Source organism: Balaenoptera musculus, chromosome 21, assembly GCF_009873245.2.
Source record: "Balaenoptera musculus isolate JJ_BM4_2016_0621 chromosome 21, mBalMus1.pri.v3, whole genome shotgun sequence".
Lineage (NCBI taxonomy): Eukaryota > Metazoa > Chordata > Mammalia > Artiodactyla > Balaenopteridae > Balaenoptera > Balaenoptera musculus.
Window position 1 is genome coordinate 29,784,854 of NC_045805.1, and position 58,156 is coordinate 29,843,009.

Consider the following 58,156-nt stretch of genomic DNA (forward strand, 5'->3'; position numbering starts at 1 on the left):
CCACCACTAAGACCCGGTGCAACCAAATAAATAAGTAAATAAAAATATTTAAAAAAAAAAAATTGGGCAGAAGAACTGAATAGGTGTTTTTCCAAATAGGAAATGCAGGTGGCCAACAGGCACATGAGAAGATGCTTAACATCACTAATCATCAGGGAAATGCAAATCAGAACCACAATGAGATGTCACCTCACACCTGTCAGAATGGCTATCATCAAAAAGAACACAAATAACAAATATTGGCGAAGATGTGGAGAAAAGGGAACTCTCGTACACTGTTGATGGGAATGTAAATTGGTGTAGCCACTGTGGAAGACAGTATGCAGGTTCCTCAAAAAACTAAAAATAGAACTATCATATGACCCAGCAATTCCACTCTTGGGTATATATCCAAAAAAAAAACAAAAGTACTAATTCGAAAAGATACAAGCACCCCAATGTTCACAGCAGCATGATTTACAATAGCTAAGACATGGAAGCAAACTATGTGTCCATCAACAGATGAATGGATAAAGATGTGGTACATATATACAATGGAATACTACTCAGCCGTAAAAAAGAATGAAATTTTGCCATTTGCAGCAACATGGATGGACTTGGAGGGTAGAAAGACAAATACTGTATGCTATCACTTATATGTGGAATCTAAAAAGTACAACAAACTAGTGAATATAACAAAGAATGAATAGACTCACAGATACAGAGAACAAAGTAGTGGTTACCAGTGGGGAGAGAGAAGGTGGAGGGGCAATATAGGGGTAGGGTATTAAGAGGTACAAACTATTACGTATAAAATAACCTACAAGGATATATTGCACAACACGGGGAATATAGCCAATATTTTATAATAACTATAAATGGAGTGTAACCTTTAAAATTTGTGAATCACTATATTGTACACTTGTAACTTATATAATATGTACAACAACTATATTTCAATAAAAATAAACAAACCTTTTAAAATTGAAAAGTTAAATGGTTACCATGGCATGCCTTAAACTTATACAGTGCTGTACGTCAATTATACCTCAGTGAAACTGGAAGGAAAAAAGTGGTTATGATGGCAGTGGACTCACAGGGCTATTGGGAGACCACAGATTGCGAGTGGGAGCCACTGTGCCCAACACACGGATCCACACAGCAAAGGGCTGCCTCTGTAGGAGTCTGTTGCTAGGTAACGCTGTCCAGGTGCTGTTCCAGTGACCAAAGGACACATACACACACACACAACCCCCCATACACATCGGTGTCAACTGTCACATTTATGAAGGCATAAAGCTAAGCATAACCACCTAAACACACAAATGCGTGCACAACCTGTTTACTCACATTCTTGTAGTCACATTTCATTCATAATCATAAGTTAGGACAATATGCAAATTACAAAGTGCTTTTTACCTGACCCTTATCTCATTTGATTATCAAAACTTATGGCGAGAGGTAGATAAGCTAATGGTTATCATCCAGTTTTCACAGATGATAAAACTGAGCTAAGAGTCTCCCAAAGACACACAGTAAATGACAGCAGTAGATTTAAACCCGGTTCCAAACTGTACGCTCTTCCACTCTGCCACACAAGCTCCCATGACACATATACACCCTTATCTCCTAATCGGCAAATCGAAGTTTCTCAGCTGCCAAGAAGAAGATTTGGAATCAGCCCATCAGGTGAGAGTCAAATAAGACAGAGAAGCTGACAGTCTAATAGAGAAGGCTCCCTCCGCCATCAAGCAAGAACAAGCAGCCCCTCAATCTACCCTTCTTACTTCTCAGCCTGTATCTCGCATGTTCTTTCCACCCAGGACACCATCCCCAGACTCTCTCTAATCAAAAATCAAAGCCCAGCTCAAGTCCCACCTCCTCTGAGGAGCTCCCCTCCTCCAACACTCCCACCACCACCACGCCGCACACACACACACCTTTCTCATTTCTCTCATGTCCCATCACAGAGTCGGGTCCTCACTGCTTGGCACATGTGGTTCTGGAGTTGTTTTCTGTGTTTCAAGTATGAGCACAAGGGCTCTGCGCTCAGCCAGCCGTGGGTTTGAGTGAGCCCCACCTCCCCCTTCCTAGCTGTGTGGCCCTGGATAAGTTGCTTAACGTCTCTGGGCCTCATTCTCCTTGCTATCGAAGGGGGATAATGACAGGACAAAGCTCATAATTATGAGAGCTAGATGTAAAACATGTGCCCGACACAGAGCAAAAGCCCAATAAATGTGACCTAGGAATACAGTTTGAATTTTCCAGCAAATGACAGCTCACGGAGTTTTGGACACATTCTTTTGGGAACCCCCTAAAGGGTCTAGCACAGGGCTGGGCACAGCCAAGTCATCAGTTGGCTAGTAAAGATGAGCACCAGATCAGCCACCAGGCAGCTGTGGGCGCTAACCTGTCTGGCCTCAGTTCTCTGATCTGCGGGGCTCGGCGTCTTCCCTGACCCAGAGCACAGAGCGGGTGACAAACTGCACTCTCAACAGCACAGATGGTCCCCAACTTGTGACGGTTCGACTTACGATTTTTCAACTTTACGATGGTGTGAAGGCGATACGCATTCGGTAGAAACCATACTTCCAATTTTGAATTTTGAGCTTTTCCCAGGCTAGCGATCTGTGGCACGATGCTCTCGTGATGCTGGGCAGGGCACCCAGCCACAACTCCTCGTCAGCCCTGCTATCAGGGGGTGGGGGAAACAGCAGATGCGATTACCACCGTTCTGCACCCAGACAACCATTGGCTGTTTTCCACCTTCAGCACAGTATTCAATCAATTACAGGAGAGATTCACACTTGATGATAAAATAAGCTTGGTGTTAGATGATTTTGCCCAACCGTAGGCTAACGGAAGTGTTCTGAGCCTGTTTAAGGTTGGCTAGACTCAAATATGCTGTCTGGTAGGTTTGGTCTACTATATGCATTTTCAACTTATGATATTTTCAACTTCTGATGGATTTATTGGGACATAACTGCATCATGAACCAAGGAAGATCTGCATTCACGAAGGGGAGTGGCTAAGTGAGCCAGGGGTTATTTGGACCTGGGTCTGGACCCTGGCTCCACCTTGAGCAACAGGAATGTCCTCCCTGAGCTTCAACAATAAAGTAAGGGTGACAAGAGCAACTTCCCAGCACTGTTACAACAACTCATGGGCGTCATGCACGCAGAACTCCTGGCACATGATGAACAAACGTGCAATAAAGTCATTGGTGGTGGACATTGTCACCATTTCCATTATTATTGTTACTATTAATCCCTAGAGTGAAGGATAAAAGAGGTACAGAGAATTCAAGCCACAGCTGCTGGGACAGAAATTTGACTTAGGAAACCGTAATTTGAAAAGTTACATTCACCCCAATGTTCATTGTAGCACTATTTACAATAGCCAAGACATGGAAGCAACCTAAACGTCCATCAACAGTGGAATGGATAAAGAACATGTGGTACATATATACAATGGAATATTACTCAGCCATAAAAAAAGAAAGAAAGAATGCTATTTGCAGCAACATGGATAGACCTAGAGATTGTCATACTGAGTGACGTAAGTCAGACAGAGAGAGACAAATATACGATATCACTTATGTGTGGAATCTAAAAAATAGGGTACAAATGAACTTATCTACAAAACAGAAAGAGAGTTACAGATGTAGAAAACAAACTTACGGTTACTGGGGGTAAGGGGGGGTGAGGGATAAATTGGGAGACTGGGATTGACATATATACACTACTATATATAAAATAGATAACTGATAAGGACCTACTGTATAGCACAGGGGACTCTACTCAATACTCTGTAATGACCTGTATGGGAAAAGCATCTAAAAAAAAAGAGTGGATATATGTATACGTATAACTGATTCACTTTGCTGTTCACCTGAAACTAACACAACATTGTAAATCAACTATACTCCAATAAAGATTTAAAAGAAAGAAAGAAAGAACGAACTTAGGAGAATTGCTTCTGACAGAGTGAATAGTAAAAGCTTGAGAGCTTGTGAATTACATGAACCCCAGGAACTCCTTTCTCTCTAATACTCGGTGTCAGTGGATCAAGCCACAAGTCTTTCCCAGGCCCCCATCCCACAAGGTACGGAAAGAAGCTAAACACACACTTGTCCTCTGCTGTGTGTTGATCGGAAGATCCTCGGTGCCACCTGGGCTTTACTCCAGCTTGTCTGGTCAAGGCCCCCGGGCAGGCAAGGCACACACCCAGGGCGGCACCTGTGAGGCACGGTCCCCTCTGGGGCTGAAATCACAGGCTCCCTGCCCCTGGGGACCCCCTGCCTGCCCAAGGCCCATCTCCAAAGAGCAGAACTGCAGGCAGCCAGACTGTCACAGGCTTGTCTGACTACTGTCCCCCAGCGGGAGGCCCAGGTCACCACTGTGACCCTCTGTGGGGGGGGGGGGAGGGGCAGGAGGGGCCTAGGTGAAGGAGGAAAAGTCTCTTGGGGACCAGGAGAGGAGTCGGGCATGAAGCAACGAGCGCTCCCAATGAGCAACGGGCACTCCCGACTCCCAGAGCGGCTCTGCCCCGCCCGGCCTCCCTTGAGGCCGCTGCAGCCAACTTGAGCCTGGCCACTTGCCAACCCTCAAGTGTTGCCTTTAGGGGAACTCAGCAGCTTTCAAGGTGCTGACCTTCCTGCCAGAGTTTGCTGATGAACACCTGTCACAGGCGTGAGTACCAATGACAGCCCCGAGTGAGTGGCATTAAGGGGACACCTGCATTAGTGACGTGCCTTTTGAAGGTCAACGATGCCTATTTAAGTACCTGAGGGGAAGGTGAGGGTGGGAGGCACCAGCCACCCTGCAGTCCAAGCCGGGGGCTCCATGACTTGTACTAACCCTCTCCCCAGGCATCCCTGTCATTGAAGGAACTCAGAGACTTTCTCTCCCTCACCCTGGAGCAGAGGGTGACAGAGAAAGACACATTTGTCTCAAGCCGGCCCTGCTCACCTCTGCTGGGAGGCTGAGCTCCCTCTGTGCTCACAGGAGGGGACGGGGTGGGAGTTGTTGATGCCAGACGAGAAGATTTGGATGGGAGGCGACGGGGACAGCACATTTCCAGTGAAAATGCAGGGGCTCGGGAGAGGGAAAGCGTTGACAGAGTGTTCCCGACGACAGCACACCCTGGATGGGCCAGGCGTCGACCTAAAAGTCGGGAGGAATGTATACAAAGATAGCTGCTCCATTTCAAGAAAATGGAACAGGTGTCCCAGGGAAAAAAAAAGTCCCGACGCTGATTTTTAAGGGGTCTGTGCATGTGATACATGGTGGGTGGTGGTATTATTATAAAAAGATGTCGGGGATAAACCACAGGCCTCCCCACAGATGCCACGGCCAAACGGGAAGATTGGCAGGATTTTGACCTCACTCGTTCTCTCTGTCCCAGGATCCCCACAAAGCTCCGCTAAGGGGCCCAGACACCAAGTGCTTCCATCAGCAAAACGGAGATGCAGAAACGGCAACACAGCACCGCCCAGAGCTTAAGGACCACGCCGTGTCTCCCACCAGGGCAAGTTTATGACTCACCCCACATATTCCATTTCCCATCTTCCTGCAGGCCTGCGACTCACCTCAAGAGGCCATTTTCCAGTTGAGGAAAACTGAGACCCCAGTCACTGAGCTTAGCTCAAAGCAGAAACCAGGGGTGGCTGTAATGGTAACAGGTAGGATTTATTACCGTAGCCTGGCGCTAGATACACGCTAAGGTTATTAATTCATGCAATCCTCACCTTATTATAATCTCCACTTTATAGATGAAAAAACGCGGAGGGACTTCCCTGGCGGTCCGGTGGTTAAGACTCCGTGCTTCCACCGCAAGGGGCGTGGGTTCGATCTCTGGTCCCGGGAGTTCCGCGTGCCGCGTGATGCAGCCAAAAAAAAAAAAAAAAAAAAAAACTCAGAGAAATTGAAGGAATTGCCCAAAGTCACACAGCCAGTTAAGGAGTGAGGACAGCTCTCAAACCCGTCCATTTGGACCCAAGGGCGGTTTTTAACTGGTATAACTGGGGCACAAACAGGCTTAACGGCCAGGATCAGGGCTCTGTGACTGGGTGGGAGGGACTGAGCCCCCAGGGGAGCCTGCAGGAGCAGACAGAGAGCCCCGGACTCTTCTGAGAGCAGCTCCCTTCCTCTCAGAAGAGAGGGGTTCCCAAGGGCTGGCAGGGAGGAAAGCCTCGGGGTTTAACCCTGTACTGGTCCAAAGACAGTTTCCCGCGTGGGGAGGGCAATGAGAGAAGAGAAATCAAAGCCATAAACCTTCCCTGCCCCCTAAGGCAGGTAAAGGGGAGGAAACGAGGCCAGCAGCCATGTACCCCTCATCCATATTTCACAGGAAAGATGATAACGATTGGACATGTCACTCCCCAAAACCAGAAACTCAAAGCAGTTTTAGATGAACTTTCAGAATGATGAAGGAAACGGCCGTGTTCGTGTTATACACCAAATAAATCACACCAAAATGATAGTTGTAATTCCCAAAAGTACACAGAGAATTGATTTTACTATGACACTTATCATGATGAAAGGGTTCACGCCTGCAAGGGCCCTTCTTAAGTGGCTCCAGCTTAACCCCTGCCCTGCCAGGTCCAGCTCATCTGCTCTCTGAGCCCCAGCGTGCAAAGCTGCCCCCTGATTCCAGGGTGCAGCCTGGCGCTGCCCCTGGGCTCCGCCAACGTGGGTCACCAGCAGCTTCCAAAGCCCTGGGTGAGCCCAGCGCCAGCAGACGTCTGAGGTCAACCGAGCTCCTCTCTCAACTAGGAAACAGCCTCACTGGCTGTGTCTGTCTGAGTCTGAGTGAAGGGAGAAAAGAACTGGTGTTTTTCACGTTTACCTGCTTAATCTTCACAATTACCTGTGTGCTGGGTGCTATGACTTACTCCCTTTATCAGATGAATTAACTGAGGCTCAGAGAGGCCAACTTACCCAGAGATTTGAATATAGGTCTTAGTGACTCCCAACTGGATTCTCTTCCCAGCACGTCCTGCTGGCAGTTGGGCTGCTAAGATGCTACCCCCAGCCCTGGGCCAGAATTTCATTCATTCATTCAGGGCTCAGCAAGTATTATTGAGTATCTATAGGTACCAGGCACTGGGTTGGGGACACGGTTGAGAATAGGACTCTGTTTCTGCCTCATGGACCTAACCTGACACAAATGAATGAAAGTAAATGAATTACAAGCAGTGAAAGAGTGCTTTGAAGGACATGCATGGTGCTGTCCCACTTTAAAAGGGAGCTGCCTGGGTCAGGAAGGGCAGAGGAGGCTTCCCTGAGGAGGTGACCTGAACTGGGAGCCCAAGGATGGGACGGTGCCAACCAGGCAGAAGGATACCTACACAGTGGGGACCAGGGTCTGGAGGCAGGTATAGCCAGAGTGGAAGAGGAGGTGAGGGAAGCAGCTGTCAAAGGAGGCCAGAGGGATGGGAGGGCTGAACCAACAAATCAAGGAGCTTTTCTCCATCCATAGGAAGCCATGGAAAGCCATTGCAAGGATTAAGCAGGGGAGGTTGGGACATGATCAGATTTGTGTCTCAAAAGCTCGCTCCAGTGCCGATTCGAGGACCAGGCTGAGCTTAGGTGGCCTGGAGGCTGAGCTTGTTTTCAGATCGGGGCCCAAGAAGGCAGAAGGCATAATGTATCCTTACAGGAGTATTTGCATCCTACAACTGGAGGTCAGAATTATACGGCTCACCATCAAAGGCTGCTATCAGACTTCAAGAACAAAGACTGGATAGAACAAGTTCTATAAAATAAGCTATAAAAATCAACTCAGGACAAAATCAAAGAGCGTTTCTGGAAAGAAAAATAGATGACGTTTCAGAGTTAATGTCATAAACATCTTTCGCTCTATATTGCTGTCTGTTTTTACACTTCTAACTTCAGAGCTAAGATCGCTTCAGCCATTTTGTTATGTCAAGAGTTTTTCTGGTTTGGTTTGGTTTGGTTCTGGGGATTTGTCTTCTGTTTTCTAAATGCAGCTGGTCCAATCCCGGTTCTGCCTCTTACTACTTTGTGATCCTGGGCAAAAGCCTTGACTTTGAACTTCAGTCTTTCCTCTGACTTTACAATATTATGATCCAATGACATATAGAGACTCTATAAGAGTCAGATGGTGAATGCTTGTCAAAGTCAAGCTGTGGGAATTTACGGTTAGACATACTCCAGAGAACAAATAACAGGAAAGCTTTCTAGCCCCCAAGCCCCCTAAAAACAAGTCTGCTGGGCTCCAGGAGTCTGGCTCAGAGCAAAAGACATACCTTTAAATCAATAACCATGATAACGTGCCCCACGGTTTCAAAGATTAGGAGTAATGGGGGCAGTAATCAGAATGCAATCATCTTAAAATTATCAAAGGACAAAAAAGCAGGACTCAAGTAATTACCTCCCAATAAGTTTCTTCTCTCTTGCATTCTCCAAGTTACAAGGTAAACACTTAATGAATTAAACTAGAAAGGAGAGAGATTTTAGTAATGTCATTCCGCTGCCCAAACAAGTTTATAGGAGGACAAGTAACAGTGAGCATGGTATAACTTAGCAAAACCTAGATACAAGCTCCTACCGGATGCCTTTAAACCAGTAATTTTCAAACTTAAGTAGTAAAGGATAAGAGCACATTTAAAGGGAAAAAAAATCGCACCAATCCCCATGGGGTTGACTTAAGTTACTTTACCATAAATTTAATATATACAAACACTGACTGAAGTATAAATCCTATGCTTCTAGCTCTTATGCACATATAAAATAAAAACAAATTTATGGAATAAATACAATTAAAACTACCAAACCAATAAAACTCAAATTAACAACATTAACTGACTATGATGGATAATGATGCCTTGTAGAAGCTAGGTCTGGTGCTGGGCTCACCAGAAAGATATCATTGTTTTAGGCTTCACCTCCACTGTCAGCTCGATTCTTTGGACTTTAACATGATGGACCATTATTTAATCCAGAGGTCATCAAACATTTTCTATAAAAGGCCAGATTGTAAATATTTTTGGCTTTGCAGACCATATGGGCTCTGTCACAAACTACTAACTCTATCGTTGCAGCATGAAATCAGCCGTAGACAATGGTTAATGGATGGACCTGGCTGTGTGCCAATAAAACTTTATTTACGAAAACAGGTGCTGGGCAGGATTTGGCCCAAGGGCCAGAGTTTGCTGACTCCTGATTTCATCCATCATCTTCATTATGTCATCATTTGGCCTTTTGCCTTTTAACAACGACTTTCACTCAACTATTGATTTATTATTTTTATGGACCAGTCAATCCAATAATTCATTCCAAATTTCAACCTTGAAAAAAATTAAACGGAACATATATTTCTTGCCTATTTACAGTTCAATCACTGGTAAAAAGTTGATATGAAAAAAAGGCAGGATCTGAGTAATGCACCTTCTAAAGGGGGTTCTGGGTGCCTGTGGTCCCCTGGACCATGTGTCAGTTCCATCCTTTTATTTCTTTTCTCTATTTGAACTACAGATTAGACATCCAACAGCGATATCCTTCTACCTTAATTGGACATGAGCATATCATTTAAGATTGTCAGCCTCTGCTGTTTTCTCTTTATTTTACCATTTGGTCATTCAAACAAAAAACGATCATTGAGCACTTACAATGTTCTGAGCACTTGAGATCTTAAGTGTGGAAAACAGACCCAGAAACCCAGCCTTCACAGATCTTACATTCAGATTGGGGAGTGAGTGGCAGAGACAGACAATAAAAATTAGTCTATTAATACATAAATGGTGCTGTTTGAATGAAATGAAATGAAGGTCTATGTTCAATGATGAAAGAAACCAGCATCTTCATCTTAGAAAATGCTCGCCAATTATGAAAGAGCATCCCAAAGAGAAGTGTTCTGTGTTTACCCTCTACAAGAATTCAACAACGGCAGACAGGGAAGGTTTGCTTTGTTTTGCACTAGGACAGGTCGTCCTAACAGGAGCCAGGCTTGCTCACCCATCAGGGGCTACCATGCTGTCACATCTGGGGCTCCTTAAGTGCTAAAGTGGTCAAAGCACAAAGGCTACAGAACTGAAACGGGGCAGCACTATTTAGTACTTGCAGGAGACCTAAGGTATTGCTGGTATTGTTGGTTAGGTCGTCTCACCTCCTTCACAGCCCCTCACAGATGGCCTGGAGATGAGGAAGTGGACTTTGGAAGGCCTCACCGGGTCCTGGCTCTGCCACTGGCGACTGTGGACGAGTCAGCCACTCTGTTTGAGTCTCGGTTTCCCCATCTGTAATTCTGGAATGACAGAAGTGCCTTTCCTGTCTCCCTCAAAGTTCTTAAGAAAACCAAATGAGATAAGTTTTGAAAATGAATCTGCTGAGAGCTGGCTTGGCCCCAGAAAAAAAGTTGGAGGACCGCAGAGAGGGGAGATTTGTATTGATAAGTAACATGGGCCCAGGCCCCTCCAACTCACTGGGCCCTGCTTATGTTCACTGAGTCCTTACTTTTGTTCAGCCCTGTGTACAGGCAATCTATAAATGTCATGTAACCCGGTTATTACAACTGGTATTATGATGATGATGATGATATCAGTGTGTTGGAAGAACTACTAAAAGTCTACATTTCTAGAATGTTCACACAGTTGAATCCTCTTTACAAAGGAGAGACCCTTATCTCTGTTCACCTTCATGAACATAATTAGCTAGCAAGCCTAAAGATTTTTTCCTCTTTTATTTTTTCTGGCGAAACCTTTTATAGACTGACAATCTACATTATTCCTATTATCTTGTGCTTTAATCAGTTTCAAAAAAACTATCCCCCAAGCCCCATTTCTATTTCATTTTCCTCCAGACCTTGGAGAAAAAAAAAAAAAGCAAAGCAAAATAAAACTCCCTGGTCTGCAGACTGTATTTCTGCAGGGTCATGGAGAAGAATATGAATGAATATTCGGATTTACTGAATACAAACAAGAGGGAGGACATCTTTCCTAAAAGCTCTCAAACGTCTGTACAAACACTCGTATCCCATCCAATCCCTACTGTGTGAAAGCACAGAATCAGGACAGACGCAGAATCATCGCTTACTAAGCCCTGATTGTATGCATCGCACTGTCCTACATACATTAATATCAACGTGGGTATTTACTGAATTTCTACTGGGGGAAAATCACTCTACGATGTACACCCATCTAAACACAAACACGCACGGTTCTCTCTCTCTTTCTGTATCTTTCTCTCTCCAACTGTCTCTCTCTGCCCCATATCCTCTGACCACAGACCGGTTGTTCTCAATCAAAGGCTGCCCAGAATCATACCTCATAAGCGCCCAGGGCAATAGCCTGAGGTTTACAAAGACTAATAATAATGTGGTTCCCAAGAGGAATAAAACGTCTTCCTCCTCACTCCCCACCTCCCAGCCACCAGGCACCCCACTCCCGGGAGGCAAACGCAAGCCCGACTAACCCGTAGAAAGCCAGCCGCCTAAGATGACAACATTTTCAATTCACAGTCTGATTTTTTTTCTCTTTAATATGTGCGTTCTGTGCTTTTCCCTTCGTCAAAAGAGCACAAGCCTTTCATTTTGCCTTTTATTTGTCTTGCTGCCGGTACTGTGAAAATGTATTGGCCTTTCAGTTAGTGATTACACATCATCACATACCCAATTTATAACACCATGCCCCAAAGAACAGATGTAATAAAGCAAGGGCAGGAAGTAGCAACCTGATAAAACAGAGCTGCCGACTCAAAGGTCTTTGCACGTGTGCAGGACAGAAAACAGTGCCGACCAAAGGCCTGGGAACTTGTATTTTGCGAACGACTGCAGATGTTATGGACACGGCCCCAGCGGGTGGGTGGAATGGGGAATAGAGAAAGTGTAAGACCCACACACAGTGAACAGACTTGTGGTTGCCAAGGGGGAGGGGGAGGGATGTATTGGGAGTTCGGGGTTAGCAGATGCAAACTATTACATATAGAATGGCTGGACAACAAGGTCCTAACGTATAGCACAGGGAACTATATTCAGTGTGCTAGGATAAACCATAATGGGAAAGACTATAAAAAAGAATGTAGGTATATGTATAACTGAGTCACTTTGCTGTACAGCAGAAATTAACACAACATTGTGAATCAACTATACTTCAGTTACAAAAAGAAAACAAGTGTGAAACCAAATTTCCTGGCCCAAGGTCTTCTATGCTCATCTGATCCAACCCAGAACAGATCCGCGACCAGCCCCCTAAAGTCAAGGAACCCTTGGCTGGGAGGTCAGTCTACTCTCTAGTGGTCTGGAATTCTATTCCTTTGTTGCAAGAGGTTCCCTGGGACTAGGGTCGTGAATAGGGCCTTTTGATGGCCACTTGCTAGTGACACCTCCCCTGATCCTCCTCAGAGACCCCCAGACTGCAGAAAGGATCTACCTCGAAGGACCCAGGAGAGATTTCCTTGGTTCCATGACCATATGAACAGAAACTATACCAGTTATCTCTGACTTTACAACTAATGAAATGTACAGCTCAATGTAATTTATTTGTATGTCTGGACTAAATCAGAAAAAAGAGTCTTTCTTCAAAGGAAGGGGCCTCATTTTGGGCTCAGAAAATGTGGTCCCTCCACCCAGGGCGAACGGGCCTCCCCTTGGCCCCATCTAGACTCTCCCCTTCGCCCAGGTGGTCTCCAGGTCAGGGGTGGAGCCCCCTCCTCCTCCAGGCTCAGACTTGTTTGTCAGGCACTTAGCCCTCAAGCCCACAAATCCGGTTCCCTGACAGTCAACTGGGTACAAGGCTTCCTGGACACGAGGTCAGAAGGGATCGTGACACAGATGCCCTCCAGACCTGCAAACATTTGGGTCCTTTCCTTCAGCGTTTTCTCCAGAGTGACCTCCATCAGCTTTGATCTCAGCCAGGCGGGACCATCTCCCGGTCCCTGTGCTGCTCTGAGCCGTGGCTTCCCTGAGACCCTGCCCCCCACCCTCCCTCCCTTCCCCCCAGCCGTTCCTCTTCCCTCCTCCTTCCCTCTTTTCCCAGGAGACCAGCGGTGACCTCACGGTCTTCTCCTCCAGCCCAGGTCCCTCTACACTTAGTCACATAGCGGCACACACACTCACAGATCCATGCCCACTCACACATACACACACCCCTGCTCACACACACTCGCACATGCACAGATACACACTCCCATTCCCACATTCACACTCACACGCTCACAGCTCACTCACATACGCACATTCACGCACACTCACATGCACGCTTACTCACATACAGTCATACATACTCACACATGTACAGAATCCTTTCCCAGCTGCTCCACCCCCACTGAGCTCAGAATCTAAACTCTGTCCCACACTTTCCACCCTTCAGTGTTGTCTCATTGTTTTATGTGTGTCGATCACACATCAGGCCCCCTAACTCTGCCCCTAAACTGCACAAGGGTAAGGCAGAAACGTGGGCTTCCCGCATCCCTCATCCATGGCATTCAGAACTCAGTAAACTTTCAGAAGCGCTGAGCTGAGCAAGATCCTGGAGATCACTGAGCTTCCAAGTTCCCTGCTCCAAACTAAGCCCACTGATGGATGGACTCACCCACACACACTCGCACGCACCCATGCACACATGTATGCTCTCACACATGCTCGCACACACGTGTGCACACACGCACGCTCACACGCACAAATGCACGCTCGCACGCTCGCACACACACATGCATGCTCGCACGCACAAATGAACACATGCACACATGCACACTCACAGAAGCATGCACACACGCACACTCACACAAGCATGCACACATGCACACACGCATGCTCGCACACATGCACGCACACACGCTCGCACACATGCACACACGCACGCACACATGCTCACACGCTCACATGTACACACACATGCTCACATGCACGCTCACACACACTCAGTGATCGATGCGTCAGTTGGAAGGACGGGGACAACAGTGCATGCACTCCAGGGTCACGCAGTGGCTGCTCCCCTGTACTTGGCACTTTGGTGGCGGACAGGGACCCAGGGCCCTGCCACTGGACACTCCGTTCTGGCCTCAGACCACCCCCCAGGGGAGGGAGGGGGTCCTGGAGGTCCCAGTCAGAATACTGATCTGGCTTCAGATGGACCTGGGTTCCAAGACTGGCTCTGCCACTTACTCCCTGTGACCATCAGCAAGTTCTTCCAAGGCTCGGTTTTTCAGTGTAAAATGGAAATAGTAATGGGATCTGTTCCATTGAGCTGCTGTGAGCATTAAAGGAGATAAAGCAAGAAAAGCATTCAGCACAGGGCCTGACACATAGCAAAGAGCAATACGTGATTATTATCTGATTATTATCATCAGGGTTAAAAAGTAAAAGGAAGGGTGGTGTCCAGTCCTGGACCTGCAATCACTTACCTGTGAATATCACTTTACCGCTCTAAGCCCACTTCTTGCTTTGTTTGGGGTTACTTTTCTCTTTGGCAAAAAATGAAGATCATTAAACCTGCCTTACTGGGCTGTTGTGAAAGTTAAGTAAAATTCCAGCCAGGCTGCACCTCTCACCTGTGTGCACACCTAGCACGTAGGAAGCCCCGAGTCAAGGTGGTAATTGTGCTTATCTATAAGGCTGTGGTGTCCACCTACACGCCTTCTGAAGTCCCCACCAGCTCTTGCCACCTCTGTCCCTGTTATCCCTTCCCTGCCCCAAGTCCCACGTAAGCCCAGCCAGGCTCTTCGAGGACAAAAAACCTCAAAAATGCCCTCTCTGGCCAAGGTTGCTAGGGACAAGCTTCCTCTCTAACATCTCAAAGCACTATAAAGCTTGTTGCCACTCACTTCTCTCATGTTTTTCATAAACCAGATCCCAAGTTGGCTCTGTCATTGCTGAGCTTGCAGTCTCGTCCTCTCTCACACCCTGGAGAAACGGAGCCACTGTCATCTTCATACACCCTGAAGGCTGTGTCCAGCCGTGGGCTAGCCAGGGAAGGGTCATCTAAGAAGCGTTTCAGGGACTTCCCTGGCAGTCCAGTGGTAAAGACTCTTCCCTGCCACTGCAGGGGGCACGTGTTTTATCCCCGGTCGGGGAACTAAAGATCCCGCCTGCTGCATGGTGTGGCCGAAAAAAAAAAAAAAAAAAGGAAGTGTTTCATTGCAAATGATCCAAATCCCCTTGTTTTTGGAGAGCAAGGGTTTGGGGATTTAGAACCAAGAATGAATGTTTGGATTCACAAACACAGAGAACAGACTTGTGGTTGCCAAGGGGGAGAGTGGTGGGGGAGGGATGGGTTGGGAGTTTGGGATTAGTAGATGCAAAGTATTATACATAGAATGGATAAACAACAAGGTCCTACTGTATAGCACAGGGAACTATACTCAATCTTGTGATAAACCATAATGGAAAAGAATATGAAAAAGAATATATATATATGTATAACTGAATCACTTTGCTGTACAGTAGAAATTAACACAACATTGTAAATCAACTATACTTCAATAAAATAATGTTTTTAAATTATTGACACGTGTACACTGATGTGTATAAAATTGATGACTAATAAGAACCAGCAGTATAAAAAAAAAACAAAAAAAAAACAACTAATACCAAACTTTCTTTGGGTTATTTGTATGGAAATATGTTAATATAAATGTTTCAGACATTACATGAAATTTCTAAAAATCTTATATGTTCTGGTATAATGTTATAAGTCATAATTCTAGTTATTACTTTAAAATGTATATCTCAGAAATAACTAAATTTCCTTGTCAATTGCATTATTATGAACTTTCATCAAATCTTTAACCGTGGTCATTTTTAAGTCTTTTGTCATTTACAGACAGTTCTGAGTGTACTCTGATGCTTTCGCAAAAATGTTCCTATAAAAGGGTTTCATCTTCAAGGAATTCATGGAAAAGACTCTGACAAGTACAGGTTTCTGGTAACTGACTGTACTGCTGAACTGAATGAATAAGCATTTTCAGAACTCTAATGAAAACCTGATGAACTCATAAAAGTGCTAACAAAAGATCAAGATGAAAAAAAATTAATTACATGGGACTGAGTGAACTGATGAGGATGAGTATAATTTTTGTGACTTTCTGTTTGAATAAAAAAAAAAAAGAAAGAAAGAATGAGGGCTTCCCTGGTGGCATAGTGGTTAAGAATCTGCCTGCCAATGCAGGGGACACAGGTTCCAGCCCTGGTCCGGGAAGATCCCACATGCCACAGAGCAACTAAGCCCATGCACCACAACTACAGAGCCTGCACGCCAGAGCCCGAGAACCACAACTACTGAGCCCGTGTGCCACAACTACTGAAACCTGCGCACCTAGAGCCTGTGCTACGCAACAAGAGAAGCCACCACAATGAGAAGCCTGTGCACCACAATGAAGAGTAGCCCCCGCTCGCCGCAACTAGGGAAAGCCCACGCGCAGCAATGAAGACCCAACTCAGCCAAAAATAAAATAAATAAATAAATTTATCAAAAAAAAAAAAAAAAAAGAATGAACGTTGGAGGAAAACTCCAGAACAGACTCACGTCACACTTTGAGAATCTGCGTAAACCGCTTATTCATTTGATTTTAATTTTAAATGATTTTTCTGATTATAAAAGTAATCATAGATGTAGAAAACAAACTTATGGTTACCAGGGGGGTACATGGGGGAGGGATAAATTGGGAGATTGGGATTAACATATACGCACTACTCTACATAAAATAGATAATCAACAAGGACCTACTGTATAACACAGGGAACTCTACTCCATACTCTGTAATGGCCTGTGTGGGAAAAGAATCTAAAAAAGAGTGGATATATGTGTATGTATAATTGATTCACTTTGCTGATTTGCAACATTGTAAATCAACTATAATCCAATAAAATTTTTCTAAACTAATCATAGAAAATACAGAAAGGCAAATATTTATGTATATACAAGTTACGTAATATATACGACTACTATTACCGGTTTTCTCATGTTTATTTTAACATCCTTGGGATCAACTTGTATAAAACATTTTACATCTGTTTTCCAGTTAATGTTACATATTATTATACAATTAATTTCCCATAGCATTAAAAACCTCTTTAATGACATCATCTTTAATGACTCCATAAACACACCCTCATTTGGAGACCACTAATTTATTTAACCATTCTCCTATCTTTGGCCATTGAGGCTGTAACCACTTTTTAACCCTAACAACCTCTGAAGCTCCCTGAAGTTCACGGCTCCCGACCAGAGGTGAGGAATTTGCAGCCCATGGGTCATAGGTGCCTCTGCACCCACCCACCCACGCACCCACCCAGCTCCACGTTAAGGTCCTGCTTTAATTACAGGATGAAGATCAGAAAGCCGCCTGCGTGCTGCCTCTTTGCTCACGCATCCAGAATTAACACTTTAATGACTAAAGAGCAGCGCTGTCATCCTCACAGACATAATTCTGGTCAATAAGACAGGTGATCTCAATTGTAGGGAAATCCATTTTTACTAGAATTCCATAAGGTTGATTGAACAAAATACAATCTATAAATCCTTTCCTTTCTTTTTTCCTTACCTTTGATCTGGTCTATCTTAGTCCAAACTCTTTTAATTGCAAGAATCAGAAACCCACTCCAAGGAGCTCGAATGAAAGGTTAGAGTTATTGCAAGGATACACAGAGGTCCAAAGGGAAACCAGGAAGCATTGAATCATGCCTAAAGCAGAGCAGAAAACAGGGATTTGCTCTCTCTCTCTCTCTCTCTCTTCACTCACACGTGATTTCTCTGCTTTTCTCTGGGCTCCCACTCCCTCCCCGTCTCCCTCCCAACCGGCTTCTCTGAGTCTCAGTTCCTTATACATTCAGCAAATACGTAGACCCAAAATAGCTCCCTTTGCCCCCAACTTTACAGTGAACTTTCAGCACACATGCCCAGCGTCGGCCCGCAAAATCCTTCTGATGCCTGGTTCGGATTCCCCAAAGAAGGAACCTTACTGACTTAGGAGGACACGTAAGCCATTGATAGCTCTCTGGCCAGCCCCCAGTCAGGTACTCCTGGCCCAATCGTCTGTGAGGGGGAAGCAGGGTCACGTGGGCCCCGCTCACCCAGCAAGGCCGTGGAGGGACAGAAGTTTCCCTGGAAAGGAAGTTTGGGCCAACAAGGAGCCCCGTGTCTAATTCCTAGACTAAGGGCTATAAACTGAGTCAGAGATTTTCTTTCCACAGAAGTTCTGGAAACACAGTCTTAGGAAAGTGCCTAAGACTAATGCTATCTCTTCATAACCAGGTGAACAAACAACATGGTTCCTGGAAGCCATTAGCCCTGTGTACCCTTAACTAAACCGCTGATTCTAGTCAGGAGCCTAGAGCCTCCAGCAGGTTCTTCAGATCAGCCGGCTCCTGGAGGTACACCTGCAAGCTCAGGGCTGCTCTCCAGCATCATGGGATTGGTCTGAAGCTGTCCTGACAGGTGGGCAGCTACCTGGAGGCTTCCCCAGGTCACCTGCACAGTTGTCTGGTCTACAGGGGGCAGTGGGTGTAACAGAAGGACACTGAGCCTCACACCCCAAGCAAAGATTTCCCAAGTACAATACCAGAAAAGGCGCTAACAATACAGGAAATGTTGATATGTTAAGCTACATTAAAATTAGAAGCTTCTGTTCATAATAACATAAGATGAAGAGAGTGAAAAGGCAAGCCACAGAGCAGGGGAAAATATGTGCAAAAAAGATATCCAATAACAGAGTGCAATTAAAATAGAATAAGAACTTGTACATTTTTTTAAAATGCAACAGAAAAATGACCAAAAGATTTGAACAAGCACGTCACAAAAGAGGATATTGAAATGGTTTACAAAAATGTGCTTAACCTCAGTAGCTACTGGGGAAATGCAAATGAAAAAACAAAGTGAGATATTGCTTTACCTCGTCAGAATAACATAATGAGAAAGAATGCCAATACCGAGTATTGGAGAAGATGGGGAGAAATAGAAACTCACACGCTGCTGGGTGAGAGTGGAAACTGACATGCCCATTTTGAAAACCTATCTGGCGATATCTATTCAAGCTGAGCCCTAGACATACCATAGGACTCAGCAATTCCACTCCTAGGCATATGCCAAACAGAAATGCAGGCAACATAACATTATGTAAGAGTGTAAAAAACTAGAAGCCACCCAAATCTTCATCAACAGTAGAATGGATATGTTGGGGTGTAATCACACTATGGAAATTATATAGTAATGCAAATAAATAAATGAACTACCGTTACCTGCAAAAACATGGGTGAACTTCACAAGCAAAAAAGCCAGAGTACATACTATATGATTTCATTTACCTGAAGTTCAAAAACAGGCAACACTATGCCATATGATCCAGCAGTCCCACTCCTAGGCATATATCCGGACAAAACTATAATTCAAAAAGATACATGAACCCCTATGTTCACAGCAGCACTATTCACAATAGCCAAGACATGGAAACAACCTAAATGTCCATTGAAAGATGAATGGAAAAAGAGCATGTGGTATATATATATACACACACACAATGGAATACTACGCAGCAAAAAAAAATGAAATGATGCCATTTGCAGCAACATGTAGAGACTTAGAGATTATCATACTAAGTGAAGTAAGTCAGAAAGAGAAAGGCAAATACCATATGATACCATTTATATGTGTAGTTTAAAGTACGACACAAATGAACCTATCTACAAAACAGAAACAGACTCACAGACATAAAGAACAGACTTGTGGTTGCCAAGGGGGAAGAGGGGGCAGGGGAGGGATGGATTGGGAGTTTGGGATTAGCAGATGCAACCTATTATGTATAGAATGGATAAACAACAAGGTCCTACTGTATAGCACAGAGAACTATACTCAATATCCTGTGATGAACCATAATGGAAAAGAATATGAAAAAGAATATATATGTATAACTGCATCACTTTTTCTGTTACAGTAGAAATTAACACGACACTGTAAATCAACTATACTTCAATTAAAAAAAAAAACAGGCAACACTAGTCTATGGTGTTCGGAGATAGGATTGTGGTCATTTTAAGGGAGGAGGCTGGAGGGTGGCGGGGAGAGAGCAGAGAGGGGGTTCTGGGATTCTGGAAACATTATAGTTCTTCATTGGGGTAGTGCTTACCTGAGTGTGTTTACCTTGGGATAGTTTGTCAAGCTGTACTCTTAGATACAGTCAGTTTTCTGAATGTACTTTATACATGGATTTTTAAATATTCATGTTTTACAAAGGTCAGTACTATACAATGTGATACATGTAACTATCCCCAAATATTGTTATATTCCATTACATATGTGACTCTTGAGGGCCACACAGGTTAAGTGATTTCCTCAAAGTCACACAAGTAGTTAGTGGTGGGCCAAGTCAACCTAGGTTGTAAGACTCCAAGGTCAGTACTCTTTCTACTATATTCTGATGCTTCCATTTATATACCGAAGCTTCAACCATAACGCCCACTCCTGCCAGGACTGATCAAATAGGCCTCCACCTCACAGAAAGAAGAAACAATTGATATTGAAGACTTTTGTGGAGCCATGAGCTAACCTTGATGTTATGTCAGCTCTCTAGTGGGCATTAGCCACACTCAATGGTCAATACTTCTGCCTTGCATATAAAAGTCACTCCTGCAGAAACACCTCAACATGGAGCCACCAGACCAAGGGGGCCCTCCTTCCACCGGCCTCCCCAGACAGCTGCTGTGCTCTGACCTCATGTCTGATGTTGCAGCTTTGGCAAAGACACCTCAGTGCTCTTCCTGGTACCATTGTGGCTTTAAGGATCTGTTTGGTTCAAATTCAAACAAAAGTAAAGAAAAAAGGAGAGAAAATGTAAAATGGAACTAAATTAAGATAGGACAGAGAGTCAACTCTCTGAATTGCACCTGGACCTGGGGCACCTCTTGGGATTGTGGGTGTCTCATGGGAAGAAAAGAGAGCTCTGTCCCAGGAAGTGTTTAACATCACAGAATTCTTCACAGTTGAAAGAGACTTTGAAGACTTTGAAAATTCTGACAGCAGAAAATGATACAGACAACACTTGGAGAGTATTTTACAGGTTCCAAAGCTTTTTCACATTTCTCTGCTGATTCTCCAGGCAACCATTACAGATAAGATAGTATCATTATCCCCATTGTAGAGACAAGGAAATCGAAACTCAGGCTATCTGCAGAGTAACTAAGTGGTGGTCTCCTGTGATTGGTCTCAGGTTGATTGAGTCCAAATTCCAAGTTCTTTCTACCCCCCCATACTATAAACCACACCCCACTCCAAGGGGACACCTGAAATTTGTCTTGACTACTTCTCAAGAAGTCATGGAACCAGAAACCAACAGGGTTCCAAGAAACTCAACTAAAGGATGTGTTAGCCCAAGACCCTGGCTGAATATGATGTTAGATGTTTTTTCATTTTCTGTGTCAGCATCAAGAGGCAAATCTGAATTCAAAAGAAAAAGTTTTAAACAAGAAACTATTCACAGTCTGGATATATTCTCATATTCCCTAGTTTTCTAGAATTCTTCAATTTTAAGATGACAAGGAAGAAAACACCACGAATAATTCTATAGCTATCTCAACTGACTACATGGGAAAAGCATGACACACAATTATTATTTTATTTCACTGCTCAAATGAATCTTCTACACTCTATGACTGCCTGTTCTCTATAACAATAAGGTATGAAGCCATCTACATTATAATCGTCTACTGCTAATCTACAGATCTGATTATATGAAGCACTCAGAAGTTCTGCATACCAAGTTGAAACTAGTTTAGAATAAAGTCCAAGTTCTCCAGTAATGAATATACTTTTTTCATCTCTGCAAAAAAAAGACCCTGGCTGGTTCCAGGCTGAACGTCTGTGGATTTTCATAGAGACACTGTGTGCCCAAAACACACCACATCTGTACAGAGTACCCCTCAGCCAGCCTTCTAAGTCTGCAAGGTTGAACCACTTCAGAAGCCTTATCCAGCTTGGTTGCCGCCCAGGTCTGCATTAAGACATTACAAAGTTAACAGAGAGTGAGTGGAATCAGCATAAAGGGTGCACCCCTAATGTCTTGGGTTATTTCTCTCCAGAGATGAAAGGCCATGCTCATTGTGACAATTTCTGCAGTCAAAGAAGGACCCACTTGCCCCTGGGTTGGCTCCCACAAAGCCACAGAGCTCATCAGCTGGACAGCGTGTCCCAGGGGATGGGCGGTGAGCCACACACAGCTAGCAGGTCCAAAAAAGCAACGGGAAGGTCCCACAAATCCCCTGTATCTCTCCAGAGCACCTCAGAGCCCGGCCACTGGCTTCCCAGCAAGGGGCCCACTGGCAAGAGCCTCAGACTAGAAGATTCTCTGCCCAGATTTCTCCCAGCAGCAGAAGCAAAACCACCAGGAGCCCATCAGGAGGCCCCTCACCTCCCAGCATCACCCGCCCTCCTGAGGCAGGAGCCACGGGACAAGGGAGGCCACCCAAGATTTATAACATCCGGTGCATGCACCAATTTAAAAACCAGTTGCTTTTGAACAGTGAGCTTTCCTGTTCGTAGTCTAGCCCTAAACAACATAAGGGTGAAGGAGGTTGCTGTTTGCACAAATGAGGAAGCAGGACTCAGAAAGGGCATCTCCCTTGTGTTAGAAATCTGGATGCTCTAAAGAACTTCCTGTTCTCAAAATCACCTCTCTTTGCACACGTGCTCTGATTGCCCCATAACAAACCCTCTTCGCTGGGCCAGTTGGAGGTGAGCGATGGTTTAAATATTGCTGCTGCAGGGCTACCACCACTACTTTAAAAAGCACGCCCAGAGCTTCCCTGGTGGCGCAGTGGTTGAGCGTCAGCTTGCCAATGCAGGGCACGCGGGTTCGAGCCCTGCTCTGGGAAGATCCCACATGCCGCGGAGCAACTAGATCCGTGAGCCACAACTACTGAGCCTGCGCGTCTGGAGCCTGTGCTCCGCAACAACAGAGGCCGCGATAGAGAGAGGCCCGCGCACCGCGATGAAGAGCGGCCCCCGCTTGCCGCAACTAGAGAAAGCCCTTGCATAGAAACGAAGACCCAACACAGCTAAAAATAAATAAATAAATAAATTTAAAAGAAAAAAAAAAGCACGCCCAAGGAGCCACCGGGGGGGGCGGGGGGGGGAGGCGGCACAGCCGGCTGGCTGGATGCAGTTGCAGGCCAGGAGCCAAACACCCACGTAGGCACTCACTGCCTTCTCCTCCTCTCAAGTTTCCTGAAGTTCTGCTGATTGTACCCCGCAGGCCCCAGCTCTTCCTGAAAGTAGCACGAGCGCACACAGCGGCCACAGGCTTGGCACGCGGGGTGCCGCTGAACCTGTGGGCCCGTTCCCATGGCCGGGAGGACCGGGCCAGGCTGGCTTTCAAAGGAGCCAACCCAGAGAGCTCAGGTTCCAACCCTCTGAAATCCCTCCCTGTAGCAAGATGACTATGGCCTGGTCATTTCCCTGCCTGGTGCTGCCCCTGCCATCAGAGGGAAGAAGAATCTGGGCCTGGAAGAGGGGTTGCCGTGGGCTGGAGCCCAGCCCTGGAGGGCAGGCAACCAGATGTCCGTCAAGAGTGAGTATTGACGTCTATTGACCGTCTGTGGACGGATGCTGCATCAGCAGCTTCGGGAGTTACGGAGGAAGGCCTAGAAATACCACATGACCCATGCGGAACACCCCCCGAACCCTAGCGCTGTGCAGAGGCCTGGCCTAAACCATACCAGACACAACACAATTCCCTCAGCTGAGATAAGCGTGTATCATAATCAAGCGTCCCTTGGTCCAGGGGTTCCTAACAGTACCCCCTCTCCCATGGGCTATTTGGAAATTCGGGCAATGGGGTTTGGGTTGTCACAGTGCCTGCGGTATGCTGGTGGTCCTTAGAAGGTAAGAACCAGAGATGCTAATCCTCCAGCAACGCAGGAGATAGTTCTGCACTGAGTCACCCTGCTCGAAACACCAGCAGTGTCTTTGCTGAGAAAATTCAGCGCCTACCGTCCCTCCCCTTAATTCTCAGCCTGATTTTGTCTTGTCTCCCTTGGATAAATTTCAGTCTCACGCGGTGCCCTGCAGGGTGGGCACCCGGGAGCATGCGTGCGAGGATGCTTCCTCAGGCAGGGTGCTGGCTGGCACGGGAAGCTGGGTGGGATAGTGTCACAAGCATGGACTCGGGGGAGCTTTCCAGGGTGAAATCCTGCCTGTGTGACAGCGGTCAGGTCCCCATCTGTACAGGTAGTCATTTTCTCCTCCTTCCTAGAGTGGTTATGAGGATTTACTGCCATCATGTATTTACAAGGCTGTGCTCCATACATGTAGCACTTTCTACTGTTTAGGAGCTGTTAGCCCAGGAATCTGGATTTCAGTTGTTCAGGAGCCGACATAGTAGGATAGAGTAGAATGAAGACCGATTGGGACGTAGAAATGGAGCTTCAAACCCCAGATCTACATTTTCACTCATGAGGTCGGAAGCCAATCAGCTGACCTCTCAAAGCCCCATCCTTTCACACCTGAAAACATTCATGTACCAGTAAATCCTTCACAGGGTCATTGTGAGGATTAACGGATATTAGGAAGTGAAAATGATTTGATCTCTCTAAAGAGAGGCTGAAATATAATGTGTTCCATTCACATATAAGCATCTAAAACTAGAATATCCACCCATATATTGATATTTTCTCCTTCACTTAAGATGATATCATTTCCTCTGTGACTAAAAGTAATCGATGTGATGACATATAGAAAGATATTCAGCCTCGCTAATAATAAAAGATGCATATTAAAATATCAAGAGACCATTTTTCAGAGAGCACATTGGCAAAGATTCAAAAGGCAGACGACACTCAGTGTTGGCAAGGGAAACAGGCTTATTATATATAAACATCGTGGGTGGAAATATTAATTGTTACAATATTTCTAGAAGACAATATGGCAAGAACTACCAAAAATTATATACATGCATACATACTTATATATAAAGGAAATAATTAGTACTTACCCCCAAAAAATTGTACAAAAGTGTTTACTGCCACATTCCTTACGAAGGATAAAAATTGGAAATAGCCTAAATGTTCTTTCACTGGAGATTGGTTAAATAAATAATGCCACACCCATAAACTGGAATATAAGCAGTCATTACAAAACATAAAATAGAGCTATATGGAGTCTTGTGGAAAGAAGTTTGTATTAAATTATTGAGTGGCAAATAGCAAATTGTTGGACAGTACCCTGGTACAATCCCATTGTTGTGAGGAAAGAATATAAATAGTTTATAGCTACATTTCAGAAGTTTGAGAGAAAATATGCTAGACTCAGGGGTTACCTCCAAGGAAGAGACTAAGGGTGAAGGAGAGAAAAAAAATTCAGTTTACATTTAGAGGTGCGTTACATTCAGAAGTACATTCCACCTGAATGCCAAGTGGTCAAATGTTTAAATTCAGCCAACGAGAACGCCAAAACCAACACACACTTTTATGCTAAAGCTTTATTATTGCAATTTTAAAATATTTATTTATTTTATTTTATTTTATTTATTTTTTTGGCTGCGTCAGGTCTTAGTTGCAGCACAAGGCGTCTTCATTGAGGCACGCGGGATCTTCATTGTGGCACCCCGAGTTCTCTCTAGCTGTGGTGTGTGGGTTTTCTCTCTCTGGTTGTGGCGCACGAGTTCCAGGGCGCATGGGCTTTGTAGTTTGCAGCACGTTAGCTATCAGCTAGCGTATTCTCTCCTGTCATTCATATTAAGTATCCGCTATTCCCCCTATTTATTTATCTATTTGAAAGTTCGTTAATTTTATGCATAAAAGTAACACACATAGTGCAGCACTTCACTTCTGCAATAATAAATGCACATTTTTACTTCCACTGATTGATAAGATTCTGACATATAAAGTACAAAAGAGATTCCCACTCCAAGCTACATCTGGAGGGCTTGCCTTTATTTCAAAATCAATGTTTAACTATTAATAAATCTGAATGCCACACCTTGTTCATATCACTGCTGTCATTATGATTACATATGATGCAGTCACACAACTGTTGATCACACACAGGTTCAGCGAGGCCAGAAATGATGTTGAAGTCGGTCTCAACTGTCTGTCCCTCCAAAGGCAAAGCCCAAAACTGAGGCCAAGTATCAGATCTGGGCAGAATACTAAGGCCAAAGTGGCCTCTGGTCCGTCTTGAAATTATTCTTGTCTACGTTGTTTGATTTCTTTTTTTTTTTTTTTACAAGAAGCATGTATTTCTTTCATGATTGAACAGATATTTCTATTAAAATCACACACACACAAACTAGCACCCCATCCTCAAAAAAAAAAAACCACACAGATGGGTGAGAACATTGGATTGAACCTCTAAGTAGTTCTCAACCTTTGTGAATAGTGGGTGTTATTTGGTTATTATTTGATGCTGGATTCTATGGGCTGAGAGCTTGCAGTCCACTCAGGGATGAGCATGACCCATGGCGCCTCCCACTCAGGAGTCCCTGATGGAGTCAGCTGTTTCCCCAGCAGCAGACTGCCCTCCCTCCACACCATGCTTTGAAGCATTGCAGAGGCAGTGTCTCAAACACAGATCTGACTACCTCAAGTGCCCGTGCAAAGCTTGCTAGGGCTTCTTTCACTGACAGGATAAAGTCTAATCCCTGGGGTGACATTTAGCATCTTCCAAAGGATGTCCCCACCCTACCTCCTCACACCATCCTTCCCCTGCAAACCATGCCCCTGGCACCCTGGGCTCTGCTCCTCTGTTCCCTTCACCTCAAGTTCTCTTCCTTGTGAACTTGTACTCGTCCTTCAAGATCCAGTGCCAACATCGCCCCTTCAGTGAAACTCTCTTCCCCCGCATCCCAGCAGAATTCATCTGTCCGTGCTGCCTGCTTAGACGGAGAGACTCCCTCCCCAGTCTGCAAATTCCTGAACATAGTTACCACATCATTGTCACCGTTCATCCCAAGCCCCCTGCACGTAGCAAATCCGTCCTTCCGGCAAACAGAAGGACCTCAGCAAACGGTGAAAGAAAGAATGAATAGATGAGTATAGACCACTGGTCCCAATTTTTTGTGTGAATTTTACACCCATCCCTTGATATTCATGGAAATGTTCTGAACAGATTGCAAAACCAGAGCTGGGAATCACTGGACCGTTGGTTTTCAAGCCCCATTCTCCGGAGACCCCAAGTTCAAGGCAGCGACTGAGGGCAGCTGTGAGGTCCCAGGAGAAGCAGGGGCTTCCCACTCAGTTATTTGGTACAGCGCAGACCCTCACTGGCCCTTATGTGCAGGATCCCAGGGAGAGTGTGTATGTAGTATTCCTTTTCATATTCTTTTCCAGTATAGTTTTTTACAAGACACCAAGTATAGCTCCCTGTGCTATACAGTAGGACCTTGTTGTTTATCTATTTTATATATAGTAGTTTGCATCTGCTAATCCCAAACTCCCAATTTATCCCTCCCCCTCCTTTCTTATTTGGTAACCATAAGTTTGTTTTCTATGTCTGTGAGTCTGTTTGTGTTTTGTAAATAAGTTCATTCATATTAATTTTTAGATTCCACATATGAGTGATATCATATGACATTTGTCTTTCTGTCTGACTTACTTTACTTAGTATGATAAACTCTAGATCCATCCATGTTGCTGCAAATGGCATTATTTCATTCTTTTTCATGGCTGAGTAGTACTCCATTGTAAATATGTACCACATCTTCTTTATCCATTCATCTGTCAATGGACATTCAGGTTGCTTCCATGTCTTGGCTATTGTAAATAGTGCTGCTATGAACGTTGTATGCATGTACATTTTTGAATTAGAATTTTCATATTTTCCAGATATATGCCCAGGAGTGGGATTGCAGAATCATATGGTAGCTCTATTTTTAGTTTTTTGAGGCAGTTCCATACTGTTTTCTATAGTGGCTGCACCAATTTACATTCCCCCTAACAATGTAGGAGGGTTCCCCTTTCTCCACACCCTCTCCAGGATTTATTGTTTGTAGACTTTTTGATGATGGCCATTCTGACCAATGTGCAGTGGTACCTCATTGTGGTTTTGATTTGTATTTCTCTAATAATTAGCGATGTTGAGCATCTTTTCACATGCCTGTTGGCCATCTGTAGGTCTTCTTTGAAGGAATGTCTATTTAGGTCTTCTACCCATTTTTTTGATTGGGTTATTTGTTCTTGTTGTTATTGAGTTGTATGAGCTGTTTGTATCTTTAGGAAATTAAGCCCTTGTCAGTCCAGTTTTGCCTGCTTTTAAACTTCATACAAGTTGAATCCTAGAATATGTGTCCTTTTGTGTCTGTCTCCTTTCATTTAACCTCATATCTGAAGTTTCACCCATGTTACTGGGTGTTTTCTTTAGTTGTTAAAACAGCCAAATAAAATACTAGGGAAGAAAAGAATTTAGAAACATGTGTAGTATTATTAGCTGAGTCTCGGGCAGTCTGTAGACTGTAAGCTCCTTGAGAGTAAAAATGATGTCTTATTCTTTTTTTTCTATTTTCATCCCTTAAAATTATGCCTAGCTCATAATCAGGGCTCGACAATTTTTTGGTTGAATTGAAAATTATTATTATTGCATAGACCATCTGGCCTTTTATATCCCATGTTTTTGGGGGTTTTTTTTATCCACAGCCTAATTGCCCCTCCAACCCCATCTCCCCAACACAAGCCCGCCTGGATGGACTCTGCCCTTTGTCTTTCCTCTCCAGGCTGTGCACAGCCTCTTTCCCCGGTTTGGACTCCGTTACTTCCCTCTCCAGACGTTAGAATGACTCACTGGGGTGGAAAGAAGGGAGCAGGGAAGGAGTACGGCTGAGTGGCTCAAAGATCTAGACAGAAATCTGTCAGTAGAGGATCGTGGCTGGGCCAGGAGAAGAGCTAGAAGCAGCCTAGATGCAGCGGTCAGACAGGAGACAGAGGCAGACCCGGTGAGGGCTCCCCACCCGGCCTGGGCTCCAGACACCAGCTCCGTGGAGCTCCCTGGTGTGGGTCTTTCCTCCTGGGTGTGCACCATGGCCAAGTTCAGAGCTCACCCCAGCTGTCGGGACACACTCTCACTCCAGCTGTTACTGAGCAATGGATTCCTGTTGCCAAGATATGGATTTGGTTTTAATAACAGTTAGTGCAAACACTGTAAATTTACTGCTGTGAGAGAGAGTTTTTGAAAACGTCCACTCGGGCTATAATTTTTCAGCCGTGCCAGCTGTTTGCACTCAGCTCATACCTGACGTGGTGCTTTGAAATAGCAATCACTGTATTTATAAGAAGGCGAGGACTCATAAATATGTCACAAGTGGAATATACAACGCCATATTTCACCATTTTCTATTTCAAAATTGTGAGTTATGACTGCAGAAATGCACGCCCATTAAAGGTGATATGATGTATTTTCTGCCCTGTTCAGGAGTCCATCCATCATCGAGACAATAAAGAAAACCGCACTTACTTTTTTCCTGTCAACTGTAATTTATGATCCCCAAAAAGCTGTAACCTTTTGGCAGGCTTTGCAGAAACCACTGCACTGTTAGCAACTAAATAACCTTTTATAAGGTTTTAAATGTGTTGCTACAGTCTCAATGCACTTGCTGTATTGATCCAGAAGATCTTGGGGGGAAAAAAAAGGAGTGGGAGGAATGGAGGAAGATGATCTATAAGCAGATCGATAACAGCATATAGATTGCTGAAAGATGCTTCTAATGATTTTTGCCAGCCATCATCTTTCAGCACGCCACGCCCCATCTCTTAGGCTTCGGTCTTGGCTGGAATTGATTGACCTTGCTTTTTTGCTCCCTCCCTCCCTCCTATTGAGCAGCCAGACGGGGGAGAAGCAGAACGAATTGGCCACCACAGGCTCTTTGCAGAAAAGCTCTGAGAATCACAGGGCTGGAAGGTGCTGTCAAGACTAGCTCAGCGCCCAGATGAGGAAACCGAGGCCAGCCAAGCAGCTGTGACTTGCCCAAGGTCAAGTGAAGATTTAGGAGCAGAGCTCTGATGCAGAGTCCTGGTTTTCAGCCCATGCTTTCCCCAACTCTTCCACTCCGCTGTCTCATGTTTGCCCTGGAGGAAGAGGGTGTGCCCGGAGCAGGTGAAGGCATTTCTGCTGAGCTCTGTGGACCCAATAAATCTGTCTGGCAGTGAGGTGTAGTGGGGAGACGATGAGCTTGGAAATCAGACCGAACCGGACTGAAACCGGACCCACCTCTCACTCCCGTTGGCAATAACCAGCCTATCTGGGTCTCTGCAAGATGGCATAAACCACCTTGTAAGGTGGTGGGAAAGATTAGATCTGGTGTCTGGGTGACACCAAGCTCAAAGCCTGTAAGTGACGAGGGAACAGTGAATGATTCCCTGTCCTGCCCCGTTCAGCATCCTCCCATCTCTAGCATTTTCTGGGTTCTCCTCCCTCTCCCTTTGCCCCACCTTATCCTCCAGGACGGTGGCAATGGAAACCCTCCAGAAAGAGCCAGCTATGGGAGAAAGTTGGGTGAGCTTTTCAACCACAAAATCTTTGGTGCAGAGGCGTTACCTTAATTGTCAACAATGAAAGCAGAGGTGGGCGAATACAATTAATTTCCTCTCCTAAACACAAGTGGGGCCAGGTTCCTGGAGCTCAGAGACCCAGCCTGGTCAGTTCCCTCTAGAGGGGCCCACAGGAGGCCATGGGTAATGGAGCTTTTAATACTATATTCTTGGTAGGGAACATTTGCAGGAGAAAAAACGTCCTTGTGAAGCAACCAGGCTGTGGTGCAGTGAATGTGTCTCAGGGGACCCTCCCACCAGACAGCCCTGTGTTCTCAGAAGCAGTGCTTTCAGCCCCAGGAACATGCTGCTTGGGAGCAGAAGTGGACAAATGGCCTGCAGGACAAATCCGGCCACAGCCTGTGTCTGTAAATAAATTCCATTAGAACACAGCCACGCCCATGGAATTTTGTATTGTCAGAGGCTGCTTTCAGCTACAACTGCAGACGGGAGTACAGTGTCCAAGGGGGACAGGTTCCAGGACCCCCTCAGACACTAAAATCCACAGATGCTCGAGTCCTGTATATAAAATGGTGTAGAATTTGCATAGAACCTACACACATCCTCCCTTATACTTTAAATCATCTCTAGATTATTTATAATACCTGATACGATGTAAATGCTACATAAATAGCTACCTGTGTGTGACAAATTCAAGTTTTGCTTTTTAGAGCTTTCTGGAATCTTTTTTCCGAATATTTTCCATCTCTGAGGATGCAGAACCCAACGGATAAGGAGGCCCAATTGTAGTTTCAACAGAAACCAGAAGACACGCCAAGTCTAAGACAGTTTCCAGCTAGCTCTTTCCCCCCAAAATGTTGCAAACCCCTGCCCTGAAGTCCACCCAGCTATGCCACAAGCCAGAGGGCCTTCCCAGCAGCAGGTGATGGATAAATATATGGGCAGTGATTTATAGTTTACAAAGTACTTTCACAAATGTGTTCTTGAGAAAATCTCCCAGCAATCCCATGAGATGGAGATTCTGATTATTCCTGGGTTATGGAGACACATACTGAGACCCAGGAGCCAGAGAACTTGCCCAAGTACCCACGGATAGTCAGGGGCGGAGCTGAGCCCTGAACCCAGGCGGGGTGACCTGAGATGCCCAGCCTCCCCACTACCCAACCCGAAACAGGAAATCGGATGCCCTTCCCACGCCCCTGTGTGCCACTGCCAACCAGCTGGTGACCTGGGAAAGTCACTTGGCCCCTCTGGACCTTAGTTTCCTTACATCCAAATGAAGAGTCACTTCACAGACTTAGAGAACAAATTTATGGTTACCAGGGGGGGAAGCATGCGGGGAAGGGATAGTTAGGGAGTTTGGGACTGACATGTACACACTGTCATATTTAAAATGGACCAACAAGGACCTACTGCAGAGCACAGGGAACTCTGCTCAGTGTTATGTGGCAGCCTGGATGGGAGGGGAGTCTGGGGGAGAATGGATACATGTATATGTATGGCGGAGTCCCTTTGCTGTGCACCTGAAACGGACACAACATTGTTAATCGGCTCGACTCCGATATAAAATAAAAAGTTAACAAAAAACTAGGAGTCGCTAAAACACTCATTTTGAAAGACGCTAAGGGGCTCTCCAAGGATGCAGGTACACTGTGAAATATTTCCTGGAGCCAGGGGGGAACCCACCTCCTCACTTCCTTCGCCCAGTCTGATCCCCCCACGGACAGGCCAGAGGGGAAGCTAGTGAGGCAGGCCTGAGGGTGGGGAGGAGGGGCCCCACTAAAGCCCACGGGGCCCCTGGACTCCACACGCCACGTCAGAGGGCGGACACAGTAAGAGCGGGCCCAGAGAGGCTGCCCGCACACACAGAATGCCTCACTGGCCCCTGGTCCTTAGGCTCCAGACAGAGAGCGTCTGCGGGGCCGGAAGAGCCCCTGCTGCCTGTCCCTGGAGGGCTGCCCCTCACCACTGCAGGGTAGGGCGGGTCAGGGGCGGGTGATGACAGAGGTAAGAGCGGTCCCCACTTTGTCACAAGCCCTGCCATCTCTCTGTGTCGAAGTCACCATGTCTCTCTCTCTCTCTCTCTCTTTCTCTCCCTCCTGCTCTCTCCCAGAGCACCCGCCGCCCCAAATCATTATTAACATTATAAATAAAAACGAGCGGCAAGTTATTAAATGTAAAATATGCAGAGTTCCTCCCAGAGCTCGCCGGGCAGTTCATAAACGTGACGGCTTAATTTTGCTGCCGGTCGAGGCAGCTGATGAAGCATCGCTGGCTCCTGGGCTCATTGAAGCTGTTAACGAAGTGGAGGAGAGAGATGATTGCAGGCGGCCCCTGTCCTGCCCGCGGGGAGCAGAGGGGCGTCTCTACCCTGTCACTGCAGCCACTGCACCAGGGCCTCGGAATCCCCAAAAGCGAGCTCCTTCCCTGGATCCACAGCTCTGCAGCTCGGAATCTCCATCTGGAGTCACTTTAAAAGCCAAAAGAGGTCCCTGAGTCTCCCATGGAGAAAAGCAGTTTCAAACACAGATGGGGGTGGAGTCGATATAGGGTTGGTTTTAGGATAACCTGAGGGATTCTGGCTCTCAGAGACCCTGGCCCTCAAAACCCAGGCTGTGTGGAAACAACCCAAATGTCCACCAACAGACAAATGGATAAACAAACGCTGGCATATGTATACAATGGAATATCATTCGGGCATAAAATATGAAACAAAGGACTGACACCTGCTACACGTGGACAATCCTTGAACACATTATGCTAAGTGAAAGAAGCCAGGCACAAAGGTCACATATCGTATGGCTCCATTTCTATGAAATATCCAGAACAGGTAAATCCAGAGAGACAGAAAGTAGATGAGTGATGGGCAGGGGCTGAGGGAGGGGAGAGTGGGAATTGGCTGCCACTGGGGACAGGTTTGCTTTGGGGCGATGAAAACGTTTGGGAGTAGATAAATATGGTAGCTGCACAATATTGTGAGTTACTAAATGCTACAGAACTGTTCACTTTAAAAGATTCATCTTATGTTTATATGTATTTTACCTCAATGTAAGAAAAATGAAAAAAGCAAAACAAAAACCGAGGCTGAGTTTAACTTGATGCCTTTACACCAACCATACTGGCACCTCTTCATAGGCTTCTGGTTCTTCAATCCAGAAACCCGGTCAAGACCTAGCTCCATTCTCTTGGTATGACAAGGGGTGACCATAGGCCTCCAGCTTCCTCTTCAACCCATCCAAGCATCAAAAACAACTGCCCACCCTTTGTCCCAGTTGGGGGTTTTGGGCAGGAGCAAGGGAGCCTGTGTGAGGGAGAGCTCAGTATAGCAGAGAGAACTGAGTGTTTGAAGTCAGGAGAAATTTACTGAGGCCTGGTTCTGCCATGGTCTAGCTGTGAGATCTTGAATAAGTCCCTTAAATTCTCTGATCCTCACTTTCCTCATCTATCACACAGGGATGGCCGTGTCAGCTTTGCCTTCTTCACACTTCTGTTGTAAGTATCCAGTGAGATACTTTGTGTTATCATTATTGGTACCTCTTTAAAAACCAGTGTATTATGCTCAACATCACTAATCAACAGAAATACAAATCAAAGCCACAATGATATATCACCTCACACCTGTCAGAATGGCTATCATCAAAAAGCCTACAAATAACAAATGTTGGTGAGGATCTGGAGAAAAGGAAACCCTCATACACTGTTGATAGGAATGTAAATGTGTGCAGCTACTATGGAAAACAGTATGGAGGTTCCTCAAAAAACTAGGAACAGAACTACCATATGATCCAGCAATCCCACTCCTGGGTGTATATTTAAAGAAAAGTAAACACTCATTCGAAAAGATACGTTCACTCCAATGTTCATAGCAGCATTATTTACAATAGCCGAGATATGGAAGCAACCTAAGTGTCCATCAACAGATGAATGATAAAGAAGATGTGATACACACACACACACACACACACACACACACACACACACACAGTGGAATATTACTCAGCCATAAAAAAGAATGAAATTTTGCCATTTGCAACAACGTGGATGGACCTAAAGAGTATTGCTTAGTGAAATATGTCAGACAGGGAAAGACAAATACTGTATGTTATCACATATACATGTAATCTAAAAAAATAAAACAAATGAATGAATATAACAAAAAAGAAACAGACTCACAGATACCGAGAACAAACGAGTGGTTACCAGTGGAAAGAGGGATGGGGGGAGGGGCATAAGGGTATGAGATTAAGAGGTACATACTACTATGTATAAAATAAATAAGCTACAGGGATACATTGTACAACACAGGGAATATAGCCACTATTTTATAATAACTTTAAATGGACTATAATCTATAAAAATACTGAATCACTATGTTGTACACCTGAAACTAATATAACATTGTAAATCAGCTACACCTCAATAAAAAATAAACAGTGTATTAACTAACAAGTATTTATTAAGCAACCACTCCATTCCTAGCCATGTGCTAAGCCTTGTGCAGGAAGCAGGGGAAGGGAATCGGGCACCAGATAGGGTAGATAGAGAACAGGCGTAAGAGACCATCCCTGCCCTCCACGTAGGAAGGCAAAACCAACACAAATTAAGCCATTGGAAAGCAAAGAACAGCAATGTACAATCAGTACTGATGTGATGCTGGAGAAAACACTGTGAGTTTCAGACACCGAGAGCCCAGGGTCCTGGGTTCTAGGAATGCTCTGTGACCAAGTCTAGGAGCCATTTGGAAGTCACTTAAATATTTTGGCTTTAGTTTTCTTGCTTTTAAGAGGAAAGAGTTAGCTTTAAGTTCCTCAGAGATCCTTTCTGGATTTAAAAATCTGATACTAAGCAAAATTAAAAGACACACCAGGAAATATATTTTTCATAGATATGTCAGAAGATGGATGTTCTTAATACATAAAGGGATTTTGAAAACTCAATAGGAAAAAAGATGAATACCCCAAAAGGAAAAAAATAGATAAATAACACAGGTTTTTGTACAAAAGTTTTCCTACTAATTATAATAAAGAAAAACTGGAAACAGTCTAAATCCAAAGCAAAGAATAGTTTTTGTCTTAACCATGACACAGTCATATCACATAGTCATTGATAATCATTTCATAGTATTTAATGATAAGGTGTTTGTAATAAAAGAGGAAAAAAGAACGAAAACTTTCAGAATTCCAGTTTTATGTCTTGTTTTTCAAAAAAAAAAAAGACATTTATAGATAGACGATAAGTAGGCTAGACGGAAATGTACCCAAAAGTTAACAGCAGTTATCCCTGAATGTAGGTTAATAATTTTATTTCTCCTTTACTCTTTTATGTTTTTCTGAATTTCTACAATAAGCACATTATTTTCTAATTTAGAAAAAAAATGTTTAATCTATGATGCAACAAAACAGCAAATTCAGGGTTTTACATTCAGCTCCATTAAAATTTCATTTTAACACCAAAGTGATAAAATCTTCACTAAAATAAATTTTCGAAGGTTATTAAAAACAGCCTTTATTATTCTGCAACCGTTTCTCCATAACACCATCTGTCTCACTCAATTGTTGATTAACCTACCTAAATTCTCAACTATTCATTAAATGTCTTGAGGACGGGCATCTAGTCAAATTTACTCCCAACACCCAATACCATAATAGGTGTTCAGGAGATGCAGGTTGAACCGAGGGCAAGAATTGAGAGAGCATCATTCTGGAAGAAATTGAGCAAGAGGCAATAGAAAGTGCGGTGGGGGGCCTTGAAGGATGGGTAGCCATGGACTATTTATAGGTTCATTCATCTATAGAGTGAACGTGCTAGGTCTCGAATGCTGTGCTGACACTGAAGTTCCTGAGTTAAACAGGACCCAGAGCCTCGCAGCTTAGGAATCAAGGCAGACACGCCAACAAATGATGGGGACAAAATAACAGAGCTGAAACAGGAGCACAAAGGAAGAAGCTGTTCATCCTGCTGGCGCTGGAGGGCAGAAAGAGAAGCAGGGAGAAGGGACAGGACCATGAGGACAGTCTTAGAGGGACACAGAGAGGGAAGGCAGTGATCAAAACCAAGGCTGGGATGCTGTAAGGAGAGTTGGGTTTGGGAAACTGCACATTCAAGAATATCAAAGAACTCCACATACATCCCCATCGCCCACGCCCACACAGAGCTCACAGGTGGGGAGCCAAGGCACCGGGAACATGCATGCCTTCTCAGGAGGGCTCATCCTGCACGTGGACCTGTGTGGGTATCCCAGCAACTGAGCCATCACTGTCTGCCTGTGACCAAGGTCTTGGACCTCAATATCCAGCTCTGCAGGAATCCTGTTTCCCCACACGCTGGCTGGGGTACATGTCCAGCTCTATGTGGGAAATATTTTTAACCTTGAGAAGAGGCATTTCTGAAGCTGAGGAGCCCATAACATGCCATCTGCATCACAATTCCATCACGTCCTGGTGATAAAGGATGAGTCTCTTTTCCTGCATGGCTCCCTGGTGTTAAATGGGATTACGCTCCCTGGTAAACTGGTGGACCGTTTCCCAAGGAATGTCCTGAAAACACACACAGTCTCTTGCATACAGGAAAGGGTTTTTTTCCATCCAGGAAATGCCAGTATCTCCCTCTGAGTCGTTGTTGCCGGCTCGGATCTGGAATGCATTATTTGAAAATGGGCAAATGTAAATTAATGTCATCTTCAAGTTGAGCTTCTCAGCAAGGTAACAAAATGCTGACATCAGCCTGAAAGTCAAATTAGGCTCTGTGTGATGTGGTGTGACCTGAGGTGTTGACACTCTGGCCGGGTGCCTTTCGAGCTTCAGGAAAGCACGTGATGGGAACAGAGCTCGTGACTTCAGCTGCTTCCAAGAATGCCCCTGGACAGTGAAGAATCCTTAGTGAGCAAATCTGTGATGTTGCTTCAGCCTCTTCCAGGAAATGTGCATGATGCATTCATTCTTCACACCATGACTGAGTATTTACAACATGTCTGACACTGGGATGGGTACTTGGGGGCAGCTGGTGACCTCCAGCAGATGTAGATCCGGCCAACAAAATCTCCCTGGGACCACTGTGGCTAGCTACCACCCCAGAGCTCTCCTCCCTTTCCTGGCCGAGTTGGTTTTACCATGTGCTTTCCCTTCCTCACCTCCCAGTCACCCCTCAGTCCGCTGCAGGCTGCCTCTGCCTCACCTCTCCGTGGAAACCTCCTCCACAGAGGTTACCAGAAATCTCTGCACCGTCCAACCCATTGATGGGGCTCATCCTTCTGGTGACCCAACCTCCTTCCAATGTTCACACTGTTGATGCATCACTCCTTTCTGAAATTCTTCTCTCTCTTGCCTTGTGTCACTGTTCCCTTATGGTTTTCACCAACCTCTCTGACATATAATTCTCCCGAAGGCCATTGAAGACCTCCCCATTTCCTACAACTATAGAATCCAAGCTTCTTGGCATGAAAGACCTCTTGGGATCCAGCTCCCACCAGCCTCTCCAGACTGGCTCCCTCTCCCCACACCTAATGCCACAGCAACTCAAAATCATGTGTGGTATCCCTCCAAAGACCACGCTACCCCACATACGTGCTGTGTGCCTGCTTCTCCCTAGAATACCTTTCTCCAGCCCACCTGGCCACCCACCTGGTGAACCGGGACCCTGTTTCAGAACCTGGTCAGTTGTCACTTTCTTGGTGAGGTCTTCCCTGGCCAGCTCTCCATGACTTACTCCAGAAAAAGCCATCTACCCTTCCTCTGGGCTACCTCTACTGTCTGCACTCAGCTCCACTATCGCACGGGTCACACTGTCTTGTCATGGTTTCTGCGTCTGTCTTACCAGGTTCTAAACTTCTTGAGGCTAGAGATTACGTCTCAGTGCTCTCTCTATCGCTGCTCCATGAGCAGTGCCCGGCACTTAATTGAATTTTGAAAAATATTTATTGAAAAACCAAAAGGAGCGCTTGGTATAAGGGAGATGTGATAAACACAATAATGCCTTCCCCCAAAGATGTCCCCGTCTTAATCCCCGGAAGCTGTGAATATGTTACGTCGCATGGCAAAGGGAATTAAGGTTGCAGATGTGATTGAAGTTAAGGGCTTTGAAATGGGGAGATTATTCTGGATTATCCGGGTGGACCCAAAAAATCATGTGAATCCTTAAAATTGTAGAAGCTTCCCCAGCTGTGGTAAAAGAGAGATGTAGCAATGGAAGAAGGCTCCAGAAAAAGGCAGTGTGGCTGGCTTTGAAGATGGAAGAAGAGGACACAAACCAAGGAATGTGGGCCTCCTCCAGAAGCTGGGAAAGGCAAGGAAATTGATTCCCCACTTGGGCCTCCAGAAGGAACACAGACACGTTGATTTTAGCCCAGTGAGACCTATGTTGGATTCCTAACCTCCAGACCTGTAAAGTAATACTTTTGTGTTATTTTAAGCCACTAAGTTTGCGGTTGTTTGTTACAGCAGCAGTAGAAAAGTTAGTACAAAAAAAAAAAAGGGAGTTCATGCACAAATATAATAACAAAAAAGAGAAAGTGAACAGTACCATCAAAGAGATGAAAATAGATGCCAGTGGGGTTCAGTGAGGGGAAAGGGTACTTTCAGCTGAGGGACTGGGTCACACTTTCTGGAAAAGATGACAGTGGAGCTGACTTTTGAGCGATTTGGATTTCAGACACAAGGCAATGGGGGACCCAAGTGCTGTAGCTAGAGAGAGAAGCAAGGAGAAAAGCACAGAGACCAGGGGTCCCAAGAACAGGTACGGGTGCAAAGGGAGGCTTGGAAACCAGAGGGAAGGACTTCCTTGTGTCCAGGCTCCTCAGACTCTGCCCAGCGGGGGGTGCGCCCCATTCCTCAGGAAGGCTGGCACACACCCAGCCTCAGCCCTCAGCCCACAGCCCAGACTCCAATTTTCTCCCTGATTCAAATAAGCATGAATCCACTGAGGACCACCCTCCCCAACACTGCAAGCCCCTGGACAGGGGTTGGCATTTATAGCCTGGCTGGGCGATGAGACTTACCCACAGGAAGTAATTAGAAAACAGAACAAGACAATGCACAGTGAAAGAGCCAATGGGAATATCACTGAGAGCCAATGGTATATTTTAAGTAATAAAAGCAATGGGAGGCAGATGAAGAAACATCACTGTTGGCTGGTTTTTTGGGGGACAGTTTTATGGAGGACGTGGGACTTGAGACGGGCTCTGAAGAAAAAGAAGCTTCTCCCTAGAAGGAATGATGTGGGATCTCTTGCTAAAACCCACTTTGAGCTCTTGCTATTGGCAGTTTCTAGAGGTGATGGCGGAAACCTGAAAGAAGAATGATATTCACCCTCCATGGTGCCCCTCAGGCAAAATTCGGACCGTGGCAGAGCATCCTTTCTGAGCTGCTGGCAGCCACCTGGGAAGAAATGATCCACTTGGAGCACGTTGCCCTGTTTTCGTCTCGGAAGCACAGCCAGGAAAGAGGTCTCATCACTGGGCACTCGGGTGGCCCTTCCAGGCTCTGCTTGGAGGCTGAATTAGGAACAAACCAGAGGATCGCCCCAGAGCTCGTCTAGGGAGGGTCCAGGGTCCCCCTCCAGCGCAGGGTCCCAGCCTCCTTCGGCAGTGCAAAGGGCAACCCCACGGTCCAGAAAAAAGACAGGATTGCCCAGGAAGTGAGTTAGCAAGTGAGCATGGAGTAAGCCCAGGCCCTGCAATATCTGAGCATGAGTGGTGGGTGTGGGTCACAGATTTCTCTGACATGGTGTCACTGGTCTGTCCACGAGATGGAAGGCTTAATATCCTGTTGGTCGAGTTATACCAAAGGGCTCCTAGCTTTTCTTTATTCTATTTTTTGTCGTGGTGAAAATTTTGTTTTGTTTTACACTGATAGATAAAGAGACTTACATTTCACAATTTACACAGTGATGTCATGTGCATTTGAGAGTCGGGGCATGTGTCCTGCTGCTGTAATTTTTTTCCCATCTGGAAAGATGAGGGGGGCGCATTCACACCCCCTGCAACCGTGGCCTTCCAATGTTATGGTTTGCCTGCTGGCGCTCCAGCGCACCACCCAGCCCACTAAGGGTGGTAAATCATTATCTTGGGTGAGTACCATTAAAAACTAAAACCAGCTGTGCTAAGGGCCCCCAGGGTACAGAAGGATGGACCCCCCTCACCTTGGCCATGCTAATACATCTCCTTCCAAATCTCCTTGAGAAGGCAAAACCCTGAGCTCTGGGAAGAGGCCGGCTGACTCAAGACACGAAGAAGGGCTTTTCAAAAGTGGCACGAGAAGCGGGGGCGGGTAGAAGAGGAAAGTAGGAGTCCAGTGCATAATGGTATGTTTTAAACCATGTGCCTTTTTCCAGACTGGGTTATTAAATTAATTCAGAACTTATGCTTACACTTAAAAGATTTCTGTCATATTTTATGAACACGATGATCTCAGAGTAATTTGCACTGGAAATGTGTCACATTAAATCAGGGGCACTAATAAACTTTATGACTTAAACTCCACATGGATCAGACGTGGCAGATAAACCATCCTATTTTTGCACTCATATTCATGCCATTGAAATACAGTTCCTCCTATGGGAAAACATAAATAAATTTGATAACATTCCATCTGCCCCAACATAAATGCACCTGTCGGGCATTACCTGTCCGTCCTGCTCCTCCATACCGAAGCTTGTGATGCTGGGGGGACGGGTTGACCCAGGCAGAGATATTTCTTCAGGATTTTAAAACACTTTGTCTCCTATGGGCTTATGACCTTCCATTCACTCTGGCACAGCCTTTGTGCTGGGCTGTGTGTAACTGTTCAGAAGTGTTTTACAGGTACAAATGCGGTATAAAAAGTGCTGGATGGTGAGTTATGACACCTGAGTTCTTCTGGTTCTGCTTCTGGCTGACTCTGTGATCTGAGCACAAATCAGACAGGACGGTGCAATAGAAAGAACCCAGGCACTGGAATCAAAGGTTAATTTCCATTTAACAGATGTTTTTTGAAAGCCTAACGTGATCCAGGCCCTGTGCAAGGCACTAGAAATACAAGAATGAATAAGAATTCAACTAGAACTCCAACAGCGTTATTTGGGAAACTAAATTAAATTATTATAAAATTCGTGTTGATCTGTACACGTCTATAGAAATACTTTGTAATTTTTTTGTTTGTTTTGTTTGTTTTAATTTTTATTGGAATATAGTTGATTTACAATGTTGTGTTAGCTTTAGGTGCATAGCAAAGTGATTCAGTTATACATAATGTATATATATTCTTTTTTAGATTCTTTTCCATGACTTTTTAAAATTCATATAAATAAATAAGTGTCTTAGACTAGCCAAGAAAATTCAGAAGAGTGAGGAGGGACTTGCCTCACCAGATATTAAATACAAAATCAATACATTCAAAGTGTTGTGGTGTAACCAAGCTTGCATGCAAACTTCCAGCCAACAAACCTGTGGATGTGGGAGTTGGGGTGAAAAGAAGGGAAACGATTGAAAGTCTGTATTCGGAACACGTGGACTTCCCAGGAGTCCTCACCAACACGAGCAGCCAAGCGTCTGCCTTCCCTATTACTCAAGGAAGCTAGAAGTCTTTTCTCTGAAAAAAAATTAAACCAAGGAGATTCTAAATTCAGGAAGATGGGTTCATCAAAGCACAAGAGCTAGGCAAACAGTGAAAATAAGAGAATTCCATGAAAGTCTACTCTTTACATATGAAGGACCCTCCACCTTTTCCTGCTCTGTTTCCAAAATGCAAGCAGCCAAGTACACCCTCACATACATCAACAGAATTCTAAAGCAGGAGACTGGATGGCACTTCTCTGGTAGGAAAAAAAAAAAAAAAAGACCCCCCACATACTGACACTGGAGGGATACAGTGAAAAGGGTCACTGGCAACCTGATCCTCGTCTCCCAGTAAATCCCCTCCCCCAGTCAAAAACAACTCCAATTAAACATAGACAGAGAGCTTTAAGGAAATCATCAGACCCTTAAGGAAATCCTTTTCATAGAAGATACAATGGAAAGTAAACATGAGAAAAAGAATTTGAAAGGAAAATAGACAAGGCCGTAATATTCTCAGAAAGATAACATGATTTTTTCATCCATAAAGCAAAAGTAAAATGCTATTTAAAAGGTATTAGTGCTATTAATGCCCAACTTGAAAACAAGAAAGAGATCTTAGAAATTAAAATTGATAACCAAAATAACATTATTCAAAATGATTAAAATTAAAAAGTAAGGAAGTCTCCCATAAATTATAATGAAATGACAATAAAGTAGCAAATAGAGGGACTTCCCTGGCAGTCCAGTTAAGACTCCAAGCTTCCACTGCCGGGGGCATGGGTTTGATCCTGGTCAGGGAGCTAAGATCCTGCATGCCATGCAGCATGGCCAAAAAAAAAAAAGTAGAAAATAGAAGTAAAAAAGATATGAAGACTTGTTGTAAACCCAAAGAATAAGAATCTAAATACTAAGAATTTCATAAGAATAGAAAAGAAAAATTCACTGGAAGGAAATTATTGATGGAAAAATTAAATAAAATTTTATAGAACTAAAGGACATGAGGGTTCTCCGAGTGACTAGAATAGTGAATGAAAAAAAAAAATCCACATCTAGGAAGATCATTGTGAAATTTCAAACAATAAGATAAAGAGATAATCCATAAAAAGTCCATGGGTCAAGGTAGAGGTGGAGGGAACAGGTGCATATAAAGAAATGGGAATCAGAATGGATCAAACTTCTCAAAAGAAATCCTAGATGTCAAATGATGGTGGATCAATGTCTTAAAAGTTATGAAGGGAACACAAAAATCAGTTGCATTACCATACACTAACAATGAACAAACTGAAAAAGAAATGAAGAAAACATTTTCATTTACAATAACATTAAAAAGAATGAAATACTTAGGAATAAACTTAACCAAGGAGGCAAAAGACTTGTATACTAAAAGCTACAAAACATTACTAAAAGAAATTAAAGAAGACACAGAAATGGAAAGATGTTCCTGTTCATGGATTAGAAGACTTAATATTGGTAAGATGCCAATACTACTCAAAGCCATCTACAGATTCAGGGCAATCTACTAAAATCCCAACAATGTTTTTGCAGAAATAGAAAAATTCATCCTATATTCATATAGAATCTTAGGGGACCCTGAAAAGCCAAAACAATCTTGTAAAAGAATAACAAAGTTGGAGAAGGTCTCACACATCCTGATTTCAACACATACTACAAAGCTATGATAATCAAAACAGTGTGGCACTGGCATAAAAACAGACATATAGACCAACGGAATAGAACAGAGTGCCCAGAAATAAACCCTAGCATGTGCTCAAATGACTTTTGACAAAGAGGCCAAGACCATTCAACAGTCTTCAGCAAGTATTGCTGGGAAAACAGCCACATGCAAAAGAATGAAGTTCTTTACCTTACACCATATACCAAAATTAACTCAAATAGATGAAAGACCTAAATGAAAGAACTAAAACTATAGAATTCTTAGAAGAAAACATAGGGAGAAATATTCATGACACTGGATTTGGCAATGGGTTCTTGTCTATGACATCAAAAACACAGGCAAAAAAAGAAAAAATAGATAAGTTGGGCTTCATCAAAAATTTAAATTTTGTGCATCAAAGAACACTATCACCAGAATGAAAAGAAAACCTATGGAATAAGGGAAAATATTTGGAAATCATATATCTGATAAAGGATTGATATTCAGAATATATGAAGAATCCCTACAACTCAACAACAAAAAAACAAACACCCCACTTAAAAAATTGGCAAAGGACTTGTATAGACATTTCTCCAAAGAAGATATACAAATGGCCAATAAGCATTTGAAAAGATGCTCAATATCACTAATCATTAGAGAAATGCAAATCAAAACCACAATGAGATACCACTTCACACCCATTAGGATGGGCTGTATAAAATAAATCTTAAAAAAGCAGAAAAAAAAAGTGTTGGCAAGAACATGGAGAAATTGGGACCTTTGTGCATTGCTGGTGGGAATGTAAAATGGTACAGCTGCTATTAAAAAACAGTATGGCATTCCTCAAAAAATTAAATACAATTACTATGTGATCTAGTAATTCCACTTCTAGATATATACTCAAAAGAAGTGAGCTCTCCGGGCTAGATGGCGGTGGGGTGAGGCTGGTGTGACGTTAGTGCAGCCGTGCCTTTCTCGGCAAGATCTCTCCACTTTGGATGTTACCAAGTTGAGGCCACTTTCACATGAAGTTATAAGCAGACAAGCCACAGTTAATATAGGTACAATTGGTCATGTAGCTCATGGGAAATCTACAGTTGTAAAAGCTATTTCTGGAGTTCACACTGTCAGGTTCAAAAATGAACTAGAAAGTAATATTACAATCAGTCTTGGCTATGCTAATGCTAAGATTTATAAACTTGAGGACCCAAGTTGTCCTCGGCCAGAATGTTATAGATCCTGTGGAAGTAGCACACTGATGAGTTTCCTACAGACATTCCAGGGACCAAAGGGAACTTCAAATTAGTCAGACATGTTTCCTCTGTTGACTGTCCTGGCCACGATATTTTGATGGCTACTATGCTGAACGGTGCCGCAGTGATGGATGCAGCTCTTCTGTTGATAGCTGGAAACGAGTCTTGTCCTCAACCACAGACTCCTGAACACCTGACTGCTATAGAGATCATGAAACTGAAGCCTATTTTGATTCTACAAAATAAAATTGGTTTGGTAAAAGAAAGCCAGGCTAAAGAACAGTATGAACAGATCCTTGCATTTGTACAAGGTACAGTAGCAGAAGGAGCTCCTATTATTCTAATTTCTGCTCAGCTAAAATACAATATTGAAGTTGTCTGTGAGTACATAGTAAAGAAAATTCCAGTGCCCCCAAGGGACTTTACTTCAGAACCCCGACTTATTATTAGATCCTTTGATGTCAACAAACCTGGCTGTGAAGTTGATGACCTTAAGGGGGATGTAGATGGTGGTAGTATTCTAAAAGGAGTATTAAAGGTGGGCCAGGAGATAGAAGTCAGACCTGGTACTGTTCCAAAAATAGTGAAGGAAAACTCATGTGAAAACCCACCTTTTCCAAAATTGTATTGCTTTTTGCAGAGCATAATGATCTTCAATATGCTACTCCAGGAGGGCTTATTGGAGTTGGAACAAAGATTAACCCCACTTCGTGCCAGGCTGACAGAATGGTGGGGCAGGTACTTGGTGCAGTTGGAGCTTTACCTGAGATCTTCACAGAACTGGAAATTTCCTATTTCTTGCTTAGACGGCTTCTAGGTGTACGCACTGAAGGAGACAAGAAAGCAGCAAAAGTGCAAAAGCTGTCTAAGAATGAAGTGCTTATGGTGGACATAGGATTCCTGTCGACAGGAGGAAGAGTTAGTGCAGTCAAGGCTGATTTGGGCAAAATCTCAAAAGTAGGAGAAAAAATTGCCCTTAGCCGAAGAGTTGAGAAACACTGCCATTTAATTGGTTGGGGTCAAATAAGAAGAGGAGTGACAATCAAGCCAACAGTAGATGATGACTGAAGAATTAAATAACAGATTTGGATGAAGTCGGAATTTCTCTTAAAAACCTAGGGGTATATTTTCAAAGCAACAGTGAGGACAGCTCATTACCTTAGGAGTAGCTGTAAGATTATTATCATTTTTTGGTGATGCAAATTTAACCTCTAGTACTAAAATAAGGTCTACAATAAAAGTAAAAATTGGCATAATGTTGGATTGAATCTACATTTTACCAGAAATTAATCATTCCCAAATAATGTCTAATTTATACATCAATGAAGGTTTGAAAGGAAACTGCTGCAACCAGCCTTTGCTGTAGCACACATACCACTGAACCTGTTTGAAATAAAATTTTTCTTCTTATTTAAAAATAAAAATAATAAGGAAGTGAAAGCAGGGACCCAAAGAGATATTTCTATACCCATGTTCACAGCAGCATTATTCACTATAGCTAAAAGGTGGAAATGACCCAACTGTTCATCAACAGATGAATGGATAAACAAAATGTGGTATGGCCGTATAGTAAAATCCTATTCAGCAATAAAAAGGAACAAACTACTGTTATCTGCAACAATATGGATGAATCTCAAAAAATATGTTAAAGAAGCCAACATAAAAGAGTAAATATTATATGATCCCATTTTAAGATATTTCTAAAGAGGGCAAATCTCTAGAAACAGAAAGTAGATCAGTGGTTGCCTGAGACTAAGGCAGGGAGTGGAGGTTGGCTCTAAATGGGCACCGGGAGACTTTGGGGTGATGCAAATGTTCTAAAACTGGATTGTAGTGATGGTTGCACAACTGTATAAATTTACTAAACTCATCAAACTGTACACTTAAAATCAGTGAACTTTATGGTAGGTAAATTATACCCCAATAAATCTGTTTTATTAAAAAAAAAAAAAAAAGGTGGTGTTGGTTATTCCTCCCCACACTTACTGTATGACCCAAAGAGATTTGTTCTGAAATCCTGAAAGTGAGCAGGTGAGGCCGGCAAACTGAAAAAGATGAAATTGTCCGCTGAAGTACTTTATGACACCGAAAGAAGGAATTGCAGTCTTTAGGGGCTACTTGGTCACAATCTAAGGAGATGGAAATAAGGTGGAACCAGAGTTCCTCTCCCTGCAAAGGGAAGATCTTGGGCAGCAAAGCCCCGTGAAAGTGCCAGGCACTGTTTCCCATCGTCCAACTGGGACATCAGAATCCCAGGGAGACAGACCGTGTTTCTCCATCTCCCGACATGGAGAAGAAAAGAGGGAAGAGTTATTACCATCAGGTGGTTGGAGGAGAGGAGCAGGGCTGGATCTGTGTGTGTGTGTGTGTGTGTGTGTGTGTGTGTGTGTACGAATGCACCAGCACGCAGTTAAATCCCTAAACAAGAACAGACCCATTTGTATGTATGACATAAAATACGAAGTTTCATTACAATCATATCACAATTATATTACATATTTTTAATTATAGGGAAATGATAAGAAGGCAATACACTCAAATGCTGGACTCTTGGTTGGTTGCTCATTTTTAACTGAAATGAAAAAACTTGTTTTAAAAACTTCCCTTTTTACACGGGTTGGCCTTCATACATATTAGCAGGCAGCAACTGCACAGAGAAAGTCTCTTTGTCTGGAAAGGTAAGTGCTTAATTCAAGCTTTTGTGTCATGAAATTAATTCTAATATAAATAAGATTTTAAAGGATAAAAGCAGTCTGGAATGTTAATGTAAAAATGTGCACTGTTACTGAAAGAACAGACTTATTAGAAAACAAGGAAACAAATTAAAAACCCTTGCACTGGGTTCAAATGAAAACTTTTACCAGCTTCATTAGTTTGAGAGTGAATGTCCTTTATCCCTCCAGAGCCAACCATGTGGTTCTTGCTGCCATTGTCGTTGTTTAGTATGTCAGAAGGTGAGGAAGAAAGACCAAAAAGGCAGAAGATAACTCTGGGCAGAGAAAAACACCTAAATAACACAGGTCTCCAGAAATAATTCTTTTGCTTGTATTTCCAGAATGGCTGGTTCTGTAATCAGATTAGCCAAATATTTATAGAATTTCTACTTTCCCACTATGCTTTACAGACATAAACAGTGTGATTCGTTTGTGTGGAAAAGTTCATTGAGGTCAAGGGTAGGAACTGCCTTTGACTCTGCCACCTACATGTGTGCCAGCTTCTGCGTCTTTAAGACACGGAGGACCCTTCCTACCCTCAGGATTGTCTTGAGAATTGAATGGTGTAACACCTGGTAAAGCAGCTGCCACCAAGAGGCCACCCAATCAATGGTGGGTCTTTTTCCATTCCATTGCACATTTTACCCACTGTTCACCATCCTGCTCAAACATACACACACACACACACACACATCACAAGTCTTACTCTGAGAAGTTTTGCTGACATTTCCCATGGAAAAAAACAAACAGAACCATTTTCAAGAGGAAAAACTCAACAGCACACAAGATGAAGACTGTAAAGGGCACCTCTACTCCCAGTGAAGAAGGATCGGTGACTGGAAGCAGCAAAGAGACACCTATTCCCCTGTCCTCCCCCGTCTTGACAGGAATAGGAGTAGAGGACACCAGAGCACCCAAATCTGGCTAGGAATCTGCTGAGTGAAAGGCAGAGCCTAGTGGACCTGGCTGATTATGAGGTCAAGGCTGCATATTCAAGCCCCAGAAGGAGATCGATCCCGGCAGCAATCTTATTCCTGACCCTGACCTACTCACTGTGCTTCCATTGGATGGAGGAGCTATGTCTGGGGGCTGGGAGGAGTAAAGGCTCATTGCAGTCCATTCCCATCATCAGAAAAAAAATTCAAAGCATAGATCCTATTAACAGATGTCCTTTTAATATCAATACGTGAGAGGGACCACAAATAAACAGGGCTCTGGAATGTAAAGAAGAACTGTATTACTTAGATAAAACATTCAGCTGCTATAACAAAAGTCAAAATAAGAGTGGCTTAAAGATGATGGTTTATTGCTCTCTCACAGATGAATCCAAGTGCAAATAATCCAGGGCAATAAGGCAGCTCCACAATAGCAGGAAGCCAGGTTCCTTCCAGCATGTTGCTCTGAAGGCCTCAACACACGATTTCCATTCTGTAATCTCAGATGCGTTTTTGGGCCCCATTATTTTGCATACATTCCAACCAGAAGAAAGGGGAAAGAGCAAAGTCAAGCCACCACCCTTCCCTTTTGTTTAAAGATACAACTAGAAAGTCGTGCACATTACCTGAGTTCGTATCCCAGTGACTAGAACCTAGTAACAAGGAACTTAGATACCTAGCTGCAAGGGAAGCTGGGAGATGCAGTCTTATTTTGTGTGGCCACGTGCTTAGCACAATTGGGGGTGGGGGTATTTTGGTTTCCATAACAAAGTACCACAGACTGGCTGGCTTAAAACAGCAGAGATTTATTCCCTCGTAATTTCAGAAGCCCGAAGCCCAAAAATCAAGATGTTGGCAGAGTTGGTTCCCTCCAGAGGCTCTGAGGGAGAACACATCCCATTCCTCTCTCCCAGCTTCTGGGGGTTGCTGGAAATCCTTGGTGTCCTTGGCTTGTGGCTGCGTCACTCCAATTTCTCCGTCCACCATCACCTGCCCTCGGTATCTCTGTATCCAAATCTTCTTTTCCTTTCTCTTATAAGGACACCAGTCATCTTAACGTGAGGTCATACCACAGAGATTCTATTTCCAAATAGGGTCACATTCAGAGGTACCAGGGGTTAGGACTTGAACATATTTTTTGGAGGATACAAGTCAACCCACCCTAGGGGGTTACTACTAGAATAAGAAGAGGAGAATGGACATTGGTGAACAATAGCACCCCTGCCCCAAGACACCAGGGAAGTGTATCAGGGGACATCTGCCAAGACATCAGAATTCACATCCCTGGTCCAGGCTGCCTAGAAGTGAACCCAACCAACATTTCTCCTCTGCAGACCCTTCATCTTCTAGGCAGGTCATTTCTTGTGTCCCCCAGACTCATTTGTTCTGCCTCCACGGATCCACATCTGGGAATGTCCTCAAGGCTCCTCCCCTCAGCCAAGTCTTAACTGGCTGCTTCCAAGGCTTTTCCTTCTGTCCCACAGTGACTGACAGCTGCCACCTTGGGCAGCAGGGCCACATCCTGACCCTGTGGAACCTAAACACTTTGCCTTTCTGGGCCCTCCTCTCTATGAAAAAATTATTATTATTATTGACTTTTATTTAAATGTTTATATTAAAATTCTATTTTATGACTGCATTGGTATATGTACTAATATTATATAGGAAAACATTTTCTTCAACCTAAAAGATTTTTTCCTCATTGTTTTAGAAAATCTAAAACATTATCTGAGTCCTTAAAAGAACTAAGGACAATAGGCACTGTCCTACTGGCTTAATGGTAAGTTGCTCCTGCTGGGGAGGATGGTAAGAGGGACAGTAGAAATAGCACCCAGCCACCAGATCTGAGCACAGATTCTGATCAGAGCATGGGAGGGACTGCCCACCACTCCACACCCCCCCACCAGGCCCTAAGACACTCTGTTTGCTCTCACCACAAGTTAGGCATATGGAACAAGGCACCAAACACCTCATTGTTGGGTTGGAAAGGCAGCCTCCTCTCAGGGTAGGAAACAAACTTCCTCACTCCAGATGTGTTCCCACCACTGCTGTCAACACAACGTGACTTGGAAGAAGTGTGGCCACCCCATCCAACATGGTGGATACACGGGAGGATCTGCCTGCTCTTCAACATCGTGAACTGCTCAATCTTGCCCCACAAATCTGACCAGTCCCAGAATACCTTTCATCCCACACTAGTCTCCTTTATTTTATAACCCATGTGGATTTCAAATCTGTTATTTCCTGATGCATTAGTTTCAACACATAAGATTTGTAAGACCCATTTATTAGGGTGACCAACTCATCCTAGTTGGCCCAGGACCTTCGTGGTTTGGACACGGAAACCCGTGCATCCCGCAAAACCTCTCAATTTGGGGCAAACCAGGACAGTAGGTCAATGTTTAATGATATCCAAGCTTCATCATCCTCTGCTGACATTTGGATGTTTAGATCAACAAGAGGAAAAGCACGGAAACAAATGTTTAAGTAGCAATAGTAATTCTGGAAAGTTCTAGTAGGGTCCAAAGTTACACTTGGCAAGATGGACACAGGCATTGAATCCTTGGCGTGGAAAGGGATGGCTGCAAGTCAGCCCCCTCTTTTCTGGGCTCCCTGGAATAGTCTCTTCCATAAATATTTTAAATGATTTGCCAAAGGAGAAAAGAAATTTGGGCAGTGGTTCTCCAACCACAGTGCACTTGAGAATAACCTGAAGAACATGTTAAAAAATATGCCTTTCTGAGCCCTATCTCCCCCACCCAGAGAGTTTAGCTTGGCAGTGTCCAAAAAGCAGTCTTTTTAACAAGAACCCCGAGGGATCCTGATGTACATAGTGGGTGGAGCACACTTTCAAGGGTCTGCAGTAGGGGGGAAGGTGTGAGAATTACTTCCCCTCTCACTGCAAGTAAGGCAAAACCATGCAGCAAGGAACACTCAGTGTCAGGACAGCTGTTATCCAAAAGGCACTTTCTTGTAAATCTTGAGATTGTCGGAACACCTAAAGCAAAGCACATCTGAGTTAATCCAGATAACTATGGTCTACGTACATACACATGCTGTGTAGTGTATAGACCCATATAGCTATCAATATAATGTATACATAGATAACGGCATACAAAAGATCACAGCCGTTAAAGTGATACTAGGGAACAGGCACCCATTAAGCCTTTATACATAGGAATGCTATGGTGGTGTTTAACACATGTATATTAACACATCTGGAGTCCTGTCCTGACCACATTAAATCTGAGATGGCCATAAGATAACCAAACAGAGATGATAAATGGACAGTTGGATCAAAAGCCTACAGTTTTGGGGTTTGGTTAGGGGTCAGGTTAGGTGTAGAGATACAGATTTAGGGAGTGACCCACATAAGGCCTCCAGGTCTTCAGTAAAACACAGGCTACAGGGGCTGGGGTTTTAATGCCAAGGCAAGGTCAGAGACACCATAGCCCCACAGGCAGGAGCCCGGTTCCCTACCTGGAACCAGGAACTGGTAGAACTTGGGCTCTCTATCCACCAACAGAAATGAGAGTGTCTGTTCCTCAGCTCAGGCTACAGCTCAAAGGCCAGGTGTGGAAGTCCTTTGTCTCTTGAGGTAAAAACCCTAATTCATTATCCTTCAGTACAGAAACTCATGGAGGAAAGCATAGGATTGTCCTGTGGGCACTCCACAGCCCAAGACATCAACAGGAAAAAAATTCCCACAGACAACATCCCCAAGGGAAGATGCACTCAGGCCAAAATCACAGAATATATGAGGAAGGCCAAAAGCGTGGCAGGCAATCGACATACCCCACCCCTCCATCCCTCATCCCAGGAAAAGGAAGAAATCACACCTGCAGAGCTAGAGATAAGAAGACAATTTGAAAGGGACTTTGAAATTGGTTCAGTTGGAAATAGAAAATCATTTAAGGGTTTTGAGAAAAAGCCAGATATGCTGAAAAGGGTATTTTACAATGATTAGGGTGGCAATGACATGAACAATTAAACAGAGAAAGATGTGATTAGAGGCAGCAAGAATAGATAGAGGCTTCACACTATCTACCTACAAGTAGTGTTCTCTCCTTCTTCTGAACACCCCTAAAATTTAACCTGCACATCTCTTATGACTTTATGACCTCACCACTTTATTCCATGTTTTAAAGCTGCTTTCACATATATAAGCCATATAAAGGAATTTGCCGAGGGCTTCCCTGGTGGCGCAGTGGTTAAGAATCTGCCAATGCAGGGGACACGGGTTCGAGCCCTGGTCCAGGAAGATCCCACATGCCACAGAGCAACTAAGCCCGTGCGCCACAACTACTGAGCCTGTGCTCTAGAGCCCGCGAGCCACAACTACTGAGCCCACATGCCACAACTACTGAGCCTGCGTGCCACAACTACTGAAGCCCATGTGCCTAGAGCCCGTCCCGTGCTCCGCAACAAGAGAAGCCAGGACAATGAGAAGCCCGCGCACCGCAACAAAGAGTAGCTGCCACTCTCTGCAACTAGAGAAAGCCTGCGTGCGGCAGCAAAGACCCAACGCAGCCAAAAATAAATAATAAATAAATAAATAAACAAACATGTCCATTTAAAAAAAAAAAGGAATTTGCTGGACTCAAAGCTCTCTCTATATATACACATGTATATCTTTCTGTATCTCCCGCAGCACCTACCATAGTGTGCTGGGCACACAGGAGAATCTCCATAAATGTTTCATGAATAAACGATCCTAGCACATGAACAAGCACCATGTTAGAAGGTGATTGATCAGAACCTTGCTCCGCGGACCTCTGACTTGAACCGGAGCACAAAACCAAGCTGATGGCACATCATTAGTTCATCTCCCTGGGACCGGCTAGGTTCCCTAAACTGGTTCTCTTCTTAGCCTATGTGGACATCATCTGTCAATGTATTTAAAACTCAGGTGGATTCAGTGACAGCCTTAAGCCCAGTCACACTGAGGAAAATCTTTTGCTATGTGTGGATTTCCCTGGTGCAGATGGTTGTATAACTTGTCTTCCTCTTCCAATTGATTGTCAGCTTAGAGACATTTGACTCTACGTGATAGCAGGCTTTGCCCTAAATCTGACTACCCCATTCCTAATCAGTTAGAGCCCTTCTCCTTCCCTCTTTGAGGAAAAAGTCCTAATGTAATGACCAAGCCCTGGGAAACAGCAATAACTTAAGATCCTGCACAGGAGCACAAACTTACCACATTGCATAGCAGGGAAGCAAAGATTGCGGGCCCTCCTGAGGGGACCAGAGCCATGCTCATTGCCAAAGCTTTCCTGTGCGCTGGTGGTGATGGGAATGATGATGATGGTGATCACAATGTCACAAAGCTATCTTTTATCGAACGTCTAATATTGCCGGGCATTATCCTAGCCATCTTTAACATAACTTGGCATAACATTCTCACAAGAATCCAATTAAAAAGGTACTAGCATGCCCATTATACAGATGAGAAAACTGAAGAGGAAAGAAGTTAAATAAGTCATCCTTTGTATAAAATCTAGTAGGTGTCAAAGCCGGGATTCAAACCCAGATCAGCCTGAATGTAGTTTGTATTCTTTCCACCTCCCCACACTGCCTCCAAGTGCCCAGGCTCCAACGAAACATCCAGCAGCAGCCCCTAGCCACTTTGAATAACTGTCTCGAGGACTTCGGATGATGTACAGGGGTTTTGGAGCTGGAATTGTTTCCCAGGAGACTGGAAGCAGGCACCAGCTTCCTGAGTTTTTATTCCAGTTTCATTCATGGCCTCTTGAAGAGACTGACTAAATAAACCTGGTTTCATCATGCTGCCCCCATTCCACTCCACAGAGAACGAGCTGATCCTGCCCAGCTCCTGATTTTTGTGCCCCCAATGCGAAGCCAACTACCCACCCACATGGCCAAAGCAACTGCAAATAAATAGCTCTGAAACTGTAATGGGCTCCTTTTGGGATACAGAATAAGGCCATAATGGAGAAATAGTATTCACAGCACATTCTGGTACTTACATCATTGAAAGGGTCCATTGCCAGCGTGGTCAAAACACACTGTACTGGCTAGCTCTCTAGCTCAAAATAACTGCAGAATTAATTATTTTAAAGGGTTTCGAGAAACTTAAAATGAGTGATTTTTTTTAAATGATTCTACAAACCACATGACCATCGACAAGCCAATAGGAGAAATAAACTGTGGTCCAGGCACACTGTGAACTATTAGAAATTAGTAAAAAAGATGCATTGCATTACAGCTACTCGCAACAACATGGATGAATCTTAGAAACATAATAACCAGGCAAGACATAGGATCTAATGACTCAAAATCAAGAAGAAAAATAAATAAGTAACAAAAAAACAGTGATGCAGGTATTAGTTATCAAATAGGAAATTTAAAAGTTATTATTAATGAGTTCCCCAAAAAAGAAAGGAAAGGATGGAGAATTTTACCCAAGAACTGGAATCTGTTCAGGAAAGGGTCAAATGGAAATCCTAGAATGAAAATAATAAAATTACTGAAATTAAGAATTGGATAGGTTCAAAAGCAGATTAGATGTAGCCAAAGAGAGGATAATAAAGCACAGAGGAGGGCTTCCCTGGTGGCGCAGTGGTTGAGAATCTGCCTGCCAATGCAGGGGACACGGGTTCGAGCCCTGGTCTGGGAAGATCCCACATGCCGCGGAGCAACTGGGCCCGTGAGCCACAACTACTGAGCCTGCGTGTCTGGAGCCTGTGCTCCGCAACGAGAGGCTGCGAAAGTGAGAGGCCTGCGCACCCCAATGAAGAGTGGACCCCGCTCGCCGCAACTGGAGAAAGCCCTCACACAGAAATGAAGACCCAACCCAGCCAAAAATAAGTAAATAAATAAATAAATTTATAAAGCACAGAGGAAAAGAATGAAAAGGGAGAGGGGGGCAGAGCATGAGAGATCTAGAGACATGGTAAAAACATCTAGCACGTTCATAACTGGAGTCCCAGGTGGAGAGGAGAGAGATAACAGGATAAAAGCAACTGTTAAAGAAGGACTTCCCTGGTGGTGCAGTGGTTAAGAATCCATCTGCCAATGCAGGAGACATGGGTTCGAACCCTGGTCCGGGAAGATCCCACAGGCCGCGGAGCCACTAAGCCCATGTGCCACAAGTACTGAGCCTGTGCTCCAGAGCCTGCGAGCCACAACTACTGAGCCCTCATGTCACAACTACTGAAGCCTGTGCGCCTAGAGCCTGTGCTCTGCAACAAAGAGAAGCCACCACAATGAGAAGCCCGCACACCCCAATGAAGTGTAGCCCCTGCTCGTCGCAACTCGAGAAAGCCCGCGCGCAGCAACGAAGACCCAACACAGCCAAAAATAAATAAATAAATAAATAAATGTATTTAAAAAAAAAAGCAACTGTTAAAGAAATGCTGGCTGAGAATTCTCCAAAAATGATGAAAGATATTAAGCCACAGAATAAAGAATTTCTACACCAGTATGGAGATTCCTCAAAAAATTAAGACTAGAAATAACATACAATCCAGCAACTCCAGTTCTGGGTATTTATCCAAAGAATACAAAAACACTAATTCGAAAGATATATGCACCCCAATATTCACAGCAGCATATTTACAATAGCCAAGATATAGAGGCAACCTAGTGTTCATCAACAGATGAATGGATAAAGAAAATGTGGTGTATATATACCATGGAATACTACTCAACCATGAAGAAGAGTGAAGTCTTTCCATTTGTGACAAAATGGATGGACCTAGAGGGTATTACGCTAAGTGCAATAAGTCAAACCAAGAAAGACAAGTACTGTGTGATTTCACTCATATGTGAAATATAAAAAACAAACAAAGAATAATAAAAAATGACCAAACCAAACAAAAACAAACACATAGATACAGAGAACAGAGTAGTGGTTACCAGAAGGGGAGGAGGAGGGAGGGTGAAATGGGTAAAGGGGATAAAGTGAATGGTGACAGATGGAAACTAAATTTTTGGTGGTAAGTCCACTGTAGTGTATACAGAGTTAGAAATATAATGTTGTAAACATGAAACTTACATAATGTTGTAAACCAATGTTACCACAATAAAAAAATTAATTAAAAAATGTTTTAATCTGAAAAAAAAAAGATTTTCTACAAACCCCAAGCAAGATAAATACAAAGAAATAAGCACAGAAAAATTGCTGAAAACCAAAGACAAAGAGAAAAACATTAAAAGTAGCTGGGGGAGGGGTGGGGAACCCACATTTTTTCAAAAGAGCAACAATAAAGCTGATAGCTAAAAGCAATAGAAAAAATGGGAACCAGAAGATAGTTAAAGGAAATTTTTAAAGTGCTGAAAGAAAGTAATTGCTAACCTAAAATTCAATGCTCAGTGAAAATAATCTTCAAAAGTGAAGCCATAATAAAGATATTTTCAGGCAAACAAAAACTGAGAGAATTTATCATTAATATATCTGTGTTAAAAGAAACACTAAAAGGATTTTTTTTTTAAGAAATTCACGTTCTTTTATTTATTTATTTATTTATTTATTTATTTATTTATGGCTGTGTTGGGTCTTCGTTTCTGTGCGAGGGATTTCTCTAGTTGCAGCAAGTGGGGACCACTCTTCATCGCGGTGCGCGGGCCTCTCACCATCGCGGCCTCTCTTGTTGCGGAGCACAGGCTCCAGACGCGCAGGCTCAGTAATTGTGGCTCACGGGCCCAGTTGCTCTGTGGCATGTGGGATCTTCCCAGACCAGGGCTCGAACCCGTGTCCCCTGCATTGGCAGGCAGATTCTCAACCACTGTGCCACCAGGGAAGCCCTGAAAGGATTTTTTCAGGCAGAAAGTAAATAATTCCAGATGGAAGCATAGTAATGCACAAAGGAATAAACAGCACCAAAAATGTAAAATGGATGGATAAATCTAAATTAATATTTACTGTATAAAACAATAATACTAATGTTTTGGGGCATTCAAAATATATAGAAAATTAAATATATGTTAACAATAGCACAAAAGACAAGAAGAAGGTAGTGGAGTTAAAGTGTTGTAAGGTTCTTTCATCATCCAGGATGTGAAACAAATACTCATTTAAGGTAGGTTATAATAAAACAATGGTACATGTTGCAACCTCTAGGGTAATCACTAAAGAATAATAAAATAATGTACCAATAACAAGCTAATGGAGTAGGAAAATTGAATAATTTTTGAATGCATGATTAATCCAAACGAGGAAAGAAAGGAGAGCAAATTTAATAAAAAACACATGGAACAAAAAGAAAATAAATAGTAAGATGATCAGTGTAAACCTTAATATCAATAATTACTTTAAACATAAATGGATGAAAGTCTCCAATTAGAAGACAAAGATTGTGAGACTGGATAAAAATAAACAAAATCTGACTACATGCAACTTACCAGTAACACAACTTAAATATATGGATACAGAAAGAAAAGTTGTGCAGCAGTTTCAAAACACAGCCACAAATCCTTTGCCATTCCTCTCATTAAGAAGTGGGGGTTTAACTCCCCTCCCCAACCTGGACAGGTTTGTGACTCCTTCAACTAATAAAGAATGGCACGGGACTTCCCTGGCGGCGCAGTGGTTAAGAATCCTCCTGCCAATGCAGGGGACTCAGGTTTGAGCCCTGGTCCGGGAAGATCCCACATGCCGTGGAGCAACTAAGCGCATGCGCCACAACTACTGAGCCTGCACTCTGGAGCCCGCG

At 44.0% G+C, this 58,156-nt stretch overlaps 1 pseudogene; it reads left to right on the forward strand.

Annotated features, from left to right (window-relative positions):
* The first annotated feature begins 36,584 nt into the window (after window positions 1-36,584).
* On the forward strand, window positions 36,585-45,962 carry LOC118887811 (annotated as a pseudogene).
* Window positions 45,963-58,156: the final 12,194 nt, after the last annotated feature.